This window comes from Lycium barbarum, chromosome 7 (assembly GCF_019175385.1).
Source record: "Lycium barbarum isolate Lr01 chromosome 7, ASM1917538v2, whole genome shotgun sequence".
In the NCBI taxonomy this organism is placed as follows: Eukaryota; Viridiplantae; Streptophyta; class Magnoliopsida; order Solanales; family Solanaceae; genus Lycium; species Lycium barbarum.
The window spans coordinates 1,256,333-1,324,059 of record NC_083343.1 but is presented as its reverse complement, the minus strand read 5'-3'; the positions used below and the strand labels follow the sequence as shown (position 1 = coordinate 1,324,059).

Below are 67,727 nucleotides of genomic sequence, written 5' to 3'. Positions count from 1 at the left end.
CCTGGACGTAACACGGCACTCGGTGCCTGACTGCATGTGACCGAGCGAACCACATGACTTGCTAAATCATCATGATGCATAATATAAGCGGACTATAACGTGAATGCATGATGAGCCTTTATAAAACATAATGAGTCATAATACTTAATAAAGTACTTGTTTAAACATGAGTGAGCCAAAATGGCTATACGACTCCAAATGTTTGACATGACATAACTGACTAGTCTAGTCTATGAAACCTCTATCATGAGTTTGACTAGAAAACATACTTACTGGGACAAGGCCCCCAGCATACCTTTAAATGCATGACTAAATAAAGTAATACAATGTCTAAACCCCGAATGAGATGGGGCTCACCAATAAGCTGGTACGAGCAAATCCTAAGGATCAGAAGCGTCGTCCTGTAAATTCGTACCTGCATCGTGAAATACAGGCCCCCGGGCAATAAAAGGGGACGTCAGCACATTGAATGTACTGGTATGTAAAACAACTGAATGAAATATCATGGGACATGAAATAACATGTTAAGAACTGAAGCTGAAAACCTGGACCTGAACATGAGCATGAGCATTAGTACATAACATGAAATTTACACTAAAACTGAGTACTGGAACTGAACATAAACATGGGTACTGTAAGTATGAGATAATCTGTAATACCGACATGATCCACCACGGGGATAAACGTGGAGTCTAATCTCTGCCCGATCAGCTAAGCTGTCTCGTACCTTGCCGGGGCACGAGACATGAATCTGACATGAATGGATCCAAATCCCTCAATGGGGAAAATATTAAGAAATCGTCCTATCTGGGCGGAGCGATCCTTATCCTACGTTGGCATACGTAGTCCCAGGCTATCTGAGCCTTCTCGGTATTAATACAACTCCCGAACATGAAAATAATATAGTTGGCTAAGAAGCCCATGACTTTCGTGAATTTACTTGTGCTTGTCTTAAAATCATGATTTCACTAAATAACTTGTAACCATGTTTTCATGAAATAACTTGTAAACATGTACTTGATCATGAGAAATACAATAGTTCATAATCATATATTTGTAATTGACTTGAAAACATGCTTGTAATTTGTAAAAATAAAATTTACAATTTCATATGAATATAATGAGAACACATGAGGAAGAATTCATGATTCATGGATTAAGCTAGGAATCCTAATGTCCGTAATGAAAGATTAGAATTACAATAACGAACATAGATACGAAATTCATGTACATACATACATAATTACGGGCTACCAATATGTTGGGTTTAATGCCCTAGGATTTGAACTTCATAGATTTTACGAAAACGGATCATGGGGAAGAACGTAGAGATTCCCATATATGGATGGAAGTTCTACATACCTTAACTTTCGGTTTTGAGCGTATCACAATGTCCTTCAATCCCTTCAACTTTAATCTATAGCAATACAGGACATAGGGACTATATATTAGCAACAATATCCATGTTTTGTTCATCTAAGCATTTTATCAAACACTTGGTGGGCATGAAGCTCCACAACCTTCATTAATGGTGTTTTCTTCCCCCAATCCCCATTCTATTACTTCTAGTTGATTATACAATCTCAATAAGATGTAATTGACATCATTCTTCATCACCCATATGAATACAACAATCCCAAGTCAACAATCCAAAAACCCTAGCATAGTTCGTATAATTCTCTTTGTCAAACCCATTTACTATTGTCCCAAGAACTTATCAACACTTTAATCATCATGAAACATCATAAAACTTACCTTAGTTATTGTAGGAATAAGCCTTGAGTTGAAATGCTTCACTTGAACAAAACCCTAGTTCCACCTCCTATGGAATTTCTGGACTTGAATGGATTTGATGTGTTTCTCACACTTAATTTTTGTGGATTGATGAAGTGGATCTTTTGTTTCACTTGGATTCTTGCATATGAAGTGTTTGGATGGCTCTAGAGAACCTTGAGTCATGTAGGAGAAATGGGAATGAAAAAAATGGGTTTGGGTCTCTTATTAACATCTTAAAATCTGACTCATCGGGCAATTCTACGCCCATTTTTACGGACCGTCAAACTGTTTGACGGACCGTCAAAATGGTCCGTAAAACCACCCAGCAAAAATTGAGTTTCTGTGACCATTTTACGCTGGCTTGAGTCAATTTGATGGACCGTATAATTGTTTTACGGACCATCAAAATGAACCGTAAAACTGCCCAGCAAAACATGGTCTTCTGTGACCATTTTACGGACCGTCAAAATGTTATACGGACCGTAAAAATGAACCGTAAAATTGAACAACAAAATATGATTCTTTGTGACCATTTGACGGACCGTATAAATGTTTTACGGACCGTCAAAGTGTTCTACGGACCGTCAAATGGTCCGTCAAAATTCTTTTGCTCGGACAGTCTGTCGTATAATGGGCATAACTTTTTGCACAGATGTCCGATTGAGGCCCGTAATATACCGTTGGAAAGTTATTTCAAGGGTCTACAACTTTCATCAAGGAAGTTTTCCCAAATTCCAAATTAATAGAGGGGTTATGGTCATTGGAAGTAAGACCTTCCATAAACTCGCTTGAAAACACACCCCGTAGAGTGGCTTCCAACTTTTCTTTGCCCAAAGACATTTCTTGTCACGACCCAGTTAGGGGCCGCGACGGATACCCGGGACTAACCACCGAGCACCAATCGTTCTATGTCTCATCATACTTATTTAATGCTCTTTTATCACTTTTATACTCAAATCGTAGGAAAATCATATTCCATATAAAACATAAATACTTATATACATGTATATGCCTCTTGGCCATCAAAATAACATTTATACTAAATAGCATCTTGTGGAACCATCTAACCCACACTACGCATCTACGAGCCTCTACTGACATACTATACACTGGACGGAACAAGACTCTGTCATGCCCAAAATGAATATATATATATATATATATATATATATATATATATATATATATATATATATATATATATATACCCAAAAGGAATCATAAGCACCTCCGAACAATGGAGTGCTCTCAACAGCTGACTGCTACTATGGATCTGGATCTAGCTCGCCTCCCTGTCTACTTGTGGGCATGAACACAGCGTCCGAAGAAAAGGACGTCAGTACGAACATTGTACCGAGTATGAGAGGCATAAACAGAGAAGAAATAGACAATAGCAATATAATGAACATCAATATGAACATATGGAGCTAAATCATAATCATAGGAAGGATGATGCATGCTGTCTTACTCATACTCTTTATCATATCATATATGCGTATCATGCAAGCTGCCCGTCCATGTCGGAACGGTGTGATAATCAATAATATAAGCCCGCGTCCAGGCCTCCCGCGTCCGGGGTACCATCTCATGCCGCCCACTAGTGGTGTCTGCCCATGCCCGCGTCATGGTGTATCCGTATCGCTGCCTGGCGAAGCGGTGTCTGCCCGGCCAACTAGGCACGGTGTGAATGCAATCATGACATGCTTAACATAAAATACTTATCCTCGTATACTTTAAAAATATGCTTGTCTCATCATAATACATGCATATAACTCATAATTAACTTTACTCTATCGGGGTGACGTAAGGTCGTGATCCCCCGATTGTATTATGGAACAATTACTAATACTCTGCCTCACCTTGAAAGAACTAATATGTAAGGTGAGTGTAAACGATGAATAACATCATTATCATGCTAGCTTCATCATATCATATCTTGCATATTATGTAGACAGTATGACTTTAGACTTCTAGCTTTCCAGATCATAGGAACTCATGTAACAGGTAGGAATTTGAGTTATAAGATTCATGCCATTAGAAGGAAAGGACTAGCCTCACATACCTTTTACGTTTATTATTCTTATCGCTTGCTTGCTTCCCCTATGATGCACTCATGTATATCTTCAAGAGAATTCACGCCGTCGTTAGCTAAGCAATTATAAGAACGGACTACTATTTTTAGGGAAAATTGGGCAGCATGTCACGCCCCGAACCATGGCCTGGACGTAACACGGCACTCGGTGCCTGACTACATGTGACCGAGCGAACCACATGACTTGCGGAATCATCATGATGTATAACATAAGCGGAATATAACGTGAATGCATGATGAGCCTTTATAAAACATAATAAGTCATAATACTTAATAAAGTACTTGTTTAAACATGAGTGAGCCAAAATGGCTATGCGACTTCGATTATCTGACATGACATAACTGTCTGTTCTAGTCTATGAAACCTCTATCATGAGTCTGACTGAAAAACATACTTACTGGGACAAGGCCCCCAGCATACCTTTAGATGCATAACTAATCATAAGATAAAAGTTGACTAAACCCCGAACGAGATGGGGCTCACCAATAAGCTGATACGGATGTTGTCCTACTGAGCAGATGTGTCGTCCTGTATGTTAGTACCTGCATCGTGAAATGCAGGCCCCCGGGCAATAAAAAGGGGACGTCAGCACATTGAATGTACTGGTATGTAAAGCAACCGGAAGAAACAACATGGAACATGGAATAACATAGTAAGAACTGAAACTGAAAACTTGGACATGAACATGAGCATGAGCATGAGTACCAAAATCATGAAATTTAAAACTGAAACTGAGTACTGGAGCTGAACATGAACATGAGTACTGTAAGCACGAGATAATCTGTAATAATCTGTAATAATCTGTAATAATCTGTAATACCGACATAAACCACCACGGGGAGAAGCGTGGAGTCTGATCTCTGCCCGATCAGCTAAGCCATCTCGTACCTTGCCGGGGCACGAGACATGAACATAACATGAATGGATCCAAATCCCTCAATGGGGAACATATGAAGGAATCGTCCTACTGGGCGGATCGATTCTTATCCTACGTTGGCATACGTACTTTCAGGCTATCTCAGCCTTCTCGGTATTATTACAACTCCCGAACATGAAAATAATATAGTTGGCTAAGAAGCCCATGACTTTCGTGAATTAACTTGTACTTGTCTTGAAATCATGATTTCACGAAAGGACTTGTAAACATATTTTCATGAAATAACTTGTAAACTTGATCATGAGAAATACCATAATGCATAATCATACGTTTGTAGTTGACTTGAAAACATGCTTGTAATTTGTAAAATAACATTTTACAATTTCATATAAACATCATGAGAACACATGAGAAAGAATTCATGATTCATGGATTAAGCTAGGATTCCTAATGTCCGAAATGGAGGTTTAGGAACACAATAACGAACATATATACGGAATTCATGTACATACATACATACATAATTACGGGCTACCAATATGTTGGGTTTAATGCCCTAGGATTTGAACTTCATAGAATTTACGAAACGGATCATGGGGAAGAACGTAGAGGTTCCCACATGTGGATGGAAGTTCTACATACCTTAACCTTCCGCTTTTGGGCGTATCACAATGTCCTTCACCACCTTCAACTTCAATCTATAGCATACAAGTCATAGGGATTCAATATTAGCAACAATATCCATGTTTTGTTCATCTAAGCATTTTATCAAACACTTAGTGGGCATGAAGCTCTATAACCCTCATTAATGGTGTTTTCTTCACCAAATCCCCATTCTTTTACTTATAGTCATTTCTACAATCCCAATTAGATGAAATTAACATCATTCTTCATAATCCATATGAATACAACAATCCCAAGTCATCAATCCAACAATTCTAACATAGTTCATATAATCATCTTCAACAAAACCCAATTATTATACTCTCAAGAATTCATCAATTCATAACTATAAATGATTGGGGAGTAGAAACATTACCTTTTTGGAGTCCAATCCTCTTGAATTCGGGTTTTAGGGTTTCCACATCCAACAATAATATTCCAATCATAACCGTATGGATTTGAAGGGTTTTGGGGACTTGGATTCAACCTAGAATCATGATAAAACTTACCTTGGAAGGTTCTTGAGGTTTGGGATTTGTTGTCTCTGAGTTTAGAGAGAATTTTCGTGAATGGGGTGTTGGGGAAATAAACCCCAACCCCAAATATAACAAGAAAACGCGTACACCCGACTTTTGACCCGACATTTACCTATTTCGCGATGGTTCTGCGATGCGGGTGTATCGCACAATATTCTGCAGCTAAAACCTCAGAGTTACGCGATCGGTCCGCGAAGCAGGACCATCGCGCGCTATCTCACGGGCCGTCACGCGCCTCGAGAAGCGACGGCGTTGGTTCTGCACAGCGCTCGGTAAAATGGGCATAACTTCTTGCACAGATGTCCGTTTGACCCCCGTAAGATACCGTTGGAAAGCTATTTCAAAGGGCTACAACTTTCATCAAGGAAGTTTTCTCAAATTACCAATGGATTTTCATGAAATTTGACTGGAAGGCAGACGTATCAAAAACTTAGCCGATTCTATAGGATTTCAAGTGCCTTACTATTAGCCATATTGAGACGATCATATCTCCTTGCTCCGATATCTGATTGGCTTGATCCTTATATCGTTAGAAAGGTATTTCTACATACTACAACCTCGTTAAGGGTACTTTCCCAAATTCCAAACCGATCAAGAAGTTATCGCTGCCCAAAATAGGCCTATCAACCATTTTCGCAAAACGTTCAAACCTTCAGTGTTTCCACTAGAACTCTAATGATATGAGATTAAACTCAGTCCCAAAATGCGGCGTGTTACACAGCATTTCCTTTGTTTCTACTACTTTTTCCATATTCTATTTCAGCTCCCAAACATTCGCAACCATAATCATAATATAGAAACCAACTATCATCATTTATATACATTTAGCAAAATCCACCAATTTCCTCCAATTTCTCCACATTTAGTGGTTTTAGCTTATCGTCACATTTTCGCACATCTAATACTTATTTCGTGGTCTAAGTATCATTTATAACGTGTTTGTAATCTCAACATTTCAACATTCATAGATCAATTCCACTATCATTCATTTATGTCACTACTCACTCAATAATGACCCATTTCTATGTTCTTCTACATTTCAAGTGTCTAAGATTTCCAATACTTCATACAACATGGAATAACCATGAAACTTACCTTGGATGATGGTTGAACAATCCTTAAGTTGAAATACTTCACTTAGCCAAAACCCTAGTTCCATTTTTTTTGGAATTTCTTCACTTAGATGATCCTTTGTTGTGTTCTTACACTTGATTTCATGAATTTAGTGTTGATGATCTTAGGTTTCCTTGAATTTTCTTGGTATTCTTGTGGAGGAAATATTTGGAGAAGTGTAGAACCTTCTTGAGTTGTATGGAAAGGAAAATGAACTGAAATAAGCTTAAGTCCCCTTTTTAATGACTTAAAACTGATCTTTAATGAATTCTGGTCGGGATGAACAGTGGTCGTAAACCACCATATACGGACCGTATTCTGATTTACGGCCCATCCATTGTGGTCGTTTTTAAGCATATGAGAAACAGAAAGTTTTGGCTAAGGATCATAGCAGTTTACGACCTGGTTTACGGTCCGTAAACCAGTTTACGGGCCGTAAACTGGGTCGTATTTAACCATAATCAACGCTGGGCAGAACTTGAGATTTTTGGCAAGCTGAAAGACGATTGCACTATACGGTCCGTAAATCACTTTACGGGCCGTATAGTGCCATATACGACCACTGGACTGAAAATTTTCCGCGACTTTCTCCTTTCCAAAAATTCATATTTAGCCATTCCCGACTTAGTAAAACATCATATACTCAAGCTATTCCTCGTTCTACTCGTCACTCAAGTACGGAAAAGTTCCCGAGGTGTAACATTTCTTATGACTTAATTGGTTTTCAAAACACTTCCTATAACCCTCATCTTGGTTCCATTATATTATCATCTTATGAGTTAAACTTTCGTCCGAAGTTACGAGGTGTTACAATTTGCAGCTCAATTGGTGAGAGACGTCTCCTTCGGGAGGACAAAAAGGTGGAGGTCACGAGTTCGAGGCGCTGCAGCGTGCTATCTCGAATTGTCTGTGGTCTTTGCTCATACAATACCTGAGTATGTCATGTCATGTATGTTCATGGGACACAAGTGCCATATGTCATGTATGTTCATGGGGTCCAAGTACCCATACGATTGCGGACTCGCCAAGGGGGTCGGGTCGTCACAGTGGCACCTCTCTATGGCCTCCATTGGCATTTATCTTTTTTTCTCCTTTTTCACTCATTTCTTTTACTTATTTTATTTTAAAAAATCATCACCATAACTTATACCTCTTAATTGCTCCATTAGTAATACTAATTTAGCTACATAACAATTTGCAATAACATCCAACTTAATGTTTGTCTGAGCAGCCCACGTAGCAGCACAACATAAATATATAGCCTCCATTAACTATTCCTCCATCTTTCCATATTCTATTGTAAACAATCTATATATATATATATATATATATATATATATATATATATATATATATATATATATATATATATAAAGTTAGGCATAAACAAGGTGATGTGGCAGCTCTCTATTGCCACCATTCCTATTTATCTTTTCTCTCCTTTTTTTGCCTTTTTATTTCATTTATTTGCTATTTTAAAAAGCTAAAGAGTTACTCCTTTTAACTTTCTTAATTATGTTAAATGTGCTACATTTAACTCTCTCTATATCACTTGTCGATTTGTCTGTTAGACCATCTTTATTACTGCTATCATGTAGCCTTTTCATTGTCTTAATCAGTTACAAGACTATAATAACTAAAATTGCAGTATACCAAATTAAATAAAAATAGTCTGAAGAATGGTTGTAACCGTTACAACCATTCATAATTATCCACATTTATGCTAAAACACGTGTATATGGCTCTATAATAGACGTGAAAAAGGGACAAACATCCCTCTCTGCCTACACTTTGATGAAATTATTGACCTGAATTTGGTTATTGGTAATCTTGGATAATACTTTTTTACTGGTTGTCTAGAGTTTGTAGTGATGACATGTGCACTTTGGTTTGCAGGTTTGAGAATACTCTTCTTAACAGCCATGCACAAAGAGATAATTCTGGAAAAGGTATGCAATTTTTGCTTCATTTTAGTTGGATTTTCATCAATAATTATATACTAAATATATGATTTCACATAGATCAAGTACTAACCTCTGAAAATCAGTATGTAGCTATTTTCATTAATATGTGGGTTTATGTTGCAACATCATTTTGATCATGCATTTATTTTTAGAGGACTTAAGGAAGAGTTTGTCAAAGTCACGTAAAGTTTCTAACTGTTATTTACCCTAATTTCTTGTAGGGAATGGCGAGAGCTCTATTATTTTGTTCTTGCAGTCATAATTATCTAGAATGTTAGTATAATCATGAAGCGACTTCCGATTTTCAACGTAATGGAATTAAAATTTGTGTTGACTATTTTTTACATTTGATATTCTTAAAAAAATTAATTGATTCAATTTTGATTTCTGTATACGCTAAAAGGTAGACGCTGAAGTAATTGTTGAATAAAGATTCTATGAATGTCCTGGAAAATAAATCAATTAATACTACTACATGTGTTGCAAGATGTATGAAATTGGATAAAATGACTTCAAATTTGATGATTTGATCGAGTTTAACGAGCAATTTTGTGAGGATCTCCTTATCTTTTGAAAGCAAGATAAATACATATTATTTCCATACAAGTATGTCATAGGATTATGAAGGTTTTGTGCTTGATATTATGCATTGAAGTCCCAAAAAATAAGATTTCAATATTTGATAAACAACAATCAACTTTGTGAAAAAATATTTATTCAAGGCGTAACTGAAATTAAAGTGTTACGACTGAATAATATACTAATTATAAAGTTTGTCAAAAAGTACACCGCCATCACCAAATTGAATGTCTTAGAGCGATAATATATATTTTTGTATACTTTACTTTTTATTGTATAACACTAATTAAAATATAAGTTTGCTCATACTTTTATCACCGCACAAAGCGCAGACAATTTCACTAATCTATATATAATATAAAGCTAGGCATAGACAAGGTGATGTGGCACCTCTCTATGACCTAGAAAGCTATTTATCTTTTTTCTCCTTTTTTTGACATTTTATCTTTATATTTCCTATTAATTATTTATTTTCTTCTTCCTACAGAAAAAATGTATTAATGGTCAATTATAAGGGTTGTAACGTTTTATTATGAATGGGTGTAACTGTTCTTTTTATTAGGAGAAGATAATGGTGAAGGGTGGTTAAGTGACAATAACTGCACACTCTTCATGTTCCCTTTCATTTTTTTACCACTTACTATAAGTTTAGTTACCCTCCCATTAACAACTCCAAGGCTATTAGGAAGATATGATCACATTCCTGAAGACCATGTTATGGCTTTGGACTCGGTAAGTACTGTATTTTTCTTTACTTATCTTATCCCTTCCCTTTTGTAATTGTCTAAGTCTTCTTAGTATTTTTTTTTGTTGCCACATGTTCACTTATTGGACAGGGGCCGGTAAGATTCGACGTATCTATGCGATTACAGATAAAGGGAAAAATCTCAGACGATAGATATGGTGCAAATTTTGTCCGAAACTATTTTTTCACCATTTTTTCTGTAATTTATGTCTCTTTGGAGCTTGTGTCTAACAGATCTTGACATTGGAAGTACTTAGGTTGATACTTAGCTTGCTGAAAAGGTTAGCCATCAACAAACTTCTTAAGTCTCATGGAATTGCAAACATTTTTCGTTGGTTGTCCCTTTGTTCTTTAAAAATTTATTTGAATAGTATTGAGGTCATACCATAAAAAAATAAAATTTATCTGAATAATATTGAAGTTATTGCATTAAAACATAGTGCAGGAGAATTTTATAAGAATCACAACAATTCTCAAGGCATATATATGGCCTGAGAAAAAGAAATCTAGAACGTAAATTAATTATAGTACTTGAGTTTGTCTTTTCTATCATTGCAAAAATTGTTTCTTCTTGATTTTCATTATTAAATCTTCACTATCAATGAGGTGAAGAGCAATTTGTTATCCGCCCTTCAAATATCCAAAGCTGCAACAACGTAGCACCTTTTGGTTTGTGGTGGTTCACTTATTAAGGTTCTCTAATGTAATTGTTAATTCTTTTTATTGTTATTACTTCTCAATTGACGAGTTGTCTTTTTCTTAATTTTTTTTCTCACTTCATTTATATGCTTAATTACGCTATTCTCTTTTAATTTGTTCATAACAACTATTAAGGGAATCATAAAGTGGTGACGGTACTTACTTGGCTTGGTATTAGGTGCTTGACTTAATATTCAGGTTCTAATGTCGATTATTTGACTACATGAGCCATGAGATGCCACTGGCATTTTCGCTTGCATGATTTCCGTAGAAAGCATAACATGTACTACCTAATCATTATCCATGGAGATTTATTTGCCCTCACTCCCCTTTGCTTATCTATGCTTTAAAGTTTCTTATTGGATTTTATTTTAATGTATTTTTTCCTTTTGTTTTTTCACTATTTGTTGAATTAACTTTTTTCACTCTTGTATCAAGCCACAATCAATCTAAATTTAATAATGGCATATGACTGTACAAATAACTTGTGTGCGCTATCCTAAAGCCTCCGTAATTTGGTAACACGAGCGCGCACATATATATATATATATATATATATATATATATATATATATATATATCATTGCATATTATATCTAAACACATTATCATAAAAGAAAACATATTATATTGATATGACCGATTATGATCCTCTTCATTCTCATAATAAAAGAATAGTGGTTTGCTTATCATTTCGTAATACTTTTTTTCTTTTTATTGTTAATTATATCATTGTTTTTTGATTACTCATTTTAGTTTAAGAGTGCTTTTGAAAGAGTAAAGAAGGGTTTGACTCACGGGATTACAATAATGATCAGAGATTGCGCATTTTTTCCACGGGATCGAAGTCGTGAAAGCGGTTTATAATGTCAGTGATATGTAGTAAAAATTCCGTTTTTGTGCAGTGGTGAGTGAATACTTGCAACAATCAGTAATGGAAAGGAAATATCCTTTCAATTTGAAAGAACAACCTTTTATTCAATTTGATCTTTTTTCGTTGTTGCTTTTCCTCACTATTATAGCAATATTTAATGTTTGTTTGAACCTAAGATCAGTTTGTTTTGGTCTTTGTTTAAAGTACGCAGTAGATATTGCATTTGATGAGAATGTTCCCAATTACAAACAGATTACAACATTAGTGGGTTAGTTGAATATACAGTAGTATGTTATCATTAGTTAGATGTGGTGCAGCAGATGAACTGCTCATCTTTTAACCAGAGATCTCATGTTCGAACTCTAAGTACGGAAAAATCCTTGGTAGGGGGGGTTTTCATTCGAATGAGACCCTACGCGGCGCGAATTCGGATATAGTCGGGCTCCAATGTGGGTACCGGACACCGGGTGAAAAACAAAAAATAATTTTAGTTGAATAAATTTATGTTTTATTCAACCGCGCGAAGCACGGATAAATTTACTAGTATATATATATAAGCAGGCAAAGGACCTACTGACGTGGTATGCCTCTAAGGCCAACATTAGGATTTATCTTTTTTCTGGTTTTTTTAGGTTTTTTTTCCATCTTAATTATTTTCTTTCAATTCTACCCATTTGTTTTCCTGGAAGAACCCATTAATAACCGTTTATTAAGTCACGCCATATCGAAACAAAACCCTCGGTCTTCCCCTTTTCCTTCTCCAATTACCATTTACCATTCTTCTCAAAGAGTATACTGTCAAATGATTCCATTATCACAACAACTTTCAGGAAACAACACAAACAGAGAAGAGGAATTCAACGCATCGAACGCACTAAGAAGAAATTAGTAGAGGAAGAAGTATACTCTCTCTCTGACAAAAAACACAAAGGTATGAAACTTCGAGTTTTCTTTTGTGTTTTCCTTCATGTATCTATAGTATATGTATTACACTTTTGCCTTTTTGTATTCGGCAATGTCTAATTTGGTACTATTAATGTGTCGAATTCACCTTATATCTATTTTCCCTTCTCTATTCGACAATGTTTTATTTGGTATTGGCAGTTTCCATATGCCTTCTTGGTTTTCCAGTTGTTTTTGTGCATACTTCATTTGAATTTGATTCTTATTTCTTTCGATCATCGTTTAACGTTGTGTGTTATTGTGCACGAAAGAATAGTACTTTTAAGTCATAATCTTGAATATAAGATAAATTACATGATATAACGTGTAAATATGATTTGATAGTGTAAAATTTCTTACACTAACGGAAAATATAACTTAAATGTATACCTGTTGAACCCTAAGAAGGAAAAAATATCAAGGAAAAAAGTGATACCTTGGGTTATTTTGTTCTGTTTTCATGGCTACAGAAAAACCACCAATAAAGCTGCAAAAATATGAAGAAGATAGTGTTGTTTTTTGGAGTAAGATCATGAGATATGTATTTCAGTCAACTCAAGAAAACAAAAGAAAGTTTGAAATATGATATGTGTTATTGTGCACGAAAGATTATTACTTTAAGTAATGTCCAATTATGGTAGGCGAGCCAAAAATCCAAGAGTTTTTCCTCTTCTCCAGTGAGATTGAACACGTTGAGATTCGACCAGGTCAATAGCTTAACTTTTTCGAACTATTTCATGAGAATTATATTTGAGTTTAATATTTGCATTTTGCAAAGTTTTGGTGTAAAGCAAGAGAAATCACGATCCTTCTTTGGGTGTTCTTAAGCTTTTCTTTCACTTTTTCCCCCTTTTGTTTCTCGCTTCTTACTTCTCGCTTAAGATATGAATCATGGGAGAAAAAAGGCCTGTGTCAGTTAGGACTATTAGGCATTTGTGCTTTTACTTGATTTACTTTTTAGAATTGTTACGGTGTGTTCGTGTCCAATTTATGAGCTAAATAAATATTTGTTACTATCCTGTAAGGCATGAATGTTGCTTCTCAATTTACCGGCATAAATTTTTTTATTGTGTGTTTCCTTGATTGAGAGTCTTCAATCTACCTTGCCATGGAAGAGGAAAAACTAAATCCCGTGGACCTACAGAAGTCGCACCAATCAAAAATGGATAGCCACCAAAAACAAAGTCCACTTTAAGGTACAAATGGAATTGATTTATACAAAAACATATATGGGACGTAACAAATGAATGTTGTGTTTCCCTCACTATCCTCTTTCAAGTCATTTCCCTAATAATATTATTAAGGAGTCGTTTGAACCACTTCTCTTATCCATCCTCATTGAAGGAATCGGTTCTTTGCAAAACAGGTTTTGCTAAAAGAGTGTGAAGAATTTGAGGGGCTTGCAAGCAAATGGAAAATACAAGTTAATATTGCTTTTATTACATATATATTGAGCTGAATAAATTAACAGAGATGAATGAACTACATTACCCTTTTCCTGATATTTAATCAAAATAGAATTCAACAATTTACTTACCAGAATATATTTGGAACATCAGGCAATAGATATCTGTCAATGTTGTAGCACTGTACATGTACATTTTTTATTTTAATATCAAGAATTATTTTTTTAGTAGTTTTTGGTTAGTGGGCACTTTCAGAATCTGATAATGATTTAAAAAAAAAAAAACTCCTTTTCCGTGCTCGCCAATCGGCCTTTTGACAAATTGAAGAGAGAAAAGAGAGTTGAACTTTGTCTTTCTATTTGTTTATTTGAGAAAAAAGGAAATTTTCCTTTTTCCTGTTTTTTTATTGAGAAATTGGTCAACTATCAAATTTGGGAGTCCTGCCTTCCTTTCTTTTAGTCTTTGGGTGCAGATCTTGCAGAAAAAAGTTATTGCATAAAACACCTATGAGAGGAAGAGAGAAAGAGGGGCAGGAGCTATGCTGTTGTTACTTGAGTTATGAGCACCATACAACAATCAATGCAAATTAGTGGATGTGATTTGCAGTTGTTCTATAGGACATGTATGAGGGAGCCAAAACCAGGGTAAGGACAGTAGGAGGAGACTCAGAGCACTTTTCAGTTGTGATGGGGTTGCATCAAGGATCAGCTCTTAGTCCGTTCTTATTTGCCTTGGTGATGGATGGATTGACGCGGCAAATTCAAGGTGAGGTGCCATGGTGTATGCTTTTCGTGGATGACATAGTCCTGATCGATGAGACTCGTAGCGGAGTTAACGCTAAGCTGGAGGATTGGAGACAAACTCTGGAGTCTAAAGGGTTTAAGCTGAGTAGGACCAAGACAGAGTACTTAGAGTGTAAGTTTAGTGAAGCACCTCAGGAGGCTGGCTTGGAAGTGAGGCTTGGTACCCAAGTCGTCCAGAAGAAAAGTAGTTTCAAGTATCTTGGGTCTATTATGCAAGGCAGCGGGGAGATTGACGATGATGTCACACATCGTATTGGGGCAGGGTGGATGAAATGGAGGCTTGCTTCCGGAGTGCTATGTGACAAGAAGGTGCCACCACAACTTAAGGGAAAGTTCTACAAAGTGGTGGTTAGACCGACTATGTTGTATGGGGCGGAGTGTTGGCCAGTTAAGATTTCTCACGTTCAAAAAATGAAAGTTGCTGAGATGAGAATGTTGAGATGGATGTGTGGCCACACCAGAAGTGACAGGATTAGGAATGAGGTTATTCGGGACAAGGTGGGAGTGGCCTCGGTGGAAGACAAGATGCGAGAAGCGAGATTGAGATGGTTTGGGCATGTGAAGAGGAGAGACACGGATGCCCCAGTGCGGAGGTGTGAGAGGTTGGCCATGGATGGTTTCAGACGAGGTAGGGGTAGGCCAAAGAAATATTGGGGAGAGGTAATTAGACACGACATGGCGCAGTTACAGCTTACCGAGGACATGACCTTAGATAGGAGGGTTTGGAGGACCCACATTAGGGTAGAAGGCTAGTAGATAGTCTCATTACCCTGCCTTATTAGTAGTCGCATTATCGTAGTATAATTTCTTGTGCTCTAATTTATGCTATTATGCTATTATCTGTTATTTCCTGTGCTTTGATTATTCTATGTTATCTGTGTCGCTTGTGTTACTTCATTTCCATATCGCTTTAAATCTCTTAGCCGTATCTGACCTCTTTTTATGTTTTTATTGAGCCGAGGGTCTCTCGGAAACAGCCGTCCTACCTTGGTAGGAGTAAGGTCTGCGTACACTCTACCCTCCCCAGACCCCACGTTGTGGGATTTCACTGGGTTGTTGTTGTTGTTGTTGTTGTATTTGCAGTTGTTCTATGAAAGGTTGAATCCTTGACAGCTATAATGGAGAAACCCGGCAATATAACAAGCAAAGACGATCTTGAGGCACTGACAATATTGGAAGCGGAACTCCTAGAGCTAGCGTGCACACAAAAGTTATGGTTTACTCGAGATCAAGAAAAGGTTTTTTGGCAGAAACTGCAGAGGAATGAATCAGTGCTTTGTGGGAACTAAACGTCCTCTTGGAACAAGTAGTAGAATGCATTGATTTGGCCACCATGACGCATTGGATGGCAATAGGGGGCAGGTACAACAACATCCAAGATCCGGAAATACAAAAATTGTCTCTTGCCTATGTATCGCTACATGCTCTAGAGCCCGAGTATATGATGGTTGAAATTTGAAAAAGTGAATTCGAGATGATGAAGGATCAACTTGGTCGAGGTGAAAGGGAACTAGAAGTTGTATCTATTGTAGGGATGGAGGCATCAGCAAGATAACTTTGACTAATAATACCTACAATGATCCATTAATTTGGCCTCACTTTGACATGCGTGCAAAAGCTACTGTTTCACTAGAGTATTGTGCGAGAAATGTAATCCTAGGCTTCTTTCTTCTATTAGTGATGAACCTTATGATGAGCTAGATGATGGGCGACACCGAATGCAAAAGATTCTAAAAGGCAAGAGATACTGATTAGTCATTGTGACATATGGCCTACAAGAGCTTGCAGTAATAAAAAACAATGTTTCCCATCTTGTAATAATAAAAGCCGATAACTCTTGACTACTCGGAATGTGGAAGTGGCTGAATATGCTTGGGAAATAAGTTTCACTAAAGTGCAGCAGATTGCCGCTAGCAATTGTTGTGATCACCCATGAGTTTCTTTTGTTACCTACTTTATTGCTTTTAAAAGAGGAAGAAAGAAAAAGGAGATTTGACATTTCAAAAGAGAGTAAGAAAGAAAAACATCTTAAAAAGTAGAAAAAGAGGAAAAAGCTATAATTTCCACCATTATATTAGGTATCCATAAAAGTGGATTAAAATTGGAAATCATATATATTTGGATTTAAAGACTAAAAATTTTTAACAATGTGATTTTTGTTATTTCTAATATTTGTATATTAAAAGGATCATTAGTAAGTTTAATGAGGTGAATCATCACCACGTGAAGCGCAGACAAATTACCTAGTGTTGTATAATCGTATATAGGATGATATATTTGTTCGTAACGTCGCACCATACTACATGGTCCACATTGCCACCAAACTAAATCTCTGCCAGTGTCTACTAGCAAGTACATTCTACTTCTTTCACTGCCAATCATAAAAGATGCAACATGCTCACCTCCAACATCGTGTGTAGTCGTAGAACCCATGGCTGCTCCACGATTTGGATGGGCTATCCTTTCATTAACACTGTTTCCATTTTCAAAAATCGAGGCCAAATAACTTGCTCTAGTATGCCCTTGAGCTAGATGACTTTTGAACATTGAATCGTAGTCCTTGAAGTTTGACTTTTCAAAGACATCGCGATGGTAAAGAGTAAAACTATAAGATGGCATTGGAGGGTCTGGAAGATTGGATGAATCAATAGACATAAACTTTTTTCTAATTTGCATAATGGAAGTGTAGTTAAGAAGGGGTACTAAAATTCGTTTTTCATTGCCCAAAACTGAAAATAGAATTGAGAAAATCATTAACATAAAAAGATGAATATGTATGAATTTTTTGAGTCCGGAGCCTAAATGGCATAAATTTGCCACAAAAAAACCAAAAGGGGTTTATCGTGGAAGGAGCAACGTTTTACAAAAAATAAAAATAAAAATTGTCAGACCAAAATTTAAAAAAAATTGTCAAGTAAAACGTTGGCTGGCCAAGGTTTTACAAAATCAGATTTTGTAAAACGTTGGTCAACCAACATTTTATAATTTTTTTTTTGTTTTTTTGTTTTTGTTTATGAAGATGAGGTACCTTTTTATTTTTCCCTTTTAAAATTTTAGTGAAGCTTTTTTATAATTCAAGCATACACCACAAGTCATGTAATAATTAACTCAAACAAATATTCTAACTCTAACCTTTCATACAATAATTAAAAATGTGTTTTCTAATATGTGAACATAAAAAAAAAACTAAAAATATAAGTTAAATAAACGTCACACATTATCTAAATAGTAAATGTTAAATTAAATACGTAATTAAACACCATAAGACATATTATATATTTATTATAATAAAGACAATTCTTGGAAGAATATATAAGGAAACAGCGATCGTACAACTTAGCAAAAAACATAAAAACCAATGAGCAACAACAACTACTGATTTCTATCGGGGCAGCGATTCTTGCTATGACCTGTTTGCTTGCACGCTGCCCCGACAGAAATCAGTAGTTGTTGTTGCTCGTTGATTTTTATGTTTTTTCCTAAGTTGTACGATCGTTGTTTCCTTATATATTCTTCCAAGAATATGTTGTTGTCTTTATTATAATAAATATATAATATGTGTTATGGTGTTTAATTACGTATTTAATTTAACATTTACTAATTAGATAATGTGTGACGTTTATTTAACTTATATTTTTTGTTTTTTTTTTATGTTCCCCTATTAGAAAACGCATTTTTAATTATTGTATGAAAGGTTAGAGTTAGAATATCTGTTTGAGTTAATTATTACATGACTTGTGGTGTATGTTTGAATTAAAAAAAGCTTCACTAAAATTTTAAAAGGGAAAAATAAAAAGGTACCTCATCTTCATAAACAAAAACAAAAAAAAAATTGTAAAATGTTGGTTGACCAACGTTTTACTTGAATTTTTTTTTTTTAATTTTGATTTGACATTTTTTTTTTTGTAAAACGTTTCACCCTCCACGATAGACCCCTTTTGGTTTATCGTGGAAAGGGCAACCCTTTTTATTTTTTCTTTGTGGCAAATTTATGCCCTTTAGGCTCCGGATTCTGAAATTTTTCATTATAATAGAAGGACGGTGTTGTGCTTTTTCTTGATTTGGGTTGAAAACGTGCACGGAATAATATATACAGTGGTTTAAATTTTTAATGCAGATTCATAGAGATTAGATTAATTTGTTTGCTATTTGCTTTATATTGGTCTAGCATTTATTTCTCATCTATATATATATATATATATATATATATATAATTGCAGGACATAGGCCTGCTGACGCGACACTCTCTAAAGCCAAGAAGCCCATTTATCTTTTTTCTCTTTTTTTTCTAATATTTTCCATTTTTTGTTTGTTTAACTTATTACATAAACACAAAGAAAAGTCTTTGCAAGAAAGGACATTATTTCGGGAAACACACCGCTTCGGTAAAAGGCAATGCATCATTATGAGAGAAAAGAATATTGCACCATTTACTTAAGAGATAATTACACTCAGTATCAATTGAGGTACCAATGCTACCAAATTTAGCCCATATTTGAGTTTCTTGCCCACAGTAGCCCATCTTCAGTTTAAACAAAAATTACTTGTCAAAAAATGACCCATTCCCCTCTTCCTGCCCCTCTCTCTCCACTGCCTTCTTCTTTTTCGTTTTTTTAAAATATTTTTTTATTATTATTTTAATTTTTTTATTATTATTTTTTAATTTTTTTTGGAGTTCGCCACTGCCTTTTTTTTAAATTTCCCATCTCCCTCTGTCATGCCAGGTCTTTATTTTTTTTAATTTTGTTTTAATTTTTTTATTTTCCCTCTCCCTCTGTCACGCCGGATCTTTGATGTTTGAATAGTTGGTTCTAGTGGTGGTGTTGGAGTTCGCCGGAGAACGGAACTCCGGCGATGACTGTATATGGGTGTATATGAGTGTATAATATTGTATGTCGGTGTATATAGGTGTATACGCCGGAGAACGGAACTCCGGCTATGACTATATATGGGTGTATACGAGTGTATATGGGTGTATAATATTGTATATGGGTGTATATGAATATATGGGTTATAATATTGTATATGGGTGTATTATATTGTATAATATTGTATATGAGTGTATATGGATGTATATGAATATATGAGTTATAATATTATATATGAATGTATATGGGTGTATAATATTGCATACGGGTGTATATAGATATAAGAGTTATAATATTGTATATGGGTGTATAATATTTGTATATATGTGTATATGAATGCATATGGGTATATGGATTATAATTTTGTATAATATTGTATATGAGTGCATAATATTGTATATGAGTATATGGATTATAATGTTGTATAATATTGTATATGGGTATATGAATTATAATACTCTATTAAAAAAATTTAAAAAATAATAATAACAAAAAAAAAAACGAGGCAGTGGCGAGCTCCAACCAAAAAAAATTTAAAAAATAAACAAAAAAAAAAAAAACGAAAAAGAAGGAGTCAGTGGAGAGAGAGGGGAGAAGAGGGGAGTTTTGGGTTAGAGTTTTGCAATGTAAGTTTTGGGTGATTTTTTTGCAATCTAAGTGACCCAATCGTATATTTATGAAATTTCTCCTATACTTAATTGCAGAAGCCCAAATGATTTAACCATGAAATTTCCTTTTATATGCTCAGTCTCTAAAACAAAGAAAGATTGGCAAGTTAATTTTTAATTCAAAGTTAATGTAGAGAAGCATTCGTGAAGTGTTGGTCCAGATGTGTGTTCTTTTTTTATCTTTTCCGGCCCTTTGTGTTAGACCTCTTTTGAATTGAGTTAGTATTCCATGCCACCCTCGTAAAAAAGTCGACCGATTGCCCATTTATTTCTTATTAAAAATGAATGTAGAAAGGCCTTTCTGAGGTGTTTGCTTAGTTTCTATTATCTAGATTTCACATCTTGTTATGTTTGGTATAATTATGAAAAATATAAATGTTGATAGAAAGATATGGACATTTTCCTTTGAAGAATATAAAGTTTGAGATAAAGATCGTAGTTTGGTAGAAATACACACTCGATAGTACATGCAAGGGTTAATACCTACAGTTCACAAATTGTTATTACAACTTGTAGACTTGGCCATAGAAGAAGTGATTTTTAAGTACAGCTTTATTTTCCATCATTTTCCTATGCAGTGGAGTATCTTTTATATGTTTAAATTTTTTTAGCGGTTTGTTTTCTTCAAATTTTGATTTATTACTTCTTCACTTATTGCTTGATCTTTTTCTCTCCCTTATAATTGCTAAATATCTAATTATCTTTTTATTGAGAATATTATTAGGTGTAATTAGTTTGTTATATTCTCGGGTTCTACTCATATAAATGCATGACGCTTAGTTTTTGTTATGTAATTAAATCGAATAATTAGAGATAAAGTGTCATGGTCAAGGTCTTTGTTTCTTCATTTTCTTTAAATTTGTTTTTATGCCTATCAAATAGTTTGAAGTATATATTGATCCTCCTTTTACCTTGCTTACTGTAGGAGCAATAAGGCAAGCAACTGTTTTTAAGGAATTTAAGAGGAGGTTGGAGTACTAGAGTCAACAAAATCATAAGAGCATTTGCAATTTCAGATTACTTAGATTTGTCTTTACATAATGAACTAAAGTGCAATGTGAAAGAGGTTATTGGTGGGTCTAATATATTATATGTGTCAGGTTTATGACTTCCTCACAAGTGCACAAAGAGGAAAGATGTCAACATCAGATTTCATCTTGGAGTTGTGTTGTTCAAGATGTTTATAACTCGCTATTGATCCATGTAACTTTCTTACTGCGCGCACACACACAACTTTTACATATATAATATAAGTTCTTATCTCTTTATATCAAATTAAATTATAAAAAGATTTGTCTAACCGCGTGAAACGCAGACCAATTAACTAGTGTTAAGGATAAAACAAGAAGAAGAAAAAAAGCTTATCTTTCCTTGATATGCTAAAGTGATCCAGTAAAAGTGAAAACATTTACGCGCACACATAATTAAAAGAACCTGGGAGAAAAATATTTGTGCACAACCATAATTAAATCAAATACACAAAATGAACATAGACTTAAAAGTTTCTCAAAGTTTTTTTTTTTTTTTTTTTAAATCAGAAAGTTATCAATAATGGAAGATCAACTGATGATTACCTTAATAGGTATTGAAGATATATATTTGAACAACAATTCGTCACAATTAGAGATGCGTCCAAGATTTAAACTTGATGAGTTCAAACATTAATTTTTTTAGCACTAAACACATTGTATTATGAATTTGCGGGTCCAAGTTTTAATACTCCCTCCGGATAAAAAAAAGAGTTCACTTAGCAAATCAAGAAAGAATTAATCTTGTTTTTCCATATTTTCCCCTATTAAGTGTTATATGACCAAATCTCAATGCTTATTTAATTAGGAGTAGTTTAGTGAAATTACATATTTTTGTCTAGGAGTTAGTATTTTCTTAAGGGGTGTGCAAATGGCTAAGTGGACTCTTTTTTTTATCCGGAGGGAGTACTTGTTGTAATGATTTTATATATATATATATTCCATATCTGAAAAATTAGGAATTCAGTCGAACTCATTGCTTTTGGGTTGCATCCACCTCTAACGATCGACTTGCATAGAAGGATAAAATTATAGCAACATGTCATTTGGAGAACTAATGATAAAATCTCTTGTACCAACATTTCAGATGAAAGCTATAACACATAAATCTCTTTCTCTTTGAGCTTTCATTGTGGCGTTACTACTCATTAACTGAGCGTATTAACTGCACCACCAAAGGGTGCGGTGCAGTGGATGAGGTTGCTCCTCTCTTACCCTAGGTGTGGAAAAATGCTTGGTAGGGATCGTTTTTCCCGAATTAGGCCTACGCGGTGTGAATTCGAATTTAGTCGGGCTCCAATGTGAATACCGAACACCGGGTGGAAAATAAAACCAAAAAAAAAAAAATGGAACGTATTCCTTACTCTAATTGTTTTGGAGTGTAGTTAGTTTTCCATTCAAGTCTTCTTCCACTGTTTTAAACATTCACCTCTCTTTTTTGTGACTCTCTCCAAAGAAGGCAAAAAGTAATTTTCTTTAGTAATAGTTGATAATCTCAATTTATTTTATTGGAACACAAATTATTCATAGACTACCGAGTCTTCCGAGACCTGCGGGTGCCGAGAGTGAGTGTGGTTTAGTGGTTAATAAGTTGTCTAAATCTCATTAGACACAAAAATGTTATGTGATTTTTTCACTGTACATGTGTTATCCGAAATACATTTGCTAGTGAAAGATAACAAGTATTCATTGGAGTAATCAAATTTTACACAAGTTAGCCCAAACACCACTGTACTGCTATTTAAAAGAGGGCGATCAACATGGAGAAATTATTAAGGAAAGAGTTATCTTCTTATAATGCTTCTTCAATTTTAGGAACATAGATTTTGAACTTTCTTCGTATCAATCAATTCCAAGTTTCTCAAGTCAATGCTCAAGTCTTTAGTCTTCCCAGGGAAATGCCAGATGGTTTTGTTTTGTCTAAGATTTTTTTTTTTTTTTAATTTTGCTTCTATTTTTCTTGTCCAAACACATCTATACATTTGCAAAAACAAAATAATCAAAACATGATTCCCTCAACTTGTTGCTAACTGGTGAAATACTAAAAAGACTTCTAATTAACGAGACCATTTAAGAGGCAAACACATCAAAGAAGATAAAAGCAATGTCCATTCGCGTCAACATAGGGTGATATTCACAAATAGGATCCTCCGGTACCAATGTCTAAAATTTAACCTTACAAAAAAATAGTGAAAATAATCGTTTCACCAGAAACATATGCAAAATTCTGATGGGATTTCTTATTTATTAGTAGTATTAGGGAAGATTGCCTATACAACAAGTAATGGTGATCTTAGGGATCTAGGCCACAAATCCTGACAAATTGTCAGGATTTCCTTAACAAGAAGTTACGGTGATCGTCAAGATTTAGCCAAAAATCCATGATCACTATAACTTGTTTTCAGCAATACATTTTTGCTTCAAAATGACTCCAGATTTCATATCCAGTCTTGTAATGCAAAACTCAACAATTTTCACTTGGTAGATTCAACTCAAACCTTCAAAAACCAATAGAAAGCTTTCCAACAAGGTAGCATTTAATTCAAACAAGGACCTATCCAACTGGCTAAGTCTTGGTATAGATGCATACACTATTGCGTTGAAAGTCCTTGTATGAGTCTTGCTGTGGAAATTTCAGATGAAAGTTACGACACATAAATCCCTTTTCTCTTTGAATTTTCATTGTGATGTTATAACTACTCATTAACTGAACGTATTCTTTACTCTATTTGTTTTCAAGTGTAGTTAGTTTTCCATTCAAGTCTTCTTCCACTGTTTTAAACTAGAAAAAAAAATAGCTCTCTTTTTTGTGATTCTCCCCAAAGAAAGAAATTAAAAAGGGTAAATTTTATTTTATTGGAACACAAATAAAATATGAAGAGTCTATGCATATATCCCATGTTTGAAGAAAGAGTTCAAAAGCTGCCACTGAAATTATGAAGAGCCTGTGCAAAAATTAAGCTGTGAGTACTATTTGAGTCAGCTATTTGTGAAATTCATACTTGATTGGATTTGCATTATTGGATTTAGAGCCCGTTTGGATTGACTTACAGCTTAAAGCTGTTTGCAGCTTATAAGTTGAAAAAAATAAGTTGGGGTAGTCCAACTTATTTTTTTTGGCTTATAAGCTGTTTTCAGCTTATAAGCTGCTTTAGATAAACTAAGTCAAATGGGTCCAATTATTTTTTTGAGCTTATTTTAAGCATAAAATGACTTTAAGCTGGCCAGCCAAACACTCAAAAAAGCTGAAAACAGCTTATAAGCCAACTTATAAGCCAATCCAAACGGGCTCTTAATTAAGTTGTCTACATTAACATATAATGTGCCCAACAGTTAAAAAAATGGTATAATACTTTAGTTTCTCACTTCGGATAATTCAAGTTACAGAGTTGTTGCAATTGCTACAGTAGTTAAGAAAGTTATATTTAATCACAAAAGAATATTGAGATCAAAATATTCACACGAAATATTACGAAAGTTAAAAACATGTTTTTGTTTTTAAATTCCACTAGCTCTTAAAAGTTTGATATTTTTTGTTAATTCAAAAAATAGGAAAAATAATTGCTAGACTCTTTAATTTCTGTTACATTTCGAAGCACTCCAATTTATTTTTATTGCATCTAAAGGTATAAACACGTCTCCAAAAGAAAATAGAAAGAAAAAAAAAGAAAATAAAGTCAAGAAAGACTATGCATGACTAATGGAGTGGACAAGGCTTGCAATTTGATGTTAATTAATCTGTCAGTGAACGTATTCTCTACTCTAGTTGCAGTGCATCATGGGGCAAGACTGAAACAAGTGCATTGTTTAAGTCTTCAAAATTTCTACTACTATATATATTTCTAAGCAACCAGATATCTCGGGTTCCACTACAAGAAAAAAGACATTTGTCTACAATTTTTTTTTGTTGGCATAGTATTGACTATTATTTCAAAAAGTACTTTTCGCAACAAATTTTTGTTTATTGTTGCATAAACTTTTTCCATCAGCTGTTATTGCAACGACATGTAACAATTTTTTTTTTGTTGCCAAAAATACTTTTTGCAATAATAATCAATACTATGGCAACAAAAAAGTTCATTTGCCAACAATAAAACTAAGTTGTTGCCAAATATTGAATTTTGCCAACAATATAATTTTGGCTTAATACCCAGATGGACCCTTAAACTTGACATGTTTTGTAAGATAGGCATATAAACTTATAAGGTGACCAGATAGACACTTAAACTTACTCAAAGTGTATTTTTCAAGTTTTTCAGTTGTTTTGAAAACAAAAACTATATTTTTCAAACACTCACAATTTTCATGGCCAAACAAGCCCTAAATATATCACAAAATATTTTTTTTAAAATGCAAAAATAAGGCAAACGCATATACATGAGACTATAAATGTGCACTTAAACCAATGAATACTCGCTAATCGCAATTTTGCAGCTTTCAATTAACTCGGATTTTTTTTACACTTGAATAATTAAAAAACAATAACTTTAACCAATAAAAATCCTTAAAAAAAGAAATTTCAAATTAAGAAATTTCTTTTTTTTAAGGATTTTCTTCTCGGCTTTACAGTTTTCTTAATTTGAAATTTATTTTACACTTGAAATACTGAACTTAGAAATTTCTTAATTTGAAATTTCTTTTTTTAAGGATTTTTATTGGTTAAAGTTATTGTTTTTTAATTATTCAAGTGTAAAAAAAAAATCCGAGTTAATTGAAAGTTGCAAAATTGCGATTAGCGAGTATTTATTGGTTTAAGTGCACATTTATAGTCTCATGTATATGCGTTTGCCTTATTTTTGCATTTAAAAAAAAAATTTTGTGATATATTTAGGGCTTGTTTGGCCATGAAAATTGTGAGTGTTTGAAAAATATAGTTTTTGTTTTCAAAACAACTGAAAAACTTGAAAAATACACTTTGAGTAAGTTTAAGTGTCTATCTGGTCACCTTATAAGTTTATATGTCTATCTTACAAAACATGTCAAGTTTAATGTAGCTAAGGTTATGCAGGATTATCAATATTCGGAGGTAGGTACCTTTTCATCCCTATAACATAACTTTGACTATATTTATACCATGATCACAAGGTTGTCTTTGCCATCGCGGAAAATTATAAATCTCTATTTGTGGTGATCGTGTTTGGTCTACCGCGATAGGGGTCGCACCAAGTACTTTTATAGCTTCTGGTTTAAATTTCCAAGTGTTCCGAAACTTATGTGATTCAAGATGCAACAACAATAAATTGAACCACAATCAAACAAGCTAGATAAGATAACAAGAATATGATTAAGAAATAGAAATGACGGGGAAAGGCTTTAGAAGAGAAGAAGTGACAATCTAACTGTTAGAATGCATTCATCATTAGATTCAATCCAAGGGGGAGATAAATGAACTCATATATGGAAATCTATACTTAGAGGATCCAATAGAGGTTCATTGAAGAGTTATTAGGGAATCCTCTCGTAAACTCATCACAAAGAGTATTCTCTCTCTATCATCAAAGTTAGCTAACGATAATATAAAGACTTAATACAGAGTATTTATACTAGTATTGCAAAAACAGTCAAATTACAAGAATGACCAAATTATAAAAATAACCACTTGAGCATAGTGTTGGCCTTGAAGTCTTCCTTCCATGTTCCTTATACTAGGGATATTTGCATAGTGTTGGCCTTGAAATCTTCCTTCCATGTCCCTTTAAGTCATCCAAGCTCATGATGATTGAAAGAATGCACCAATCCTTGATGACCTCCTTGATTGTCATCACTTCCATCATATATATACAAATATCCATTTGAGTATGGTATGGAAAAATTCCGTTGATGAATCTTCCATGACCCTATAAGTTCTTCGTGAGTGTTTAAAAGCTTTCGTATTAAAAATACCTATACCCTCACTCTTGACATCAACCTTGGTACCTCGGATTGCATCAAAAACTCACTTGAGTCCCTCGAGTCTAAACCAAACTACACCAACAAGTCATAAAATTGTAGAACAACATATAGACACACTCTGATCATGAATTAGACAAACATACTCAAAATGAGGGGTTGGATTGTCGCATTTACACACTATTTATTTACACATCTTCCTTTTTTATTAGGGAAAAGGGTAAAAAATGCCTCTCTATTTTGGGAAAAGGGCTAAAAATATCCTCCTTACAAATTTGGGTCAAAAATACCCCTCCCGTTATTAATGTTTTCAAATATACCCCTGTCTTAATGGAAATCCCAAATCCTCCAAAATAGTCTGATTTCATTTTTAAACCCGCTCCAACTACATATAAAACTCATATGCCATCAACTTGTTCCCGAGTCCTATATCTGGAGACACTATGCACAGGAGCGGGTAACCCATATGTGTTTTTTGTTTAGTTGGTCGGGTTTAAAATAAAATCGGGTTATGTTGGGGATTTCCGTTAGGACAAGGGTATATTTGAAAACTTTAATAACGGGAGGGATATTTTTTATCCAAATTTATAATGGAGAATATTTTAATCCTTTTCCTTAAGTAGAGGGGGGGCATTTTTGTCCCTTTTCCCTTTTTATTAATGTTGGCGTAGCAAGGGATTGTAAGGCAAATGTAAACCCCTTTCCAAAACAAATAATCGTGATATTTTTAATTTATAGTCAAATTTAAATAGTCATGCGTATCCTCAAGTCTTATGCCTCGCCTTATACTAAGATAAAATAAATGACTTGCGTCACACTTGTTTTTCCAACCACCAAATCTACTTATGAATTTAAGTTTTATACATTGATAATGTAATTATTCTTACTATCAACTCCACTAGAAACATTGAAAATTGCAAAGACTCCGACCACCGGAAATATTTCTTCGGGTAATGAAACAATGAAATCAAACACATTTTTTTGGGCGTATTTATACCTCTAGACATTGTGTCTAGCGACCTTTTATTGATTAAAAAATAAAAAATCCTAAACATGAATAAGTATAAGGAAGGGGGGGCTAGGCTTTACCTTACCAAAATCTACCTCCTCCTTAATGTCCTCAAATCAGACAATAATAATCTAGAAGGTCCAATGCCGCCTGAAATTGGCTCGTTATATCAACTCAAGTCACTTAGTGTTACCAACAACATGTTGAGGAAATACAAATGGAAGATTCTCAGCAGAGAAAAAACAGATTTAGTTTTACTTTATGATTGATGAAAAATACAGATGGAATTAAATAGGGGTGTACAAAGTAAACCAACTAGTATCTAAGTCAAATGAGAAAGTATTTGTAGGGAATTAAAGATTAAAATACACACGAGATGTAGTTGTAGTGAATTTGGCCACACCATTAGATTGCAAGAGATGGATATTTTGGCAAATTTACAGATATAACTACCTTCTATGAGGATCTTACTATTAGTAGCTACCATTTTCCAAATTATAATTCGTAGCTTACTTTTAAGCAAAAGTTGTGTATTTCGCGTGTATTTTGTGTATTCGCGTGTATTTTCGTCATATGTATTTGGCTCATATTGTATCTCATATGTATTTGATGTCACATGTATCTGATGTCACGTGTATTTGAAATTTATTTGAATGTCAAGACAAGAAGCTCAAATACATATGACAAAATACACTCAGGCCACATACATATGACGAAATACATATGGCGAAATACACTCAAATCGAAGCTAGGGAAAATACGTAAGAAAAGAAATGTTGTTGGCCGGATTCGAATGTGAGTGGACAAGGTGAAAGCCTTGCCCAATAACCACTTCAGCCACTCCAACTTTATATATTTTGGTATAGCTACGAATGATAATTTACAAAATCACTATAGCTACTAAATATAAATAAATTAAAAACTAGTCATTTTCAATAATTACCTCTTAAAAGACACTGCAACAAGTAAAAATTCCTATTTTATACTCAATCACATGCATCTAAGTCAAATGACAAAGTATTTGCCGAAGTATCAAAAGTTAATCCTACACCTTGGAGTTAATCCTCTAGACAAAGAAATCATGATTTTGATTTGTGGATGGATGGGTCGGGTATAAGATACGTGTCTTTTTAAAATTTATTTTATTTGTCAGGTTCATGTCAGCATGGCAAAAAAAAAATTGTTTTGTCATGTCATATTATTCGATGACAAACTTGGCTGAATGATTTTATAAGAGAAAAACTTTAAATTGAGTGATTTTATTGATGCAGAATAAAATTAAATGAATTTGATACATAATTTCTCATAGTTGACTGACATTTTGAGATATTTACTCTAATATCATGCTAAGATGAGAAATAAAAAATTTCACAAGATGTCATTTGTTTGATGAGAAATAAAAAGGAATAGCCAAATATGCCAAAGCATTGGAACATAAATTTAATTCGACAGACGTGTCTGACTTGCTTCTTTGAGTCTCTAATAGCCCAAAATTTGGTTTAGACGACCTATCCTCCATGTGGACGAAATTCATTTTTGTTATCATCTTCTCAACTTTTAGTTTCATTACTTTATATCATCAATTACACCAATCAGTAATTAGACTTTTATTATCAATACTATCCAAATGCTATCATTTGCTAATATTATTAATAATCTTTAATGTACCATTTTCCCTGATAGTGCATGTTTTTGCATTATATATGTAAAATTGATTAATTACCATTGTCCAAAAAAAAAAAAAAAAGGAAAAGATACCAACTTTTTTCAACACTATTACTATGACTGTTTGAGGGCCCAATTTTTTATTTAGACATTGAATTTGAACGGGTGTAATGTAGGCAGTCTACTCTAACGCAAAGTATCAATTGGTTGATTCCATGCTTGAACTCAATCTACTAGTAAAAGGAGAATTTTTTACGAACAATTTCGATGGAATAGGTTGAAAAACAGACAAGCCAAATTCCAATGAATTTCCGAAAAGACGCCTGTCGGAAATTCCCTTTTTATTAACTTGAACTTGCTCCAAGGCTCCCCTTCTAGCACTTACCGGCCAAATTTTCAGAAAAAATATTTTTCGCAAAGAATAAACTTGTGTCATAGCAAACATACTAAATTAATCTAAATATTGCATTATAAGAAGTTAAAAGAAAACGAAGAAAAACAGTTGGCAGTGTGGAAATATTCTGCCGTGCTTGACCCAAGTCAACTGCTGTCCATTTGCATAAGTAAATTTGTAAATGACACCACAATTGCCAACGCAAATAACTCAATAAATTTCATGGTCCTGCTGATGAAGGCAATGCTTCTAAAACAAAATATTTCACTCACAAAATGAACAGCTGCATCATTCTTTACTTAGTACTACCATTTTTCATACTTATCAGCTTTTCTCTAAGATGCAACGCGCTACAGGGTGACATCGATTGCTTGAAATCGATTAAAGATTCATTGGAAGACCCTTTAGGTTACTTGAATTCTACATGGAATTTCGATAATGATCAGATAGAAGGTTTCATATGCAATTTTACAGGAATACAATGCTGGCATATTGATGAGAACATAGTTGTTAGCATTAGTCTTCCAGACATGGGACTAAAGGGTAAGTTTCCACGAGGCCTTCAAAATTGCTCTTCTTTAACTTCTCTTGATCTTTCAAGCAACAAGCTACATGGATCCATCCCTTCGAATATATCAAAAATAATCGGTTTTATTGTAAATCTTGATCTCTCGAGCAACCAATTATCAGGCGAGATCCCAGTCGACATTGCAAATTGCTCTTTTCTTAATAACCTCAAATTGGACAACAATAGACTAGAAGGTCCGATCCCACCTGAAATTGGCCTATTCGGTCGACTTAAGACTTTTAATATTACCAACAACATGTTGACAGGGCCAGTGCCAAATTTTATTAATGCCACTATTCCAGCTGAAAGTTATGCAAATAATCCAGGACTTTGTGGTATTCCTCTGCCAAGATGTCGTAGACCAAGTTATGCAACATGGAACCGTCGTGCTCTCTTTATTAGTGGTTTTGTGACGGGTTGGTCGCTTTTTACTTTACTTGGTATATATCTTTTTTTCTTCCGTTTACTTTGTGTGAAAAAGATGCTTCTATTGATCAAGAAGAGAACAAAGGTAATGGTGATTGATGGAAGTGAATGGCCTGGAGGAGAAGAAGTAAACAACGACCCGAAGGCAAACATTTTCCCAACTTTCAACCGTCTTTTTCCTTCTTTTAACTACACCCCGAAAATAAAGTAGTCCGTATGTTTCAGTTTATGTGACAGTATGTCCTTCTTATAGTTTGTTTGGCCAAGCTTATTTTTCTCCACAAGTACTTATTTTTTCAAAAAATGTTTATTTTTAAAAAAGTGAGGCGTTTGGCCAAGCTTTTGGGATAAAATAAGTGAAGAGTAGCAGAAACAATTTTTCAAAAGCTAAAAAAAATAGTTTTTCCCTAAAAGCACTTTTGAGAAAAATACACTTATAGCCTGTTTGGCCAAGCTTATTTTTCTCCAAAAGTACCTTTTTTTTTCCTTCAAAAAGTGCTTATTTAAGAAAAAAGTGAGGTGTTTAACAAGCTTTTAAGAGAAAATAAGTATTTTTGGAAAGTAATAGAAACAGTTTTTCAAAAGCTAAAAAAAATATATTTTTTCTAGAATTACTTTTGAGAAAAATACACTTATAGCCTGTTTGGCCAAGCTTATTTTTCTCCAAAAGTACTTTTTTTTTCTTTTCAAAAAGTGCTTATTTAAAAAAAGTTAGGTGTTTGACAAGCTTTTGGGACAAAATAAATACTTTTGGGGAGTAGCTGAAGCTAAAAAAAATGTGGCTTTTCCTCGGAAACACTTTTTTGAAAAGCACTTTTGAGAAAAATACAGTTAAAAATATTTTTTAAAAGTTTGGTCAAACGCTAATTGCTGCTCAAAAGTACTTTTTAAATTAATTGTCAAACACAAATTACTTCTCACAAAAAGTACTTTTCAAAATAAGTTGATTTTAGAAGCTTGGTCAAACACTAACTGTTGCTCTAAAGTACTTTTTAAATTAATTGGCCAAACACAAATTACTTCTCACAAAAGGTACTTTTTTTAAAAAGCACTTTTTTAAAAAAATACTTTTCAAAATAAGCTGATTTTAGAAGCTTGGTCAAACGCTAATTGTCGCTCGAAAATACTTTTTAAATTAATTGGCCAAACACAAACTGCTTCTCACAAAAAGTACTTTTTTAAAAAGTACTTTTCAAAAAAAGTATTTTTCAAAATAAGCTGATTTTAGAAGTTTGACCAAACAAGCTATTAGTTCGTTCAAAAAAGAATGACAGACGATAGCTTTCTAATTTTGAAATAATTTAACTTAAACTTCTCATTTATTATACTCTTAGTGACAAGCTATTATAGCCACACAAGTGTTATGCCACGTTTAAGACCATAAGTTCTAAAAATCTTACTATGTCACATAAATTGGGACAAAGGTAAATCAAAACTGTGGTTGTAGAGGAGAAAAATAATGTGCTAATTGTAGATATGTTCTTTTCCTCAGATTTTAAAGCTGGAGAAGATTGTTACAAGAGCGACTTCGAATTTCAGCCAAGACAATGAAATGGGGAATGGAATGCTGGGAAAAGTGTACAAAGCACTAGTCCCAAATGGATGGACAGTTGCCATAAAGAGGCTCCAAAGTTCCGAGAATTTGGAGGAAGAGTTTGTTTCCGAGATTACAACGCTAGGTAGTCTGAGGCATCCGAATTTAGTCCCTCTAATCGGCTTTTGTTCTGAGAGGGACGAGCGACTTCTTGTTTACAAGTACATGCCTAATGGAAACTTACATGAGTGGTTGCACTCAACCGACGACAAGGCAAGACTCTTGGATTTTCCTTTAAGGGTTAAAATTGTTTTTGGCGTTGCGAAAGCCTTGGCTTGGCTTCATGCGGGTGGAAAATTCCATGTTGTACATGGTAGCATAAGCACACAATGCATCTTGCTCGATGAAAATTTCGATCCCAAGTTATCCAATTTTTGGGAGGCAACATTTGCAAAAACAAATGACATAGATTTGAACTTGAGTCTACTGCCAATAGTCGAGTCTTTAGACTTTACAACATACAAGAAAGATGTCTATCGATTCGGGGTTGTGCTTCTCGAGCTTTTAACAAGGAAAGAATCTTATGAATTGAGTTGTTCGACTCTTAATTTTTCCAGCAGCTCTTTTGCTAGTCCTCTAGATGTGGATAAACTACTGTTAGCTCAAGGATATGATGCTATGGTAATGCAGCTGCTTGAACTTGCAAGTAACTGCATGAAATTCATTCCTGATCAAAGGCCAACAATGCAACAAGTGTATCAGACTGTTGCTGCGATTGCTCGAGTGGATGACCAAATAGGGGACCCTGAAATACAGTTGCATGAGGACTAGAAGCGAGAACGAGCCACCATCATTCAAACCCTTGTATTTGTGTTAAAAATTATTTAATATGTATAAATAATCTATCCAGAACTGGCTAGGCGAAAAGGATTGTGGTCCAGACTTGTTAACTAAAAATCCTGGCTCCGCCGCTGGCTAGAAGCTACTACTTTAGAATCCTACTTTCTATGGTTTATTCTTCCTTTAGCAAGAGGTGTATGTATTCCTAAATTGATGTTTTCTATAATGCAATATTTGATGAACCTAGCTATAATATTTAGCACAACACATGAATTAGAAAATAGCATCATAGCAAAGTGAAACTGAATAACAAGAAACGATAAGGACACCTGTCATAGTCAACCAGCTTCCACAACACTTATATAATTTGTTAAGAATAAAAAAGTAATGAATAAGATAATTGGAGATAGTGAAAAGGATAAAAAAAACATATAGCAACAGACAAAAGGTATATGTCAAATATCCTCTGAAGCAAATATAGAAGCTATAATTAGATTGCAGAGCAATAACAAATTTTTTATGGTTTCACATCCAGTGTCCGATATTCATATTGGGGCTTCGATTAATCTAGATTCACGCTAGGAAGTTCCACATTTGGGGGTAAAGCGCTCCCAAATAAATTCGGCTCTGAGATGTAGAGCAGAATGACATGATAACCGCGAATGCAATTGCAAGCTTAAGTTGATTTAATATAAAATGTAGCCACTAGTATCATTGCTTCAAATTAGCAACCAAAAAAATCAAAAGCTATAGCAAATGCTTCTTTGCTACTAGTAGTTGATTGATCTGAAATTTTTTCTCTCTAACTTCTCTCTATAGACAATGCTCTCATTAGATTTGTGCGGATACCACTAGAAGGACCTCGGGGGATCATTGTCGAAACTTGCAAAGTAGGACGACCCGCGAACTTGTTTAATCATTGGGGGAGTGACACATTTGGGCACTCCCCCCCCCCCCCCCCCCCCCCCAAACCACTGCATCTCGCTCGTATCCTCAGTCCCTTACCGCGATACTCCACCAGATCTCCAAACCACAATAGATATCTCAATTCTCAACTAAACCGCGAGCGCAAGGGCCAATGGTAACAATGTCCAATCCAACCAATTCCCAATTTCCCACATCCAAGGAAAACCCGACACCTCAACAAAACACACATTCTTTAAAAAAAAAAAAAAATTGAGTGTATTTATACTGCTAAGATTTGCCCTGAATTTCTTACCTTATTTGGATTCTACCATAATTATTTTTTATTTCTAAAAGGTTTTCTTGATAGCAAAGGTTTCCTTGGTGAAAAAAGATCTTTTCCATATTTGAATAATTCTTTCATAGAGTAAAAGTTTTGGACTTCTATAAATTGAGGATCTGTCGTCTCTCTCACACAATAAACACAGTAGCATCTGTAGTACTCTCTATAGGAGTCTTGTTTAGGAAATGATTTTTCTCTCAATAATTTTTATGCTTTCTTTTTATTTTAGTTTTATTATGTAGGTCAATTAACCAAATAATATCAAAGTATTATGCATCTTAGATTCAAGAATGGTAGATAAATAACTTTCTCTAGCTTGACATTGAGCAAGTCTATTTTCAAGCAACAAGTCGTAGTCCTTGAAGTTTGATTTTTCAAATACATCGCGATGGTAAACAGTGAAAGTATAAGATGGCATCGGAGGATCCGGAAGCTTAGTTGGATCAAGTGACATAAATCATTTTCTAGCGCATAATATAAGTGGAGTTGAGAGGGGATAGAGATTTTGCATTGTCCAACAAAGTAAGTAGAATTGAGAAAATAATTGACATCAAAAGATGAAAATGGATGAAGTTTTCCATTGGTACAGCACTTTAGTATAAGAAGGTATTTTTCTAATTGCTTAAATTGGTTATGAATATGTAGTGATTTAAATTTCTTGTTACCTATTCAAATTTTATGGGAAAACAGGAAGAAACACAAAGTTAAATATGCAGATCTGATTCTCTTGATTCTTTTTGTCAAATGAATATGAAAGAAAGACATTCCTAAACAGAGAATTAATAAATCTCATGGAACCTATGCTATTTAGGAACTTTATTTATGTAGGTTTGCTATTCACATTGTATTAATTAAGCTTCCTATTTTATTTATGTAGGTTTGCTATTCACATAGTATTTATTAAGCTTTCTATTTTATTTATGTGGGTTTGCTATTCACATTGTATTAATTAAGCTTCCTATTTTATTTATGTAGGTTTGCTATTCACATAGTATTTATTAAGCTTCCTATTTCATTTATGTAGATTTTCTATTCACATTGTTATGTAGGAACCTATGAATAACTGTTGGTGCATCTGGCACACACCCTATTTTAGTTATAAAAGTGTGCCAAGTGACACTCCACGTGGTCAATTTTGTCCATCTAATCTAATTAGGACGTTTATTAGTAATTTTTATGTCACGGCCCAATTTCATATCGAGTCGTGATTGACACTCGGTGCCTTAACTTGACCAAGCGACCATCTTGGTTTTTCTTCCCTTCTTAAATATAGAACATTATGTACTCCAATGCAATTCTAAAAGGTAACTTAGAAAATCGTATATTAAAAGCATTGAATATTTCTAAATCCATTCTTAGAAAATCGTATATTAAAAGCATTGAATAATTCTAAATCCATTCTTTCTTTCTTTCCTGAAATTCGCATATTTTATGCCAACATAAATCTTGTTATATGAAAAACTTAATGCAAAGATGAAAATCATAATCGAACTGACACTGTTTATGAAGCCTCTAAAAAAAATTGACAGATTATACCGGACAAAGACTATAAGTTCCTACATAGATACAATGTGAACAGCAAACCAACATAAATAAAATAGGAAGCTTAATAAATAAAATGTGAATAGTAAACCTACATAAATAAAATAGGAAGCTTAATTAGTACAATGTGAATAGCAAAGCTACATAAATAAAGTTCCTAAATAGCATAGATTCCACGAGACATTTATTAATGCTCTGTTTAGGAACGTCCTTCTTTCAAAATTATGTATTTTCTTTCATTGAAGAAAAAAAATCAAGAGAATCTGACCTCCATATTTAATTCAGTGTTTCTTCCTATTTTGGCATAAAATTTGAATAGGTTAAATAAATCTGAGAGTGGACGTATATGCATAACCAATTGAAGCAATTAGCAAATACCTTCTTGTTCTAAAGTGCTATACCAATGGAAAATCTCTTCCATTTTCACCTTTTTGTCAATTATTTTCTCAATTCTACTTATTGTGTTGGGCAACGCAAAATCTCTATCCCCTACCAACTCCACTTATATTATGCAAGCTAAAATATTTATGTCTCTTGATCCAACTAAGCATCCAGATACACCGATGTCATGCTATACTTTTACTGTTTACCATCGCGATGTATTTGAAAAGTCAAACTTCAAGGACTACGACTCGTCGCTTGAAACTAGACTTCCTGCATGCCATGCTAGAGCGATTTATTTAGATTCGGTTCTTGAATTCCAAAATGGTGCAGAAGTAGGTGAGATGCGTGAACTCGTCCCAAAATCAACAGATAGACACTTCATAAATGGTGAGTATGTTGCATCTTTTTTGATAGGCACTCAAATGATAAAAAAAAATTACTTGATAATAGACACCGGAAGCGATTTACTTTGGTGGCCATTAAGTGCTATAATCAAGATCAACTTCTATATAATTCTACCACGTCCAAAACATTTCAAAGAGTTGTAAACTCGAGTTATATAGAGGTTGATCTTAATTGTAGCACTTATTAGCCTCACATGGTCCACATTGCCACCAAAATAAATCACTTCCAGTGTCTATTAGCAAGTACTTTTTAATCATTTGGGTGACTAACAACAATGATACAACATACTCACCATTTACTAAGTGTGTATCCGTTGATTTTGGGACCAGTTCGCGCATCTCTCCTCCTTGTGCATTTTGGGATTCAAAAGCATAAGCTAAATAATATGCTCTAGCGTGACATCAAGCGAATCTACTTTCAAGAAACAAGTCATAGTCCTTGAAGTTTGACTTTTCAAATACATCGCGATGGTAAATAGTAAAAGTATAGGATGGCATCGGAGGATCGGGAATCTTAGTTGGATCTAGAGACATAAATCTTTTTCGAGCTTGTATAATGTAAGTTGAGTTAAAGGGGTGATAAAGAATTTGGACTGCCCAACACAACAAGTGGAATTGAGAAAATAATTGAGGTCAAAAGATGAAAATGGAGGAAGTTTTTCATTGGTATAGCACTTTAGTACAAGAGAATTGGTTATGAATATGTTGTGACTTAAATTTCTTGTTACCTATTCAAATTTTATGGCAAAATAGGAAGAAACACAAAGTTAAATATAGAGATCTGATTGTCTTGATTTTTTTGTCAAATGAAAATTTATTTTGCAAGAAAGACATTCCTAAACAGAGTATTATTAATAAATCTCATGTGATGTTTGCAATTTAGGAAATTTATTTATGTAGCTTTGTTATTCACAATTTATTAATTAAGAATCCAATGACTAGGAAACACTTGCTTATCAATACTGGGTTCAAATTATTAAATTTACATCTCATGAACTGTAGCTTTTCTAAAAGACTGTTAGGGGAAAAGCTTCTAAAAAAGACAAATGTCATTATATTTTTCATATCCCGAGTAAAAAAATCTATGGGATTGTTAGCCCACATAGGGTACAAGGACTATCGACTTCGCTTTCAACTTATAATAGAATGGTCTCCTCTTCCTTCATTTCGTAAGCTTGCTAGCTTACGGACTGAACCATCACCATCTGCTTGCTTGGTCACTTTCTTGATAAGGCGCTTAAAAGGATTCTGGATTATATATATTTTGGTAACTAAAAGAGTGACACACCTTAAATCGATCTAGATGATAACAAGGCCTTTCTTCCTCGTGAAGAAGGAGTAGAGACCTAGCTTTCATTTGTCTATTAAAATGTAATGCAATACCTTTTGTCCTTGAGCATCGACTGCGTATAGCAGGAAAGAGTTTGACTATCTAGTTACATATCACATAAGATAGGTACTCTCGATATTGTCTTGTGAATTATCAGTAATTGTTTGATTGGTGAAAAAGTTCTACGGGGATTTGTGATACTAGGATTAAATAATGACGAGATAATTTAGTGATACACATTTGGGCGTTTGGTTGGTGAGCGAGCTAGACGAATATTATAATGTCGAGAATAAACTACATGGCCTAAACGAAAAGTGATTGCTCGAATCGATGACCAAACAAGGGACCCTGAAATACAGTTGTATGTGGACTAGCAAGGGTGGAGCCACGGTTATAAGTACGAGTATGGCAGAGCCAGTATATTTTTGCGCAAACCCTGTATTTGTGCTAAAACATCATTTCATATGTATAAATAATCTAATCAGAACCCAATAAGCAAAAAGGACTGTGCTCCAGAATCCATAAACTAAAAATCCTAGCCTATGTAGAAGCAGCAACTTTCAATCCTGCTTTTCTATGGTTTCGGACCTTTAGCAAGAAGTGTATATCTTCCTACTAAAATGTGGTCGGCTTTATGGATCCTCATTATAACAAAAGGCTCCGTTTTGGTTTTGTAATATTTCAATACTCCAAGTTTTGATACTTAATATTCAATTATCTTGAAGAAGCAGGAAAAAGCATATTAACTCCTGATTTCCATGTATTAAGAGGCCATTAATTAAAGAAGAAGCATAATATTCAGATTGCAGAACACATAATCAATCACATTCGTCTAAGTCAAAGGACAAAGTATTTGCTGAAGTATCAAAGGTTAATCCTACACCTTGGAGTTGATGTACGCCTAATATTGAGAAGTCCTGTCTCCATCCAATAAAAGCCAAACAGTAGAGAACCTGAATTTTCACGGCGACTCGTTCTTGTGCTAGAGCCAACTTGTTCCTCATGTTTACACTGCCAAAATACAATCAGGATTCGCGTAGCAAGTGTCAAAAGGAAAGACTGGATTTTCAACCAGAGGAACATTTCGTGCTTCACTTCTAAATGTGTCGCGAAATATGATGTAAAAATCATGAGTAAAATAGGTAAGAGTTGCTCCTGTATCCACCATAATTCCACCACTCATATCTGGCTTAAAATTCCACCACGAGGGGCTCACTGAAACTTCCTTATTATGAATAAAAACTTTATAAAGATTGACAAAATAAACCGATGGGTGCACATAATTACTTTGGTAATAATTTTGCGAAGTGTGCTCTTCTTGGCCACTTGCTTGTATGGAAACTCAACACAGATCTCTCTCCTGAATCAAAACTCGGTAGACACACGTTCGCCCCAAATTGCGATGGTAAAGAGTATCCACCTAATACATCACGTCCAAGGCCAACTTTCCCGGAAGAGTCATGCATGAGAAAACCGACTTGATATTTTCTACATCCAAACGTGACGCTAACTAGTACTTTTTGGTCTAAAACAAAAGTAATTACTTCATCTGCTATAAACCTCTTGTTGCTGATCCATCCCTGTATACCATATAATATCTACACTCAGCACTTTGTAGATTACAGTTATAGGTTGGGTCCCCAGTCTTGCATCTTGAAACATCTTGATTGCAATCAACTTTTAGTAGAATCATATAGAGGTTGAGTTTGAACATAGCACTTATTGGCCTCACATGGTCCACATTGCCACCAAACTAAATCACTTCCTGTGTCTATTAGCAAGTAATTTTTTATCATTTGGGTGCCTATCAAAAAAGATGCAACATACTCACCATCTATCTATTGTGTATCTGTTGATTTTGGGACCGGTTCGCTCATCTCACCTCCTTGTGCATTTTGAGATCCAAGAACCGAAGCTAAATAATTTGCTGTAACATGACATCAAGCGAGTCTATTTTCAAGCAACGAGTCGTAGTCCTTGAATTTTGATTTTTCAAATATGTCGCGATGATAAATAGAAAAAGTATAGGATGACATCGGAGGATCAGGAAGCTTAGTTGGATCAAGAGACATAAATCTCTTTCTAGCTTCCATAATATAAGTGGAGTTGAGGGGGGATAGAGAATTTGCATTGCCAAACACAACAAGTGGAATTGAGAAAATAATTGACATCAAAAGGTGAAAATGGAGGAAATTGTCCATTGGTATAGCACTTTAGTATATGAAGGTATTTTGCTAATTGCTTCAATTGGCTCTGAATATATAGTGATTTAAATTTATTGTAACTTAATTAAATTCTAAATCAAAATGGGAAGAAACACAAAGTTAAATATGGAGATCTGATTCTCTTGATCTTTTTTTGTCAAATGAAAGAAAGTCAATCCTAAATAGAGCATCAGTAATCTATGCTATTTAGGAACTTCATTTATGTAGCTTTGCTATTCACATTGTACTAATTAAGCATCCTTATCAATAATGTGTTCAAATTACTAAATTTACATCTCTTGAACTGTATTTTTTTAATGACTTTAGGGGAAGAGCTTCGGAAAAGGACGAATGTGTCATTATATGTTTTTATATCTTAGAGAGAAAAATCACGCAATTGTTATCCCATAGAGGGATCGTTTGATTGGTGAAAATTTTTGACCGAGATTGTAAATTTAGAATTATACTATAGAATTAAATAATGACTTTATTAAAGAACTTTGAGAGGAATGCTTTGGAGAAGGTCGTTTTTGTCATTTTGGTGTTTCATTCGGAGATTAGAAATCTCATGATTGTTGTCTCACATCGAGTGTGACATAACAATAATATTACAGCTAGGATGTAAATAATTGCGAGATTTCTAATTCCATAATAAAAAAAATTAAATCAAGCGTGGGTAAAATAATCTTATATCTTATTTCGAGATTTATCCTTATCAGATAAGCTTAAATAACCTTATAAAGGGTGATGTAAAATAATTCCATAAGAATGACATCAAAAAGGCCATCATTGGGGCACACGATGCAATAGATTCGATTATCATAGCAAAGCCCAAAATGGTGAGCTTGTCTCCTTTCACTTTCTCGTACTCGAAGGAATGATGACCTGAGAGTACGTGCCAGACGAAACAACATGGCTCCATGTCACGCCCCGAACCCTGGCCTGGACGTAACACGGCACTCGGTGCCTGACTACATGTGACCGAGCGAACCACATGACTTGCTGAACTAACATGATTTCATATTATAAGCGGAATATGACGTGAATGCATAATGAGCCTTTGTAAAACATAATAAGTCATAATACATAATAAAGTACTTGTTAAACATGAGTGTGCCAAAATGGCTATATGACTCCAAATGTCTATCATGACATAACTGACTTGTCTAGTCTATGAAACCTCTATTATGAGTCTGACTGGAAATCATAATTACTGGGACAAGGCCCCCAGCATACCTTTATATGCAAAATTACATAGAGAATACAATGCTTAAAACCCCGAATGAAATGGGGCTCACCAATAAGCTGGTACGGGCAAGTCTTAATGATCAGAAGCGTCGTCCTGTAAATTCGTACCTGCATCGTGAAATACAGGCCCCCGGGCAGTAAAAGGGGACGTCAGCACATTGAATGTACTGGTATGTAAAGCAACCGGAAGAACAACATGGGACATAGAATAACATGATAAGAACTGAAAACTGAAAATTGGGACATGAACTTGAGCATGAGCATGAGTACATAACATGGAATTGAAACTGAAACTGAGTACTGAAACTGAACATAAAACATGAGTACTGTAAGCATGAGATAATCTGATATGATCTGTAATAATCTGTAATACCGATATAAACCACCACGGGGAGAAGCGTGGAGTCTGATCTCTGCCCGATCAGCTAAGCCATCTCGTACCTTGCCAGGGCACAAGACATGAACATAACATGAATGGATCCAAATCCCTCAATGGGGAACATATGAAGGAATCGTCCTACTGGGCGGAGCGATTCTTATCCTACGTTGGCATACGTAGTTTCAGGCTATCTGAGCCTTCTCGGTATTATTACAACTCCCGAATATGAAAATAATATAGTTGGCTAAGAAGCCCATGACTTTCGTGAATTAACTTGTACTTGTCTTGAAATCATGATTTTCACGAAAGGACTTGTAAACATATTTTCATGAAATAACTTGTAAACTTGATCATGAGAAAGACCATAATGCATAATCATTTGTTTGTAGTTGACTTGAAAACATGTTTATAACTTGCAAAATAACTCATGCAGTTTCATATGAACATAATGAGAACACATGAGAAAGAATTCAGGATTCATGGATTAAGCTAGGATTCCTAATGTCCAAAATGGAAAGTTAGGAACACAATCACGAACAAGTATACGGAATTCATGTACATACATACATAATTACGGGCTACCAATATGTTGGGTTTAATGCCCTAGGATTTGTACTTCATAGATATTACTAAACGAATCATGGGGAAGAACATAGAAGTTCCCACATGTGGATGGAAGTTCTACATACCTTAACCTTCCGCTCTTGAGCGTATCACAATGTCCTTCACCCCCTTCAACTTCAATCTATAGCATACAAGTCATAGGGATTCTATATTAGCAACAATATCCATGTTTTGTTCATCTAAGCATTTTATCAAACACTTAGTGGGCATGAAGCTCTATAACCTTCATTAATGGTGTTTTCTTCATCAAATCCCCATTCTTTTACTTCTAGTCATTTCTACAATCCCATTTAGATGCAATTAACATCATTCTTCATAATCCATATGAATACAACAATCCCAAATCAACACTCCAACAATTCTAACATAGTTCATATAATTATCTTCAACAAACTCAACTATCATTCTCCCAAGAATTCATAAATTCACAACTACAAGTGATTAGGGAGTAGAAATATTACCTTTTGGGTAGTCACCACGAAATCAACACTCCCGAGTCCGATCTTTAGCTTAAAATGACGACCACAACTTGTACTACAAATTATCCTTCACGAGCTTTAGGATTTGGGGCCTTAAATTGGTTGATTTCCTCCTTCTTCTCTCTAGATTCCCTTCTCTCTCACTTCCTCTCTCTAAAATTCTGAATTTTGGAGAAAAAGTGGGCTGCTAGGGTTTGTTTTTCTTTATATACCAAGGGTAAAATGGGTTGACCCAACTTGCAAACAGGTCGGGACTGTTCTGTCTTAAAACGTTCATACCTCCCAATCCCGACGTCGCCTGTGAACCCACAACCTATGGTTGGAAAGATATTTCAATAATCTACAACTTTCATTCTTTGAGTTTTCCCAAATTCTCAACTTACGATGGGGTTATGGCCTCCCGAAGTCAGTTGACCCGAATCTCAACTGCGGACCAAAACACGCCCACGTTACGGTACCGTAACACAGGGTACGGACCGTAACGTCTCGTCGTATCCTGATGAAAATTTCCAGAAACTTTCTGGAAATTTTCCCTGTGTTACGGTCCGATGTTACGGTCCGTAACACAAGGTACGGTCCGTAACACGAAGGGACGGACCGTATCTTGGGACCGTATCTTGATGAAAATTTCCAGTGAGGTTCTGGAAATTTCGTCTGTGTTACGGTACACTGTTACGGTCCGTAACACGAGTTACGGTCCGTAACTCGTCACCGTAACGCAAGCAATTTTCCAGCGAACAGGCTTCAGTCAAATGGGCATAACTCTTTGCACATATATCCATTTAATCCCCATAATATACCGTTGGAAAGCTTGTTAATAGGGCTACAACTTTCACCAAGGAAGTTCTTCCAGATTCACAACGGATCAAGGAGTTATCGCTGCCCGAAATAGGCCTGTCAACCCACTAGAACCTTAATGATATGAGCTTAAACTTAGTTCCAAGATGCGGGGTGTTACACTCCATAAGGGGGATTGTGGGGGAAAACTTTCATAATCTCTATCGCCGTCGAATCTAATCTCTTCTTAGTGATTCGAACTCTCTTTCTTTTGAAAGCTTGTGCGTTACTTATGGCCGCATATCAGAATTAAGCTCAACTAAACTCCATAAATCCCCTCAATTAGATTATATCTCGTATTAGCATAAAAGAGTCAATCAAATGAAATAATCTCATGAGCTAATGTATATGATCTTCTACTATAATTAGTAGAGATTCATTACCTCATTAGAATCAGTAAAATAAGGTTCAGTCCCCCTTATTTGTACTTTTTTTTTTCTTCGGTATAACGGAGAGCAACATCAATTTAGAACTAAAAAAAAGGTAAAGGAGCCTATATGTAATAACTTGGATCTTTGGGGGCTAAAGTGAAATTATCCTGTTCATTTTTGTATTAGATAATACTGCTCAAATGCTGACCAAATATACTAAAAATAATTTAAAAAAAAAAACATAGTGATAAAGAACTTTCCACATGTATTATTAACAAAAATTAACACAAAGCCACATAGAGAGATAGAAAAAAAAAATGGTGCCTAATGCTACAACACCAATCATTAATGGAGGCATAAGGTTCTCAGAATTTCATAATTCAGCTGTTAGAAAGTAAGTTTTATTAAGCTATTATTTATTAAAAAAAAAAAACTTGTTTTTGATGTATTAGATGTTTTATTGGTCTGAATTTTTGTGAGTGCTTTGTGTTTTTGCTTATTATTTGTATAATGATATGTTTTCAGTGTTGGATTTTTGTCTATTAGAGCAATTTTCAGTCTTCAAATACTTAAAAGATTTAGTCTTGGCTGGAAATTTGTGAGTTGTTTGTGTTTTTGCTTATTATTTGTTTTCAGTGTTGTATTTTTTGTCTAGTAGAGCAATTTCAGTCTTTAAAGTGTTCAAGAAAAGTGTTTGGAGGTTGGAAAAGAGAGATAAAAGAATTGAGGAAAAAAAAAGATAAAGAATTGGGGTAGGAAGAATTCATAACTTTCCTAAAAATGTCATTTTTGTGTGTGAAATTCTAAAAAGATTTAGTCTTGATTGGTTATTCAAAATCAATCTTGGTTGGAATTTACTATGGAATTTTTATGGGTGTTTTGTGTTTTTGCTTATTATTGCTTTAGTGATATGTTTCCTCTGTTATCTTTTTGTCTATTAGAGCAATTTCAGCCTTCAAAGTTCTAAAAAGATTTAGTCTTGGTTGGAAACTTGTGTGTGGATTTTACTGATATCTTTTTGTCTATTAGAGCTATTTTCAGTCTTTAAATTGTTGAAAAAGAGTGTTTGGAGGTTGGGAAAGAGAGATATAAGAATTGGGCTTGCAAGAATTCGAAATTTTCCTAAAGATTTTATTTTTAGAAATTGTCTTGGTGTGTAAAGTTCTAAAAAGATTTTTTCAGTCTTGGTTGGAAATTTTTTGTTGTTTTGTGTTTTTGATGTGTTTTCACTCTTATCTTTTTGTCTATTTGAGCTATTTTCAGTCTTTAAATTGTTCGCGAGTGTTTGGAGGTTGGAAAAGAGACTAAAGAATTCAAATTTTTCCTAAAGATTTCATCTTTACAAATTGTCTCAGTGTGTAAAATTCAAAAAAGATTTAGTCTTGATTGGTTATTCAAAATCAATCTTGTTTTTCGATGTATGAGAAGTAGTATTTGCCTGAAGCTTTGTGGGTGGTTTGCATTTTTGCTTATTATTTCTTTAACGACGAGTTTGCACTGCTAAAAACCTTATACCAACTAATAGATATCACCTATATGAAATTGGCCCTATCTTTAGCCAAATCTGCATAGTTCTTCCATAGTAACTTTTCCTAAAAATGAAACGTTAATATGTAATAACTAACTTTTGTTTTTCTTTTAGTTCTTTTCTGGCAATGGTAGTATTTTGCTATGAAAAAATCGTAGAACTCTTTCTAGGGTAGTATTTCATTTCTATTATTCAGCATTCCATTCAAAATCTATGTCGCTTGGGCTCTTCAAAAAAGCCGTTAGTTGCGTGTTGGAACTTGGATCCTCCAAAGTGCATTTTTTATATATATTTACTGTTATCTTTTTGTCTATTAGAGCTATTTTCAGTCTTTAAATTGTTGAATAAGAGTGTTTGGAGGTTGGAAATGAGAGATATAAGAATTGGGGTAGGAAGAATTCAAAATATTCCAAAGGTTTTACTTTTACAAATTGGCTTGGTATATAAAATTCTAAAAAAGATTTAGTCTTAGTTGGAAATTTGTGATGATATGGGCCTAGTTATTCACTTTAACTTGTGTGTATGTGTACGAAATATTTTAGTTAATAGTAGTAATTTCTTGGACGCTCTTTGTGATGCAGGCCCTGTATTTTGCTTTATGAACTCTATCTATATGTTTTTTAAATTTCAGTCATCGCATGGAAATTTTCTGATGATGCCAGGCCCAGTGATACATCATCTTAACAGAAAAGAATTCGATTTCCAGAATATCATCATATGTATATCCAGCTTCCTCAAAGAGCTCGTTTGCCTTCAATTTCTTCCTTATGATCCAGGATGCATTCTTAGGCTGAACTTCCCATATTGGTTTCCTCTTTATGTAGTATATATGTATCCATTGGATCCATAACTTGTCCTTTTTGTGGCAAAGTTTTCAGTAATGCTTGCTAATAATAGCTGCCTTGTTCCAAATGTCAATACCCACTATATTCAGCCCCCTAGCAGTTTGTGGCCAAGAGATTTTGTGCCAGGCAAGAGGGGCCTTCTTTGTGTTTTCTGTATTCCCAGCCCATAGAAACTTGCTGCACACAACCTCAATCATATGTATTATCTCTTTGCTAGAACAAAGATTGTGCCCAAAAAGTTTGAAAGGCAAACAATACACTCTTTATCAATTGCATTCTTCCAGCATAAGATAGACGTCTAGCTGTCCGTGATATCACCCTTCCTAGCATTTTCTCCATAAAGATTGGCATTGAGGAACTGTCAATCTCTTAGTGTTGAAAGGGACTCCTAAGTACCTTACAGGCAATTCTCCTTTCTCAAAACCCAAGTAGTGCAGAATTGGCTCTTGTAGAGCTAAGTTAACTCCACAGAAGAAAACAGAGCTTCTGCCCTTGTTCACATGAAGGCGAGGGGCTTGAGAAAACCGCATAAAACAATCATAAAGGACCTTTACTGAAATAGCATCACCCGTACAGAATAATAGTAGGTCATCTGCAAAGCCTAGTTGTATAGTATGCATCTTTTCACACCCAGGCTGATAGTAAAAATCAGGTATATTTTGCAAAATCTACAAGCTCCTTGTTAAATATATTCCATAATTAACAAAGACAAAAAGGAATGGTGATGATGAATCCCCTTGTCTTAATCCTTTCTTAGCTTCAAAAGGTTAAGTTGGAAAACCATTATTGATAATGGAATGAATATGAGACACTTTGAATGCATTTCATTATCCATTTTACAAATCTTTCAGGAAAAAGTACTCTATATTTTTACAACATATAAATCTATGATAAGGTCAAAATACTCTTAGAAAAGCAATAGGTCCAAATCGACGGACTAACAGGACTCAAACTTATTCACAAGCGTTAGATATCACTTACATGGATCTTTTTCTTTCCGTTGTGCCTTATCTTTAGCCAAATCTTCATATTTCTTCTATAGTAACTGTCCCTAAAAATGATAAGGGAAACTGGGAAAGAGCTTGTTACATTCTCGTCAGGACTCAATTGATGCTGGTAATAATATACATATCTTTTACTGATTATAAATTTAAAAAAAAAAAAAAAAGAGGGGGGGGGGGGGGGGGGGGGGGAGCAAAACACTTTTTGGTGTAGTATAGTCTTTCTGCTATTCAGCAGTCCACTCTAATTTATTCTGATAGAAATGGCGAACGTTAAAATCACATTACTGTTTTTCCGTTAGAATCTCTACATAATGTCAATTATTCTCTCAATTCTACTTATTGTGTTGGGCAATGCTAATTCTCTATCACCTCTTAAGTCAACTAATTACAATATTCAAGCTCAAAAAAGGTTTGTCTCTTGATCCAACTAAACATCCAGATCCTCCGATGCCATATTATACTTTTACTATTCACCATCGCGGTATATTTGAAAAGTCAAACTGCAAGGATCACGACTTTGTCGCTTGAAAGTAGACTTGCTCGATGTCATGCTAGAGCGATTTATTTAGCTTCGGTTCTTGAATTCCAAAATGGTGTACAAGGAGGTGAGATGCGTGAGCTCGTCCAACATCAACAGATACACACTTCATAAATGATGAGTATGTTGCATCTTCTACAACATCAAAACCATTTCAAAAAGTTGTATACTCGAGTTTTATAGAGGTTGACCTTGATTATAGCTCTTATTGGCCTCACATGATCCACATTACCACCAAAGTAAATAAATTCCAGTGTCTATTATCAAGTACTTTTTGATCATTTGGGTGCCTATCAAAAAAGATGCAACACTCATGTTTATTAAGTGTGTATCTGTTGATTTTGGGACCGGTTCGTGCATCTCACCTCCTTGTGCACCATTTAGGGATTCGAGAACCGAAGCTAAATAATTTGCTCTAGCATGACATCAGGCGAGTCTATTTTCAAGCAACGAGTTGTAGTCCTTGAATTTTGATTTTTCAAATACATCACAATGGTAAACAGTGAAAGTATAAGATGTCATCGGAGGATCCTGAAGCTTATAACTTGGATCAACTATCAAGAGACATAATATATGTGGGGGGGGGGGGGGGGGGGGGGTGTAAGATTTTCCATTGCCCAACGCTACAAACAGAGTTGAGAAAATATTTTTGATGATATCAATGTGCATACTTGGGTATAAAAGAAAACATTATTGTTCAAATACAAAAACTACGAGTTAGTTACCGTGTGGGTTTAGAAAATAATCAGCGCCAAACGGATTTAAAATTATCAATATGTATACTTCGTTGCTTTTTCTTTAATTTCTTAATTGGTTGTTGGAACAATTAGAAAAAGATTAACAACGCATGTCAATTAGATGAGTCTTTCCTTATCAATAATCTTGTTTTCTATTGCGAAAAGGTTAATATTTGTAAAAGTTACAACATTTTGTATGTGGAAAATTTTAAATAAAAAACGAAGATTGATTTTAATCATTTTTTTTACATAATTATCTGGTATTTTAACTGTTTTGATAAAACAAAAAGGAGGTCACACTTATTCGCATTCGAATGTTTGCTCATTTGTCTGTAATATAAGCATTTATCATTTAATAAGAGCAAAATAAATTATTGTTTTGATTTGTGGGTGGGTAGTCGGGTATAAGATATGTGTCTTTTTTAATTTCATTTTATTGTGAGGTCCATGTCTACATTGCATAAAACATTAATTTATTTTGCCATGTCATATTATTTGATGACAAACTTGGCTTAGAGATTTTATAAGAGAAAAGCCTTAAGTTGAGTGTTTTATTGATACAAAATAAAGTTAAAGAAATTTGCTACGTACGTAATTCCTCATAGTTAAGTGACCTTTTCAGATATTTATTCTAATATCATGCTAAGAATAGTTAAAGATTTTTGCAAGCAGATGTCATTTGTTATCGGTTAAAGCATTGGACATAAATCTACTTCAGATAGACGTGGCTGACTTGCTTGAGTCTTTGATGGCCCAAAATTTGGTTTAGACGACCTTTCCTACCTGTGGACGAAATTCATTTTTTTTGTAATCTTATAAACTTTTAGTTTCATATCAATTCACCAACCAGTAATAGACATTTATTATCAATATTATCCAAATACTATCATTTTCTTGAGTCGAGGGTCTATCGGAAACCTCTCTACCTCTCAAAATAGGAGTAAATTAAAGTTTGCGTATACCCTCTCCTTGTTAGACCCCACTTATAGGACTACACTAATATTATTATTAATATTTAATTATCATGAAAGTATTTTTGCACTTGCTAAACTTATATAAGTAAATTGATCGATTACCATTGTCCTTCAAAATAAAACAAGGAAAAGATGCCAACTTTTTTCAACAGATTACTAGGAGTGAAAAAAATATATAGAAAAGAATATATTGAAGTGTCGTGGCTGACTTGGTTCTTTGAGTCTTTGAGGGCCCAATTTTTTGTTTAGACGTTTATTTTGCATGGAAAGGTCACACTCAAGGGGTGTAATGTATGCACTCTACTTTGACGCAAAGTATTAATTGGTTGATTTTATCGCTCGAACTCATTCTGCTAGTAAAAGGAGAATTTTTTACGAACAATTTCGATGGAATCGGTCAAAAAAACCGACGAGCCAAATTCCAATGAATTTTCAACAAGACACCTGTCAGAATTTTTTTTTTTTTTTTTCTTACTTGAACTTGCTCCAAGGCTCCCCTTCTAGCCCTTACCGGCCAATTTTCAAAAAAAATATATTTTTCGTGAAGATTAAACTTGTGTCATAGCTAACATACTAAATAAATCTAAATATTGCATTAAAAAACACACACACACACAGAATTTGGCAGTGTGGAAATATTCTACCGTGCTTGACCCAAGTCAACTGCTGTCCATTTGCATAAGTCAATTTGTAAATGACACCACAATTGCCAAATCAAATAACTCAATAAATTCCATGGTCCTGCTGATGAAGGCAATGCATTCCAAAACAAAATATTTCACTCACAAAATGAGCAGCTCCATCATTCTTTACTTAGAGCCCGTTTGGATTGGCTTATAAGTTGCTTATAAACTGTTTTTAGCTTTTTTAAGTGTTTAGCTGGCCAGCTTAAAGTCATTTTGTGCTTAAAATAAGCTCAAAAAAATAATTGGACCCATTTGACTTAGCTTATCTAAAGCAGCTCTTATAAGTCAAAAAATTACCCCAACTTATTTTTTTTTAGCTTATAAGCTGCAAACAGCTTATAGGCATAAGTCCATCCAAACAAGCTCTTAGTACTACCATTTTTCATACTTTTCAGCTTTTCTCTAAGATGCAACGCGCTTCAGAGTGACATCGATTGCTTGAAATCGATCAGACCCTTTAAATTACTTGGGTTCTACATGGAAATTCGATAATCAGACAGAAGGTCTCATATGCAATTTTACAGGAGTACAATGCTTTCATATTGATGAGACCAGAGTTTTACACCTTAGTCTTCCAGACATGGGACTAAAGGGTAAGTTTCCACGAGGCCTTCAAAATTGCTCTTCTGTAACTTCTCTTGATCTTTCAAGCAACAAGCTATATGGATCCATCCCTTCGGATATATCAAATTATCAGGCGAGATCCCAACCGACATTGCAAATTGCTCTTTTCTTAATAACATCAAATTAGACAACAATAAACTAGAAGGTCCAATCCCACCTTAAACTGGCTTGTTAGATCGACTTAAGATGTTTAATGTTGCCAACAACATGTTGACAGGGCCAGTGCCAAATTTTATTAATGCCACTATTCCAGCTGAAAGTTATGCAAATAATCCAGGACTTTGTGGTGGTCTTCTGCCAGTATGTCGTCACAAACACGTAGAGAACCGTCATACTATGTTTATTAGTGGTTTTGTGATGGGCTGGTCTCTTTTCACTTTACTTGGTATGTATCTTTTTTCCTTCGGTTTACTTTGCGTAAAAAAGATGCTTCTATTGATAAAGAAGAGAACAAAGGGAACGGTGATTGATGGAAGTGAATGGCCTGGAGGAGAAGTAAACAACGGCCCGAAGGTAAACATTTTCCTGACTTTCAACCGTCTTTTTCCTTCTTTAACTACGCCCCGAAAAATAAAGTAGTCCATCTGTTTCAGTTTATGTGACAGTATTTCCTTCTTAATTCATTCAAAAAAGAATGGCAGATGGTAGCTTTCTAAATTTTGAAACAATTTAACTTCTCATTTGTTATACTCTAGTGACAACTTGTATAGCCACACAAGTGTTATGCCCCGTTTAACATCATAAGTTTTAAAAATCTTCTCAGACTACGTCACATAAGTTGCGACAGACGGGGTACTGCTTAATCAAAATTGTGGTTGTAGAGGAGAAAAATAATGTGCTAATTGTAGCTATGTTCATTTCCTCAGATTTTAAAGCTAGAGAAGATTGTTACAAGAATGAGTTTTATGGAACTATCAAAAGTGACTTCGAATTTCAGCCAAGACAATGAAATCGGGAATGGAATGCTGGGGAAAGTTGCCATAAAGAGGCTCCGAGAATTTGAAGGAAGAGTTTGTTTCCGAGATTACAACTCTGGGTAGTCTGAGGCATCCGAATTTAGTCCCTCTAATCGGCTTTTTTTCTGAAAGGGACGAGCGACTTCTTGCTTACAAGTACATGCCAAATGGAAACTTACATGAGTGGTTGCACTCAACCAACGACAAGACAAGACTCTTGGATTTTCCTCTAAGGGTTAAAATTGTTGCTGGCGTCGCGAAAGCCTTGGCTTGGCTTCATGATGGTGGAAAATTTCATGTTGTACATGGTAACATAAGCACACCATGCATCTTGCTCGATGAAAATTTCGATCCCAAGTTATCCAATTTTTTGGAGGCAACACTTGCAAAAACAAGTGCCATAGATTCGAACTTGAGTCTATTGCCAATAGTCGAGTCTTTAGACTTTACAAGTTACAAGAAAGATGTCTATCGATTTGGGGTTGTGCATATCGAGCTTTTAACAAGGAAGGAATCTTACCAATTGAGCTATTCGAGTCTAAACTTTTCCAGCAGCTCTTTTGCCAGTCCTCTTGATGTGGATAAACTATTGTTAGGCCAAGGATTTGATGCTAAGGCAATTCAACTACTTGAACTTGCAAGTAACTGCATGAAATTCATTCCTGATCAAAGGCCAACAACGCAACAAGTGTATCAGACTCTTGTGGCGATTGCTCGAGTGGATGACCAAATTGGGGACCTTGAAATACAGCTGCATGAGGACTAGAAGCGGGGACAGAGCCACCGTCATAGGTACTGTAGTTTTGGCTCAAACCCTTGTATTTGTGTTAAAAACCATTTAATATGTATAAATAGTCTATCCAGAACCGACTAAGCAAAAAGGATTGTGGTCCAGACTCAAACTAAAAATCATGGACCTGCCTCTAGTTAGAAGCTACTACTTTAGAATCCTGTTTTCTATGGTTTATTCTTCCTTTAGCAAGAGGTGTATTCCTAAATTGATGTTTTCTATAATGCAATATCTGATAAACCTAGCTATAATTTCTTTAGCACAACACATGAATTAGAAAATAGCATCATAGCAAATTGAAACTGAATAACAAGAAAAGATAAGGACACCTGTCATAGTCAACCAGCTTCCACAACACTTATATAATTTGTTAAGAATAAAAAAGTAATGAATAAGATAATTGGAGATAGTAAACAGGAGAAAAAAAACATATGGTAACAACATGTCAAATATCCTCTGAAGCAAATACAAAAGCTACAATTAGATCGCAGAGCAATAACAAATCTTGTATGGTTTCACATCCAGTGTCCCGTATTCGTATTGGGGCTTCAATTAATCCAGATTCACGCTAGGAACTCCCACATTTGGGGGTAAAGTGCTCCCTAACAAATTCAGCTCTGAGATGTAGAGAACACCACATTTTAAGGGTGAATATTCTTTACCAACGCAATTTGAGGCGGACATAATGTCCATGTGTCTACCGCGATTTTTTTCCGTGAAAGGATCAACAATTAGCTTCCACAAAATGCCCTTTAAAACAATAACATCAGCAGAGCTATTACAAAATTTCGCACTCCCTGTATTTTATTTCGTCAACCTTTATAAAGTTTTTGTAAACGACAAGGAAATTCCACTACACCCTAGTGTGGAATTTTAGAAATGACATGATCGGTGGGGGTATTGTAGATACAGGAGCAACTACTAGCCGTTTTCCTCAAGATTTTTATATTGCATTCCGCTACGTATTCAGACAGGAAGTACAAGATATTCTTATGGATGCTCCATTTGGAGTTTTTGACACTTGCTATGAAACGGATCTGAGGGGTCCTGAATAAAAATTTCCCGTTGTAAAGTTAAACTTTGGCAGAGAAAACCCAAATAATTTGTTGTTACTGGCCCAAGATCGGGTCGTGGTGCACATTAGTGGGAAATACTGTCTGTCTTTTTTGAGACGGTGCCAATCCGTTGCAATTTTAAGAGCTAGTCAACTCCAAGGTGTAGGGTTAACTTTTGATACTTCAGCAAATACTTTGTCCTTTGACTTAGATGCATGTGATTGAGTAACTTTGCAAAATTTATATGTTGCAATCTAAAGTTGTACCTCAACTTGATAGTGAGTATTTGATGAAAGGATGCTTACAAATATTTCTATGCAAATTATCTCAATCATTTTCGGCTACTAGATTCTGGATAGTTTATTTATACATATTAAATGATTCTTTGACAAAAAATACAGGGTTCGAGCGAAAGCTATCCGTACCAATAATGGTGGCTCTGCTCTTGCTTCTAGTCCACATGCAATTGTATTTCAGCGTCCCCGGTTTGGTCATCCACTCGAGCAATCGCAGCAACAGTCTGATAAGCTTCTTGCATCTTTGGCCTTTGATCAGGAATGAATTTCATGCGGTTACTTGCAAGTTCAAGTAGCTGCATTATCATAGCATCAAATCCTTGGCCTAGCAGTAGTGTATCCACATCAAGAGGACTTGCAAAAGAGCTGCTGGAAAAATTTAGACTCGAACAGCTCAATTGGTAAGATTCCTTCCTTGTTAAAAGCTCGAGAAGCACAACCCCGAATCGATAGACGTTTTTCTTGTAAGTTGTAAAGTCTAAAGACTCGACCGTTGGTGATAGACTCAAGTTAGAACCTTTGTCATTTGGTTTTGCTAGTGTTGCATCCCAAAAATTGGATATCTTGGGATCCAAGATTTGCATCGAGCAAGATACATTGTGTGCTTATGTTACTATGCACAACATGACCATAATGAAGCCAAGCCAGGGCTTTCGCGACGCCAGTGGCAATTTTAACCCTTAGAGGAAAGTCCAAGAGTCTTGCCTTGTCGTCGGTTGAATGTAACCACTCATGTAAGTTTCCATTAGGCATGTATTTGTAAACTAGAAGTCGCTTGTCCCTCTCATAACAAAAGCCGATTATAGGCACTAAATTCTGATGCCTCAAACTACCCAGAGTTGTGATCTCGGAAACAAATTCTTCCTCCAAATCCTCTGAAACCTGGAGCCTCTTTATGGCAACTGTCCAGCCATTTCCGAGCAGTGCTTTGTACACTTTTCCCAGCATCCCATTCCCAATTTCTTTGTCTTGGCTGAAATTCGAAGTCGCTTTTGATAGTTCCATAAAACTCGTTCTTGTAACAATCTTCTCCAGCTGTAAAATCTGTGGAAAAGAAATATTTACCATTAGCACGTTATTTTTGTTCTATGTAACCACAGTTTGATTATGTAGTACTCTATGTGTTTCAATTTATGTGACATAATTTGACTGCGGTTAGAGTTTAAGAAAGAAATACTAAGTTTTTTTTTTAAACTTGTGGCTTAAACGTGGAATGACACTTGTGTGGCTACAAAACTTCACATTAAGGGTAAAATGAAAGCTTTAAGTTAAATAGTTTCCATATTAGAAAGTTGCTGCCCGCCATTCTTTTCTTTTTTACGGGCTAACGAAGAAATGCTGTCACATAAACTAGAACAGACGGAGTACTATGTTGTTAAAAAAAAAAAAAAAAAAAACAGTTGTAAAACAGCAAAATGTTTACCTTCGGGTCGTTGTTTACTTGTTCTCTTTCAGGCCATTCACTTGCATCAATCACCATTGCTTTTGTTCTCTTCTTGATCAACAGAAGTATCTTCTTTACACCACGTAAACCGAAGAAAAAAAGATATATACCTAGTAAAGTGAAAAGCGACCAACCTGTCACAAAACCACAAACAAACAGAATACGACTGTTTGATACACGTTCTATAACACATGCTTCTAGAGGACCTCCACAAAGTCCTGGATTATTTACATAAGATGCAGCTGAAACATCAGCATCCGTAAAATTTGGAACTTGCCCTGTCAACATGTTGTTGGCAACACTAAATGACTTAAGTTGCTGTAACGAGCCAATTTCAGGTGGAATTGGACCTTCTAGATTATAGTTATCTAATTTGAGGGTATTAAGAAAATTGCAATTTGCAATATTAGCTGGGATCGGGCCTGAGAATTGGTTGCTCGATAGATCAATAGTTACAGCGAATGTTATTAATTTGGATATATCGAAAGGGACGGTACCATTTAGCTTGTTGTTTGAAAGATCAAGAGTAATTAAAGAAGAGCAATTTTTTATGCCTCATGGAAACTCGCCGATTAGTCCCATGTCTGCTAGAGTCATTACAAAAAAAGGGGTAATTTGCAGAGGTTGAAAGTTGTAATTCGCGGGGGTTTTAGCCTCCACTAATTACTTAAAGAGGCTAAAGCCCGTACGAATTGCAACTTTCAACCTCCGCAAATTACCCCATTTTTTTGTAGTGATATAATGCTTATAACTCTGTTCTCATCATCATTCCAGCAATCCATTCCTCTAAATTTGCATATGAAACCTTGTCTGATTTTCGAAATTCGACCAAGAAGCCAAAATATTAAAAGGGTCTGCCAATGAGTCTTTTATCGATTTCAAGCAATAGATGTCACTCTGCAGCGCGTTGCATCTCAGAGATAAGCTGCAAAGTATGAAAAATGGTACTACTAAGTAAAAAATGTTGAAGCTGCACATTGTGTTAGTGTAAAATTTTCTTTCAGAAATATTGAGTTGTTTGGTTTTACAAGATGTGTAATCTACAAATGGTCAGTAGTTGACTTGGATCAATGGTAGAATGTTTCCAACCCGTTTTTTTCTCAACGTCTTAACTCCACAACTGCCAACTGTTTTTCTTCTTTTTACTTTTCTTGTATGCATTTATAATGCAATATTTTGATTTATGATTTATTTGGTATGTTTCGATATGATACAAATCATTCTTCGCAAAAAAATATTTTTCCCTGGGTGAACCTTGGAGCAAATAAAATTATCTCTGTGTGACTTATGAGTTACGGGTTCTGGCCGTGGAATTACATCAGGGTATTCTGTCTGCAATACCCCTTGGGTGCAGCCCATCGCTGACCCTACAAGGAAATTGTTGCTTTTTTTTTTTTTTTTTTTTGGAAATTGCTGCTTGAGAACATTTGTTAACCTAAAATGGGACCATCAAAGACTCAAAGAAGCAAGTCTGCCACGGCATCTTCTATTATTGCTTTGACTATTAGCTTCAGGTAGGTGCCAAATTAGACGTAGATGATCTGTTGAAAACATATCAACATATATGTACTTCCTCCGTCTCAAAAAGATTGTCTTAGTTTGATTTGCCACAAAATTTAAGAAACAAAGGAAGACTTTTGAAATATGTGATCCAAAACAAGTCTTAGATATTTGTATGGCTGTAAATCATCTCATAAAGTTAAATTGTTTCCTAATATAGAAAGGTGTCAATCTTTTTGGGACAGACTAAAGAAGAAAGGAAGATAAAAAAAAAAAATTGGGATGGAGCGAGTATAATTTCTGTAGCTTGCAATCATAAAGCAAAATTAAGTGTTTCGACCCTCGTATTCCAAACCCCTTCACATAAATTGGGACAGAGGGAGTACTACATGATTACTCCCTACGTCTCAAAATATTTGTCGTCCTTAATAAAAATACTTATCTCAAAACATTTGTCGTTTTATTTACCCAAGATAAAATTAAATAGTTTTTCTCATTTGACCCTTGTATTAATTACATCAATGGGCTGATTTTGTGAGTTCACATACCAACATTTAAGAGGTTTAATTATTAATGGAGTAAATATTTATTGAGGAGAAAGAACATGATGAAATATTTTAAGAGGGTAAAATAGTCAAAATGCTAGGCGTGTAAATGAATAATGCGGCAAATATTGAGAGACGGAGGGAGTAACTTCTTTAGCATTCAAGAATAGAGATAGAAATCGAATAAAATAAAACATATTCAATTTTATACTAAATTTTGATAAACCTTTAAGGTTGTTAAAATTTGAATTTTTTATAACTCATTCACATGCATCTAAGTCAAAGGCCAATGTGTTCTGTGAAGTATCAAAAGTTAATCCTACTGTTTGGAGTTGATTAGTTTCTATTACTGTGAAATCTTTATCCCATCCTTTAAAAGCTAGGCAATATTGATCACCAATAAGCGTTACAACTCGTTCTTGCGGGAGAAACAACATCGAGCCCGGATTTTTACTGTCAAAGTACAACTTCACAACAGGAAAGTACACCTCACCGCCGTCTAGGTCAGCCTGATAGCAAGTGTCAAAATCTCCCACTGGATTTTCAACGATCGGAATATCTCCTACTTTAGGTCTAAATATGTAACGAAATATGATGTAAAAATCTTCAGGGAAATGTGTAATGGTGGTCCTTGTATCCACAACAACTCCACCGTGCATCTTCTTACCAAATTGCCACCACGACGGTTTGACCGGGACTTCCTGTCGTTAACAAAATTTTTGTAAAGGTTGAAAAAGTGCAATTGAGGGTAATTGTAATTTGGTACTAACTTTGCCATTGTTGCATTTGGCCATGGGGCTTTATGGAAATTCAGGGTAGATGAAGTTTGTCACACCCCATTTTTGCGCCCCCGCGCTGTAACCGCACAGGTTTTTATTATTAAAGGGTTTTTCCATTTGAAGTAACGGTTTTGAAAAGGGATTATTTTAGTTACAGAGTCGCCACTTGGAATTGAGTTTTGCTGTTCCAAGCCACCTTATGAATCCCTAATCAAAAGGAAATGACTCTTTTATTATGGTCCGCGAAAACAGAAGACCGGGTAAGGAATTCTGTTGACCGGGGAGGAGATGTTAGGCATTCCCCGAGTCCCATGGTTCTAGCACGGTCGCTTTATCGACTTATACTTAGATTAAATTAATCCTTGAATATATTATGTATTTGAGCCTTGATTTGCTCGTACTTTTATTGTTGAACATTTATTGGTCTTAAACCGGATGCGTAACCGCATTCCGAATCTTTTAAGCGTCTCGAAGTAAGATGCATAACTGCATTCTTATTCGTAACAAAATTAATTATTAAAAAGAGTTCGGCCAAGGTACGTAACCGCATCCTTGAGTTATTAGGGTGTCTCGGAATAAGATGCGTAGCCGCATTCTTAGTCGAAACAAACATCTTAAAACGCGCCTAAAGCTCATCTAGCGTTAAATGCAATTATTTGTCTTTGAAATTCGAGACTTATTATTCGGTTATTATTAATTTTCACTCTTTTGACAACGGATTTTGAATAAATTCGCAATCCATCTCGCTCCCTTACAATTGGTTTTTCCGCTCTTTTCTTTTATTATTGACAACGAGATTTGAAATAATTCGCATCTCGTCTGATTCATCTCACAATTAATTAGTAAGTATGGCCTTAACCTTTAGTATTGGCCTGATTCTTTTGTTTAAGAAATATATTGAGCCATTATACGACCGAATAATTAAATTAACAAGACCTCCATTAATTACAACAAAGCAGAATATTCAAACAGAGAAGAGTATAAAGAAAACGACATTACCCCTAATTTTATCACTGTAACCGAGGCCTCCATTTTTTACATTTTTGTTTTCTTCCGAGACATCCCACCCGAGAATGAATATACAATATTAAAAGCAAGTAAAGAAAAACACACAAACAACTTAAACGAACCTACCGTTTGCCTACCCAATCCAATTTATATAATAAAAATACAAATTGATATAAGCACAAGCTCTTTAAATTTTAGCCTAACCGTCCGTTAACTGTCAAAATGAATCCAAATCCACCCCCTACTATTTCTTTAATTCTCATTAACTTTAATTAAATCCTCCTTAATCAATTTCGATAAAATGATAAACAACGTCGGCAATCATCCATCAATCAACTAGGATTAAGCACAAAAATCATCAACACAAAATCATGTCACCATAAAATAGCATGTTAACTAGAAAGAAATGAACGAACCAAGGAAGAATTGGACCTTAATTAGCTTTAATTCCACAAAATTATTCGACAGGACCCGAACCAAAGCTTTGAACGGAACTCGAACGGAACCTCAAACCGAAACCCCGACTCCTCTGTTTAGATCTGTCATGCTACTGGGTTTATGATTAATGGGTGTTTGATTGGGATGGGGAAATGGGTGGTTTAAGGTGTATGGAACAGAGGTATTAGAGAGAAAGAGTGTGGGCGTTGGGATTATTGGTGGTTTTCGATGGTTTATTTTTCTGGTGGTTGAGGGTGGTAATGAGATGGAGATGATGATGATTTTTGGTTGTTTGAGGGGTGGTAGGGGTGTCAAATGGGCGGGTTGGGCTGAAATTGGCCCAATCAAAATGGGCTGAGGTAATAAATGGGTTGGGCTAACATTGGCCCAAAAGTTACTTGGGCTGAAATGGGTTGGGCTGAATTGGGCTAAAAATGGGCTGGGCCATGACCTGCCCAACTTGACCCAGTTTTTTTGAAGGGTCTATTTTCTAGAAAAATATTTTTTGCGAAAAATATTTTTCTTGAAAATTATTTTCGCGGATTTTTCGTGAAAAATATTTTTGAGGAAAACATTTTCCGTGGTAAATATTTTCGAGAAAAACATTTTTCGTGAAAATATTTCCCTTCATATTAAACATACCACAAACTTGTAAGATACATGATACAAGAAACGTGTATACATAAAAAAAAAAAAAAAAAGTAAATCTCAAGCAATAAATCCAAATTTAAGTAAATCTTAAAAATGGGTTAGTATTGGGTTAAGATGGAGATCACTTTAAAATGAGCTATGTTGGGTTGGGCTAAAATCAGCCCAATATAAAATTATCTTGAGCCCAACCCATAAAATTTTGGGCGGGTTGGGCGGGCCATCACCTTTTGGGCCAAATTTGACACCCCTAAGGGGTGGTTATTGGCGGAAAACAGTGGAGGTGGTGGGGTGTTGAACGGTGGAGAAGGTGCGATGAAAGGTGGAGATGACGGTGGTGAATGGGTTGGAGGTTGGATGGAGTTGTTGGTTAATGGTGAGTGAAGAAAAGAAGAAGATGATAATGAGGATTTTTTTTTTTTCTGTTCACGTGTTTCTATTCTCCTCTTTTTTTTTTTTTTTTCATTTTTTCCTTTTTTTTAATTGTGTGAGCCCCACCCCTAACAATAATATTCCCTCAATTCACGTGAACCCCCTCCCCTTTTGTGATAAGGTTTGTTATCAAACTTTGTCATTTTTTGATGAGGTGGTACAATTCTGTTTGCTCATTTTTTTTTAATATAATAACTACTTTTAGATAACTGAAAAAACAATAATCTTAAAATAAATGACTGGCTAAGCAAAATTAAAACCTATAAAGCATATTTTTGTAATTTTCTTTCTTTAAAACACAAAACTTATACTTTAAAAATAGCGAATATTTTTTGTCTTTTTTTTTCATTTTCACAAACAGACCTGCTAAAAATGAAATAGTAGTTAAAATCCAAGACTAGACTAAAAAGAAAAATTAATCAATAAGACAATGAAAACATTCCGGGAGGATAAAAAATTATGTGTCTACAAAGTTCCTAAATCAAAACTGGGGAGGCAAAAAGAAAATAGTGTCGCGTTAAGTTGCGATGGTAAAAAATATCCACCTGGAATTTTCGTGTTTACTCTACGTCCAAGGCCAACAACCCCAGAATACGAACCACTAAATTGAAATACCCCACTATTTTGATTTTTTCCACATCCAGACATAATCCTCTTTGATTTATGGTCTAATGGAAAAGTAATCACCTCAGATGCCATGAAACCTATTGATCTAATTCCACTTTCATATGGCATGTCATAGCGACAATAGCACATTTATTCAATACATTCAAAATATGGTTCCTCAGTCATGCAACTCGAGTTTTCTTTAAGGCAATCAACGTTTTGGAATGTTTTCAATGTTGTATAATCGTATATAGGATGATATATTTGTTTGTAACATCGCACCATATTACATGGTCCACATTGCCACCAAACTAAATCTGTGCTAGTGTCTACTAGCAAGTACATTCTACTTCTTTCACTGCCAATCATAAAAGATGCAACATGCTCACCTTCAACATCGTCTGTAGTCGTGGAACCCATGGCTGCTCCACGATTTGGATGGGCTATCCTTTCATTAACACTGTTGCCATTTTCAAAAATCGTGGCCAAATAACTTGCTCCAATATGCCCTCGAGCTAGACGACTTCTGAACATTGAATCGTAGTCCTTGAAGTTTGACTTTTCAAACACATCGCGATGGTAAAGAGTAAAACTATAAGATGGCATCCGAGGGTCTGGAAGATTGGATGAATCAATAGACATAAACTTTTTTCTACTTTGCATAATGGAAGTGTAGTTAAGGGGTACTAAAATTCGTTTTTCATTGCCCAAAACTGAAAATGGAATTGAGAAAATCATTAACATAAAAAGATGAATATGTATGAAATTTTTCATTATCATAGAAGGATGGTGTTGTGCTGATTTTTCTTGATTTGGGTTGAAAACGTGCACGGAATAATATAATATAGCGGTTTATATTTTTAATGCAGATTCATAGAGATTAGATTGATTTGTTTGCTATTTGCTTTATATTGGTCTAACATTTATTTTGCATCTATTTATATATAACTGACACATGAAGTGGACCCTTATATTTAGTCTAATCAAATAAATATTTATATTTGCATCAAATAATCCAAAATAAAGCATGAAATCTCATAAGATGATCTCAAAATAACTAGAGCTAAAAAAATCTATACTATTTAGGAGCTATATTAATGTAGCTCAGGTTATACAGGATTATCAATATCTGAAGGTAGGTACATTTTCATCCCTATACTATAACTTTAAGTATATTAATACCAGGTGACCATCGCGATCGCGGGGGTCTTTGCTATCGTGGTAATTAGTGGACTGGGCCTTAACCGCGACAACAAACAAGGTGGCGCTATAAGGAAACTGGAGTACTGGACTAGCTACGCTGACTCGCTTCTAATACATATTCTTGTAATCTAAACAAAAAATCATCATTCCTAAACTAGGGTTTTCAAGAAAAACCCATCTCAAGGTTCAAGAACTCAAGATTTTAGAAATCTTCTTCAAAGTTAAAGTCTTTAATTCAAATTTGGAGCATTACCAGGTATGTAGAGTTACTATCTATGTGTAGGAACATCATTGTTCTTCCCCACGCCTCATAATCCATAAATTATGATTCTCCATGAAAATCAGGATTTCTATACCATGCTCATAACAACCCTAGGTCCATGTCCATGATTATATTACGTATGAATTCCTATTATTCTATCATTGTATTCTTAATAACTCCATATGATTATTGAAAATCAGTCCGTAATCCATGAAAACCCATATATCTCATTCCATGGGTTCTTACATGCAAGTTATATGATATTTTTCAAGAAAATATTATGTTTTACAAGTTCATGCAAGCAAGCTATAATTCATGATATCCATGTACAAGCAAGTTATATTCATGAAAACCATGGGCAGCAAGTGCCACTTATTTTACATGTTCATGTTTTTGGGAGTTGCATTAATTACCGAGAAGGCTTCAAACAACCTGAAACTACGTAGCCACCGTAAGATGAGTATTGTTCCACCCATGCTTAGGACGATCACTCATAATGACTAGATCCTTTCATAATATTATTAAATCTCATGTCCCTGGCAAGGTATGAGTGTTCTGTTGGTAAGACGCAAGTACCAAACCATGTTGTCGGTTATATTTACTGCTCTCCCTACTCACGATACTTTACACATGTTATATATGTATATGTACTCATGTTCATGATCATGTTTCAGCTCAGTCTCTGTTAGGTTATTTTCATGTCCCATGTTATTTCATTCAGTTGTTTTACATACCAGTACATTCAATGTGCTCACGTCCCCTTTTATTGCCCGGGGGCCTGCATTTCACGATGCAGTTACGGATTTACAGGTCGCCACATCAGCTCAATAGGATTTGCATGTACCAGCTTATTGGTGAGCCCCATCGCATTCAAGGTTTAGGCATTGTCTTTCTTTATTTAGTTTTACATCTAAAGGTATGCTGGGGGCCTTGTCCCAACAAGTGTGTTACGTGTTTCAGACTCATGTTAGAGGTTTCATAGACAAGACAAGTGTCATGTTAGACTTCCAGAGTTAGTTAGCCGGTTTGGCTCATTTATGATATTGTCCGCATTCACGACTTAACCAAGTACTTACGTTTAATATTATGACTTACTATGTTTTATAAAAGTTCATCATGCACTTCACGTTATATTTCCGCTCATGTATGCCCCGTGATGATTCAGCAAGCCATGTGGTTCGCTCGGTCACATGCAGTCAGGCACCGAGTGTCGTGTTACGCCTAGACCATGGTTCGGGGCGTGACACGATCGCACCAAACAACATAATTTTATAGCTTCTGGCTTAAACTTCCAAGCGTTTCAAAACTGATGTGATTCAAGATGCAAAAACAGTAAATTGAACCACAATCAAACAAGCCAGATAAGAGAATAAGGATATAATTAAGAAATAGAATGAGGGAGAAAAGACTTTAGAAGAAAATAAGTGATCATCTAACAATTAAAATGCATTAATCATTACTTAGAGGATCCAAGAGAGGTTCATTGAAGAGATGCAAGGGAATACTCTTATAAACTCAAATAAAGAGTATCTTCTCTATCTTCAAAGTTAGCTAACACTAATATGGAGACTTTTTACAGACTATTTATACTCGCATTGCAAAAATAGTCAAATTACAAGAATGACCAAATTATAAAAACAACCATTTGAGCATAGTGGTGGCTTTGAAGTCTTCCTTCCATGTTCCTTTAACTCATCTAAGCTCATGATGGTTGAAAGAATGCTTCAACCCTTGATGACCTCCTTGATTGTCATCACTTCCATCATATATATACATATATCCATTTGAGTATGGTATGGACTTTAAAAACTTTGTTGATGAATCTTCCATGACCCTTTAAGTTCTTCGTGAGTGTTTTAAAGCTTTTGTATTAAAAACAGCTACGCCCTCACTCTTGAATTCAACCTTGGTACCTCGGATTGCATCAAAAACTCACTTGAGTCCCTCGAGTCTCAACCAAACTACACTAACAAGTCATAAAATAGTAAATCAAACATACAGGCACGCTCTGATCATGAATTAGACACACATACTCAAAATGTGGGGTTGGATTGTCAAATTTATACACTATTTATTTACACGTCTTCCTTTTTTTATTAATTTTAGCGTAACAAGGGATTGTAATTAAGGCAAATGTAAATCCCTTTCCAAAACAAATAATAGTGATATTTTTAATTTATAGTCAAATTTAAAGAGTCATCGTGGCTTATGCGCATCCTCAAGTCTTATTCCTCGCCTTATACTAGATAAAATAAAATGACTTGCCTCGCACTTGTTTTTCCAACCACCAAATTTCATTATGGATTTAAGTTTTATACACCGATTATGTAATTATTCTTACTATCGACTCCACTAGAAACATTGAAAATTGCAAAGACTCCGACCACCGAAAATATTTCTTCGGCTAATGAAACAGCGAAATCAAATTAATCACTACAAGAAAGAGGACATTTGCCAACAAAAAAAACTTTTTGTTGCCATAGATAGACTATTGTTGCAAAAATTACTTGGCAACAACATTTATTTGTTGTTGCATAAACTTTTTCCGTCGGTTATTATTGCAACGACATGCAACAACTTTTTTGTTTGTTGCCAAAAGTTTTTTTTTTTTTGCAACAATAGTCAATACTATGCCAACAAAACTAAATCGTTTGGCGATTAAAAAAAAGTTCATTTTTATAAGATTCATCGTATACACCAACAGTAAAACTAAGTTGTTGCCAAATATTGAATTTTGCCAACTATATTATTTTTGTTACCAAAAGAGTCGTTGCCATTTCCGTACTTTCTTGCAGTGAAACACATATTTTTTTGGGCTTATTTATACCTCTAGACAATGTGCCTAGCGGCCTTTTATTAATAATAGAAATAAAAAATCCTCCCTCTTAATGTCCTCAAATTAGACAACAATAATCTAGAAGGTCCATGCCACCTGAAATTGGCTCGTTAGATCGACTCAAGTCATTTAGTGTTGCCAACAACATGTTGAGGAAATACAACTGGAAGATTCTCAGGAGAGAAAAAACAGAGTTTAGCTTTATTTTATGATTGATGAAAAATACAAAAGGAATTAAAGATCAAAAGACACACTAGATGTAAGTTGTAGTGAATTTGGCCACACCATTAGATTGCAAGAGATGGATATTTTATACTCAATCACATGCATCTAAGTCAATGACAATGTATTTGCTGAAGTATCAAAAGTTAATCCTACACTTTGGAGTTAATCCTCTAGACAAAGAAAACATGATTTTGATTTGTGAGTCGGGTATATGATACGTGTCTTTTTAAATTTTATTTTATTTGTGAGGTTCATGTCTGCATGGCATAAAAAAATAATTTGTTGTCATGTCATATTATTCGATGACAAACTTGGTTGAGTGATTTTATAAGAGAAAAACCTTAAGTTGAGTGATTTTATTGATACAAAATAAAGTTAAATGACTTTGATACATAATTTCTCGTAATTGAGTGACATTTTGAGATATTTACTCTAGTATCATGCTTAAGATTAGCTAAAAAAAAAATCACAAGATGTCATTTGTTTGATGAGAAATAAAAAGGAATATCCAAATGGGTTAAAGCATCTATATATCTATATAATTCCGGGATTAAGGCCATGTGACGTGACAGGTATCAAAAGCTTAGAAAGACATTTATTTTTTATATCATCTTTTTGCCTTTTTCCCGTACTTTTCCTTTTATGCATTTACACACCGAACAATCACTTCTTCAGTTTTCCAAATGACACCTCCTCTACTATTTCTCCAAATGCACCTTTTTCAATTTTCTTAATTAAACTTCCTCTCTTCCTTACTATTT

General features: G+C 34.8%; 1 protein-coding gene, 1 long non-coding RNA gene and 2 pseudogenes across 2 annotated transcripts; 3 read left to right on the top strand and 1 right to left on the bottom strand.

Moving 5' to 3' along the window:
• Positions 1–30,853: 30,853 nt before the first annotated feature.
• Positions 30,854–34,192, top strand: LOC132602035 (probably inactive leucine-rich repeat receptor-like protein kinase At5g48380). Its single transcript, XM_060315061.1, has 2 exons — positions 30,854–31,730; positions 33,078–34,192. Exons 1-2 carry the CDS (start codon positions 30,867–30,869, stop codon positions 33,948–33,950), a joined length of 1,737 nt encoding a protein of 578 aa, XP_060171044.1. The 5' UTR covers positions 30,854–30,866; the 3' UTR covers positions 33,951–34,192.
• Positions 34,193–45,238: 11,046 nt separating this feature from the next.
• LOC132602034 (uncharacterized) lies at positions 45,239–47,655 on the top strand. Its single transcript, XR_009567580.1, has 2 exons — positions 45,239–45,401; positions 47,167–47,655. It is a non-coding gene; the product is annotated as an uncharacterized LOC132602034 (long non-coding RNA).
• Positions 47,656–49,414: 1,759 nt separating this feature from the next.
• On the top strand, positions 49,415–54,633 carry LOC132602731 (probably inactive leucine-rich repeat receptor-like protein kinase At5g48380; annotated as a pseudogene).
• A 281-nt stretch (positions 54,634–54,914) lies between these two features.
• Positions 54,915–62,177, bottom strand: LOC132602853 (probably inactive leucine-rich repeat receptor-like protein kinase At5g48380; annotated as a pseudogene).
• Positions 62,178–67,727: the final 5,550 nt, after the last annotated feature.

Excerpts from the sequence above, each read along its gene's own strand:
- LOC132602035 (XM_060315061.1), top strand. The coding sequence starts at position 30,867 with ATGAACAGCTGCATCATTCTTTACTTAGTACTACCATTTTTCATACTT. Across the intron at positions 31,731-33,077 it reads AAGTAAACAACGACCCGAAG|ATTTTAAAGCTGGAGAAGAT; the intron begins GCAAACATTTTC and ends TCTTTTCCTCAG.